Source organism: Canis lupus, chromosome 2 (genome assembly GCF_048164855.1).
Source record: "Canis lupus baileyi chromosome 2, mCanLup2.hap1, whole genome shotgun sequence".
In the NCBI taxonomy this organism is placed as follows: domain Eukaryota; kingdom Metazoa; phylum Chordata; class Mammalia; order Carnivora; family Canidae; genus Canis; species Canis lupus.
The window spans coordinates 86,296,395-86,368,483 of NC_132839.1; the positions used below are offsets into that span (position 1 = coordinate 86,296,395).

Genomic DNA, 72,089 nt, shown 5'->3' on the forward strand with positions numbered 1-72,089 from the left:
GTGGAGGCGCGGAGTCGACGGCTGGGTATACCTGCCGGTGGGTTGGGTGATGCTCAGCCAGGGTCTAAGTGCAGACAGAGAAGAGTTCAAGGACCCCAGAGAAGGCAAAGAAGACTAGGGGTGGTGGGGGAGGCATAGGAAAGCCAGGGTCCCCACGGAGTCTATGCCAGGGCTTGGCGAGCTTTTTCCATAAAGGGCCACGTAAGAAGTATTTTCAGCTTTATCTGGTCTCTGTTGCTACCACTCGACTCTGCCACCGTGGTGGCCAGAGGTGATACGGAAACGAATGGCCACGGTTGAGCTCCAATAAATCTTTATTTACAAAAATAGGTGGCAAGGGGGCACCTGGGTGGCTCGGTCGGTTGATCGTCTGACTGTTCAGTTCAGTTCAGGTCGTGGTCTCGGGGTCTGGGCCTACCCTGGAGCCTTCCTGGCCCTCTCCCTCTGCTCCTCCCCTTCATCCCTAAAATAAATAATAAAATCTCTTTTAAAAATGTTTTATTTATTTGAAAGAGAGAGAAGGATGGGCAAGCTGGATCTGGTTTGCGGGTTCTGGTTTGCCAAACTTCGGTCAAGCCAGAAGGTGCCGTAAGGAGTCCTGCAGCGTGGAGACAGAGCTGAAGACACGGCGTTCTGGAAGCCAAGCCGTCCCTCCTGTTGCAAGAAAGAGCGACCTGATGGTATCAAATGCTGCTGACAAGGGGACTCCCACGAAGGAAGAGAATCAGCCCCTGGCTGTGAGGATGGCCGGGGTCACGGCGGCCTCAGCCAGAGCAGTTCTCCTGGGGCCGTGGGGGCAAAAGCCTGAGTGACACGGGCTCAAAAGAGGAGGGTAGGAGGGCCCGGGCCCAAGCAACTCTTTTGGAAAGGTCTAGCTCCCTGCAGAAAGGGGGTGCTCAATAAAGGGTCATCCCTTTTCCAAAGATGGACCCGTGATAGAGCACGGGTCTCAAGGCCCGTGTCGCGGCCTTGCAGTGATGGCACCAGGGTGCTTTCACGCTGCTTCAAGAAACTTGGTTGTTTGGATTCACAAGAAACACCGGGCTTTGGCGTCCAAAGTTGAGTTTGCAGCCACTAGGAGTTTGATGGTGTGATCCGCAGGCATCATTCAGACGAGCCGTCGTGTCCCAGATCCCGAGCACAGCGCCTGTTGTTTATGTCCGTCCTGCCCTGTGAGGAAAAATATTTGAGACAGGTGTCTGCACGGCGGTTAGAGCAAGTCCGCACCGGGCCAGAATATTCCATCCTGGACTCAGAGAGCAGCCTGCACAGACTGTATGGCCAAGTGAGCTTTGCATGCACTGGGGTGAGTTATTGGCACGGGGGGGGGGCGGTGGTGGGGGAGGCATGCAGTGAAAAAGTCTAAATTTATGCCACACCTTGTTTCCCTGGGAGCCCAAACTATTTCATATAAATTACCTCATTGATCTCCGAAGCCCTTGTGTGAGATTTAGAATTATTATTTCTTTTTTGTCTTGACACCCGGTCTGTAGGAAGGCAATAAATACTACATTCTGATATTTATGATGTAGGATTGAGGACTAGGTGTGGAAAATTTGTATTGTAGCGGCCTCAGAGAGGAGCTCTGGGTGGGGAGAAGGGTCATAGTTGGGTGTAACGGATCATACGGGGTATGTTCCCTGGGCCCATCCACCTCCAGCTCTGCCTGGCATGGGGACCACATTTTGTATCTTATGGTCCCGCTTCCTTCCGCGTTCCCCCTCAACAAACTACAACTCACTGGGCCGGGAATGGATCCTAACCCCGGGGACAGTCAGTCTTCCGGCCGACCCGAAGCCCACGTCTATGCCTGGCATGACATGATGCCCGCCCCTCCTGGGAGAGCATAGCCCCGGTCAGACGCAAGGAGACGGAGGGGACGGGCCCCATCGCATCGACAGCGCAGCTCTAAAGCGAGATCCACGGATCTCTGGATGTAAGAGGTCCCTGGCACCGTCTTGGATACAGACGCCTGATGCATCTATTCTTACGGAGCCTGGGCCCCACTGCAGCCCCAGGTCCCAACTTTCCAGGAAATTCTGTCTCCATCATGACTGCACGTGTAGACCTGAGACCAGTCCCTGCTTTGTTTGGGGTTTTTTGGGGGGTGGTGGTTGGGGGCGGGGGGAGGAGTAGGAGGTCTCTGCAACCAAATGTGCTCAACTCAACCCCTGATAAGGCTGATCCACAATGACCAAGGCGTGGGAACCCCAAATATGAGACTATTTAAATGGCCTATTGCTCTCGAACTTCTGTCTGTTTAAAAAACAAACATCAAAAAAAAAAAAATCAAGTAAAGGGGGTGGAAGCAGGGTACCCAGGGGGCCTCTCCTTTTGTCTGTCTCCCCCCGCCCCCCGTAAAGTTCTACATGATTCTAGGTCACCTCTGTCGCTTCTAGCCCAGAGAATCCACCTGCCCCAGCTTCTCATTTAGGTCAACAAACATTCACTGAGCAAGCACCTGCTGCGAGCCCACCACTCCAGGCCCTAGGGCTATGGACTGAATACGACAGACTCAGCCTCTGTCCTCCAGGGCTACCACCCAGATGGAGAAACAGACAATGGAATAAACCAAAGCACGCTCTGGGGTTGTGTGGCGTAACAGAGGATGATTGCGGGTAGAGGGAACCACAGAGCAGGGGAAGCAACATCCCTTCTGGAGGAAATCACGGAGGGCTTCCTGGAGAAAGTGGCGACTAAGCCAAGGCTTGACGGAAGGGTTGAGGTCACCCAAGCCAGAGGCAGAAGGGTGTTCAAGGCAGAGGAAGCCACACTCGCAAAGGCCAGGCCAAACCCCAGTCCCCGGAGCAAGCAGATTAAGGTAAAACATAATCGAGGGTCGCCCCCAGGGATGCCCCGTGGGAGACTGGACCAGACACACCCTTCTCACCCATAGAGTCCTGGTTCTCGCGGAAGCCTGGGGTTCAGTCTGGGTCCACCTCAGAGCTGCCTTAATTTCCTTCCTGGGCCCGGAGAATCTTTCGGCCAGAAAAGCAGAGCGAACATCGACGCGCCCCACTTGCAGGGTCCCCGTCCACCAGCCCCACGGCAGAGAACAGGGGCTGTGGCCACGTATCTGCTACCGGCGCAGGAGAGAACACACCGGGGCCTGGCTCCCTCGAGGGGCCGGGGACACGGAGAGTCACCCAGAAGAGGGTAATGGCACATTTCCCTAAGGGTCTCCCTCCCACCACCACCCTGAGCTGTGTCTGGGGACTGATTCCAACATCTCGCCAGCCCAGGATGGGGAGACACAAGACCTGGATCTGGGGGGTGCAGGCACATCGTGGGGAAGAGGCTGCAGCTTCCTACTCTGCTCTGCTGTAGAGACAGCCGGCACCATGCACTCGTGTCTACATGCACGCGCGCACACACACACACACACGTGCACGCATGCATCCCCTTCTTTCCGGTGAGGTACTAGGGCTGAAGGGGGCCTTATCTGTATTGTAAGAGTCTGGAGTTCCTACCGTAGGTTCGCGCGGGGAAAACAGCCCAGGAGCCACCCTCGGCTCTAAGCTGCAGCATTCAGCTCCCGGCCCCCAAAGGAACGTTCCCATGTGCCAGGTGGGTGCTATTTTTATGATCCCCTTATACAGGTGAGGAAACTGAGGCCCAGAGAGGTAAAGTAACCGGCCCTCCATCACCCAGCTAGGAATGATGCTGGTAATCTGCTACTAGGGGGCAAGGGTCAGAGGTCGGGAACTACAACTATTTCATTTCCTCTGCGCAGCCCTCGGGGCAGCACCGCCAGGGGCCCGTGAGCACCCCTTGCGCGTGGGTTTGATGCTCACCCACGTGTTAGCGCCTCACTCCCGCTGCCCCATCCCCCCTCACCCCCCCACCCCTCCACCCCCGACCCTCCGCCTTGTGCAGCGGAGGTTCTGGACAGGTGGAGCAGCTGAGATTGCAGACACTCGTTGAACGAGATCATGCGGGAAGGAGGCCTCGCTTTGCCTTCACTGCCCTTCGTTCTCCACCCCTTCCGTTGGTTCCTCTCTCAAGCATCCTGTCCCCCAAGACACGCTTACCTCCCCGCAAGCTCCCCCTCTGCTTTCTGCCCAGCTCCACCACCTACGGGTCCCCTCTCCCCGCTCTCCGCGCTTCCCAGGCTCAGCTGGACTGTGGGGTGAAACCCCGGCTCTGCCTCTCACTAGTTCTGTGACTTTGTGCAACACCTATTAACCTCTCCGAGTCTCCGCCGAGCTAATAGCCCTACCTTCTAGCAGCGGTGGATCAAAAAGAACGAGGTAGAAAGTCACTCGCCAGTGCCCAGCCCATAGTAGGTGCTCAAAGGGTATTTATTCTCTTCCTCTTTCCCCTCCAAGCATAAACCTTTGGACTTTCCCCCTCTCACTCCCTTTATTCAAACATCATTCCTTTTCTCAAAATACCTGGAAGGCACATGATTTTTTGATTCTGGCTTCGAACCAATTCTAAGGCACCACACATTGTTGCGAAACCGTAAAACAATTAGCAATACTCTGCTATCAAATAATTAATTATCAGGGAGTATAAATGTGTGCCCGAGGCTCCAATTTACGGACTAATAGGAGGGTTGAGCAGCTTGCAGTTCTCTGAACACTTGAACCCAATGGTTTCCTGGAAACTTGAGTGGCAGGGACACACAGCCGGAGGCCACGTCTACCTGGAGGCCGTGCCACCGGGAAGTGGCCGGAGGGACTTGGACCCGAACAGGCTGCCACCGAAGTCTAGTGATTGACATCTGGGGCCACCAGGTTCTCACCAGCGGTAGGAGCTGTGGGGCAAGGACGGTAAAGGGGCGAGTGGAACTCTGGAGGGAGGAGGAGCCCAGCACAAATTTGGGGGGGATATGGGGTTCTTGAGGAAGGAAACTCATGAGTTCTGTTTTTCCACCGTGGGCCCACGCTGCGTGACCACACTCGAAGTCGGTGAGTCTGAGTTCTCGGAACTGCCTTACCCGTTAAAGGTAGGCAGGCTCTCCAGTTCTTCCTTCCCCCCTCTGCCAGCCCAGATTTTTGAGATCAGCAGTAGAACTATCCCAAGGGCCCTCTCCCCTCCGTCTCTAACCCCTCCAGAGTACTTCAGCGAATGCCTGGCCTCAGATGACCCGCCGGGAACGACTCTTCACCTCGGATTTCCAGAACACTAAACGTTGTATCAGACCTAGAGAGAAATTGACATGTTCCGGAAGTTAAAAATTGAGGTGTTTCAGTTCCGTTCAACTTCTCTTGAGGGTTACTCCATGAATTTTAAAACAAATACCTACATCTACAGTTTTGTAATATGTCATTCTTATGTAATCTCTCCAGACTTCTGACCTTTAAGGAAAAAAAAGGCCGGAGATAAGTTAAATGGTTTCTGTTTGCTCTAATGAATAACACAAAGTTTGACTCAGTATTGGGGGTGGCTTTCGGGGTAAACACTACAACACTTTCCGAAGAGGATGAGCGTTGGCTTCAGAGTAGTTACCCTCAGAGGTATGTTTCGATACGGAACCGGTTGCAAGAGCTCAATCACCTTCTCCAACCCCTCCGTGAAGACGGCCTTCAACACCAATTTACAAGACTCTCCTAGAAACCTACTTTTGACCCCGACATAGCATCCGGTGACTTGCCTGCTCTGGACTGGTCTCCAGATTCGACCACAGATGATTTGTGTCTATGGCCAAACGTCAAATTCACCTTCAGAAGACTAAGCTTTGCCATCTTCACAGGTGTCCCGGCATCTAAAATGCACTGAAGGCTCTGAAGATGATTCTGGAGGAAGAGTCCCTGCCCGTGAAGAATGGACGCGCTGTTTGAAAAGGAAGCTTTCCCAGCAAGACCACATACCTCATTTTTATGCACCGAACCACAGACTGCCAGACCCAGGAGAGGCGGGATGGCAGGGCTGGGACGAGGGTGACGGGGGATCCCTGAGAACGAGCGCCTCCCTGCTCTGTGTCCATGTGCTTCCCTCTCAACACCCTCGTCCCAGCCCTGCGTCAAGACCTTCCAGCTCAAGTGTAGGCTGCTTGCTGCTGTCCCACAGCTTTGGTAAAAGTATCGATCACATTTTGGATTCCCATCTTATGAATGAGGTTCAAAACAGGGATACTAGCCCCACAAAGAGAAAGCCACCGTGCAGGCCTATGTTGGATTTACCGCCTCCCACAGCCTGGTGGCTGCTCAGTGACGTTGATGGAATGAACTGGTCTCCGGATGCGATCCTAGGAAATCTGTTGTAACTGAGAAATATGCTTTTAACCTGTTATCACGGCCAGGGTTAGTCACTGGTGCCACGGTCCTGCTTCACAGACCTCACGGAGGATGACCGAGGTGCTGCTATTCAACCACCATGAACGGGCGCTTTGTGAATTTTTTAATTTTTATCTAAACTGTTGCTAGTATTGATTTGTCTTAATCCTGGCCATTTAAAAAACTGTACAGTAATCTGCTCAGCAGATTACCTTTAAGATTCAATCCCTTCCAAGTCACAGAGGAAAGAAATGAGAAAAATGCTCTCTGCCAGGGACTGGCGGAAGTTGAAAAGGAGGAAGAGTTTGGAGCAAATCTGAAAGCTGACCTCACCAAAAGTCCAAACCTCCTGTGACAGTGTATGGGCCACCCTGGAAGTCTTTACCTAGAGGTGGGATGACCTTTTTGTGGATGGCTTAGGGGTTTCTCCAATGAGCTGGTCCCTCCCGTGGTGGGGTTTCTAGAATTCTATGACATCGGCTTATTGGATGCAGATCTTCCTAACCCAGAAGTTAACACATTCCCTAAACCAACCATTATCCTCCATCTTTTTGTCTGTTTTGATAGAGCACATTTTTTTTTTATTCTTCTTCTTCTTTTTTTTTTTTTTTTTAAGAATCCTAAACCCTCTTTCTGCATGGAGTCTTCCTGGGTCTCTCAGGGAGGTATACCCAATTCCCACTCAATCAGGACAGGCTTTGCCTTCGCACTGGGATTTCTGAACGGCAGGAGGCACAGATGGGGCAAAAAATGGTCATTTCAGTAAGTCTTCATGAGGAGTCTATTAAGTAAAAGTATGGATCCATGTTTGTTTGTTTGTTTTTAAGATTTTATTTATTCCTTGAGAGAGAGAGAGAGCACACAAGGGGTGGGAGTGGGTAGAGAGAGAGAGGGAGGAGAAGACTCCCAGCTGAGCACAGAGCCCCATGCAGGGCTCGATCCCAGGACCCTGAGATCATGACCTCGGCCTCACTGGCTGAGCCACCCAGGGGTCCCCAGATCCATGTTTTATAAAAGAGGAACCTAGAGTTCCAGGACGGCTGGTTGCTTGCTCAGGGCCTCACAGCTTGCTGGTGACAAGCAGGCTTTCCTCCTCAGGTCGGATGGCCCCATAGCAGGGTTCTTTCCCTCCTACCCCGGCGTACAGGGCGGACACGCCTTTATAAATACTGCACTGGTTGGTCCTCGGCTGCATCTTGTTACTCCACCTTCCACAGTAGAATCCAACAAAACAGTGAAAGCTAAGGTGAGCCACGTGCCAACCTCACCCTTCATGAGCTCATGTTACCCTAAGAAAGGACAGACTGTTATTACTCCCGCTTTTCAGGTGAAGAACCTGAGGTACAGGGAGTTTAAGTGACTTGTACAAGTCCCGCAGCTGGTAAGTAGTAAACCAGGGTTTAAGCCCAGACTTTCTATCATCAGGAGACAGTCTCTTGGCCTTAACCACTCAGCCGTTCTGCCTCCAGCATACTTCAGGGGGAAGAGTCACGTTATATTTCTCTAAATCACCCATAGCGGTTAGCACCCTTCGAGGCCCCTAGTAAGGAATTGATAAATGTCACAATCATTGGGAAACGTGGGAAGGGTCAAGGGGGGACGAAGTGACTGATGACCGAGTAGGACGTGAACTGCAACAGCCTGCTGCACGCTCAGAGATCAGAGATGTCTGAGGGCCATTGGGAACCGAGGCCGAGCCAACGCCCTTCGAGAAGCAGCCGCGGTGGTCCAGAGGCAGTGCTGCTCCTCACCCCGGAAACCTAGACGCAGGGGCCCGAGGAGGAAAGAGCTTCTAGATCTGGAGATCTGGCCCTGCCTGTCTTCTCTGATGCCTCTGAGGGATTCAATCGTCTTCTTTGGCTTTTTGATTCAATCAATAAGTATTTCCTGGGAAAGAACTGCATGTCAGGCATGGGGGACAAGCGCAGGCCCTCATGGAGCTTGCAGCCTGGCAGGAGGATCAGAGCAATGAGTAATATATAATGAGCTACATGCTCTGAAGGGAAATAAATGCAGAGTGAAAGTGATGGGTGGGCATGGGGTGGGGGAGAGGGGGGTATATTAAATAAGGGAGTCAGGGAAGATTTCTCTGCTAAGGGAAGCTTTGAGAAGAACCTGAACGAAGTGCGAAGACAAGCAATGCTAATGGGGAGTATTCAGGCAGCCATGCAAAGGCCCTGGGGCTTGTTTAAGTCCAGAGCAAAGAGCCCTGTGAATCTGCAGCATGAGTACAATTACTCTGTGGAGATCAAGTCAGAGTCAAAAGGGATTTGAAAGTTCCTATATAGCTCTGCAAACTTCGTCAAGGCAGACCTGGTTGAGTTTTTCTGCATTCCACCAAAAGGAGCGTGTCCATGATTGAGAACAGCTTGTATCTCTACCATGTATTCCAGTCTCAAAGTGCTGCTGCGTACACAGGCTCACAGGCCCCCCGGCCTGCGGGGGAGAAGCGCCGTGCTCCTTCCACCAGTTAAAGAAACCAAGGTGAAGACAGGTTACGAGGCGGGCCCAAGGTCACACGGGTTCAGGTCCAGGTCCCCCGCCCATATTAGCCTCTCTTCAAAGCCGGGGCTCATCTTCTTTCCTCCCCTGTCACCACCCCCGGCCCAGAGCCTGCCAAGGCCCTCTAGATCCACAATAAATGCCACTTGACACTGTCGCCAAAGACCATCACGAAGGGTGCCAAGGGGGGCTTCCCGGGAGAGATGAGGTGGCCAGGGCGACCAGAATCTGACCCGGGCCAAGCAGGGTGGTGAGAGTATTCTTGGCATCACGCAGATGGAAATCCTGAGACCCAAGGAGGCAAGTGGCCACCCCAAGTTCCCAGAAGGAACAGAGATCTCTAGCTCACGCCCAGTCCCTCTGCACAACTTCCAAGGAAAAGACTGTATGTCTGTGCTTCACTTCCTTGAAAAGGCACGAGGCCTCGCAAGTCGGAATCTGGGAACTTGGCGCCAGAACCAGGCAGCCGGCCCCTGATCCCAAGCTTTCCTACCTTCTCCCCATGCGGCCTAAGTAGAAACACGTTCTTTTAAGGCTCAGGTGGGGTTTTTTTGTTTTTGTTTTCAAGACTTTATTTATTTATTTATTTATTTATTTATTTATTTATTTATGGGAGTGAGTGGAGAGAGAGAGAGAGACCGAGAGCACAAGCAGGGAGAGGGAGAAGCAGGCTCCCCACTGAGCAGGGAATCTGACGCGGGACTCGACCCTGGGACCCCAGGATCATGACCTGAGCCAAAGGCAAAACACCCAACCGACTAAACCACCCAGGTGACCATAAGACTGTTTTTTTGTTGTTGTCGCTGTTGTTGTTTCAGAGCAGTTTTAGCTTTACAACAAAACTGAGAGGAAGACACGGAGATTTCCCATTCACTCCCCACCCCGCCCCCGCACACCCCTAACCTCCCCGTTGTCAACATCACCAAGTCCATGGTTTCTACCCTAGGATTCATTGTTGGTGTTAGTACATTCTCTGGGCTTTGACAAGTGGATAATGACATGGACTCATCAGAATAGTTCGAGCGCTGTAATTCTCGGTGCTTGACCTGTTCGTCTCTGCCTCGACCCCTCTATCCCGTCTCTGGCAAGCACGGATCCTTTTACTGTCTCCATAGTGTCGCCTTTTCCAGAATGTCACATGGTTGGAGAAATACAGTATGGAGCCTTTTCAGATTGACCTCTTTCGGTTAGCACTCTGCCCTTCAGCTTCTTCCATGTCTTTTCATGGCTTGATAGCTCATTTCTTTTTCTTTTATTTTTTAAAGATATTATTTATTTATTCATCACAGACACACAGAGAGAGGCAGAGACACAGGCAGAGGGAGAAGCAGGCTCGCTGCAGGGAGCCCGATGCGGGACTCGATCCCAGGACCCGGAGATCATGCCCTGAGCCTAAGGCAGATGCCCAACCATTGGGGACCCAGGGGCCCCCTCATTTCTTTTTAATGCTGCATAATATTCCCCTGTCTGGAGAGACCACAGCTTATTTATCCATTTACTTGCTGAAGGACATCTTGGTTGCTTCTGGGTTTTGGCAACTATGAATCAAGCTGCTATCAACATCCATATGCAAGTTTTTGTGTGGACAGAGGTTTTCAACTCATTTGAGTACAAACTAAGGATCACAACTGCTGGATGGAATGGTGAGAGTGTCTTTAGCTTTACAAGAAACTGCTAAGCTGTCATCCAAAGTGGCTGTGCCGTTTTGCATTCCCACCAGCAGCGAACGAGAGTTCCTGTTGCTCCACATCCTCATCAGCATTTGGTGGTGTGCGTGTTCCTGATTTGGGCCATCTTAATGGGTCAAGACTCAGTTTTCACACCTGTAAAATGGAACTATTTTACAGTGCTTATGGAATGAGACTGCCGTGGTAAAGGAGGCCACGCATGCAGTGCTTAGCGTGGCACCTGGCACAGAATAGCTCCGTAGCAAGTGGCAGCTGCTGTGCTATTATTAGCCTGATTAGTAATATTGAATACCTACTATCCACCTAACGCTTTCGTATAGTACCTCTGTCCATTACAAGAGCCACGGGAGGTAAATATTATTATCCCCAACTACGGATCCCAACAATTCTCTCAATTTCAGAGGTTAGGGAACTTGCCCCAGGAGTGTGGGCAGCTCTCAGAAAAGTCCCCCAAGGGCTGTGGGTTCCCACGACCGCACCCACAGTGACTTTGCCTCCTCCAGGGGAACAGCCTACGACTCTAGCTGTCTTTTGTTCTCGGGCAAGGTGTGTTGAGGTCTCAATGTGCCTCTGGAAGGGAGAGGCCACATTCTATAGCAAAGGGAAAGAACATGGGCTGCCAACACATTCCATGTTGGGACTTCCTCTTTGTTTAGAAATCATTCTGCCTTGATTTGTTTTTTTCTGTGAAAAAAATAGGGAGACCCTGCTCCTTGAAGTTTGAATAAGATACAAGAAAGTTGTACCGGATGGGCCCCACGGCGCCATAACTTCTGCCCCATGATCAACAGTGAAGGGGTCAGACCCCCTGTCCCTGTGGCAGCAGTAATCCACTGAGTCTTCACAGGAAGGCAAGGTCCCCTCTGTCATCACCCCCGAGGGTAAGGAGTGACACCAGATGGAAGGTGCTGCAGGTGGAAGTTTGAAGCACTGGCAGTGCTATATGCCTATTTGCAGAAGGAATAAAAGGCAAAGGGGAACCCCTCTCTATCTCCTGGGGCATCTCCTTGAAATGAAGGAAATGGGAGAACAGTCTGACCCAACGGATGAGAGCCCCGCTTTGACAGAGCTTGACGCACCAAGGCTCCAGGTTACAAGATGCTAGAACAAGGACACCCCTTTGCCCCACGTTGCACTGCCATTTAATCTCAAGATTCTGGAATAGTCTTTTCCAAAAGATGAGCCAAGTTCAAATGACAAGCCCAATCCTACCTCTTAGACATTATTTAATTTACGAGGGTAAAATACACATAACATGAAATTTACCATTACCATATCCTTTTTAGGGCTAAATAATATTTCATAATATATATCAATTTTTTTTGTTCATTTATTTCTCAATGGACCTAGGTGTTGCTTCTACCTTTGGTCATGGTGAATAATGCTGGGATGAACACGGGTGTACAAAGCTCTCTGAATCTTTGTTTTCAATTCCTTTGGATATATGCACAGAAGTGGAATTGCCAGATCATATCTAGTTCTTTTTTTTTTTTTAAGATTTTACTTATTTATTCATGAGAGACACAGAGAGAGGCAGAGGAAGAAGCAGGCCCCATGCCAGGAGCCTGATGTGAGAGACTCAATCCCAGGACCCCAGGATCACAACCTGAGCCAAAGGCAGATGCTCAACCCCTGAGCCACCCAGGTGCCCCTATATGGTAGTTCTTATTTTAATTTGTTGAGGACTTTCCTTACCATTCTTCAGAGCATCTGTAACCTCTTCCATACCTACCGGTAGTACACAAGGATTCCAAGTTTCCACATTCTTGCCAATTCTTATTTTGTTCTTTGACAGCAGCCATCCACATGGGTGTGAAGTTTTAGGATATTCTTCTATTTCTTTACTTTAAGACTTTATTTTTTAGAGCAGTTTTGGGTTCATGGCAACACTGAGAGGAAGGCCCAGAGGGGCTGAAGGCCTGTGGAAGCATCCAGGAGACCAAAGAGAGAAGATCCACAAAATGCAACCTGGGATCCTTTACTGGATGCTGGATTTTACATGCTGTTTAAAAACTGAAACGGCTATATGGGGGCATCTGGGTAGCTCAGTCGGTTAAGCATCCGTCTCTTGGTTTTGGCTCACATCATAATCTCAGCATCATGAGATCGAACCCCGAGTCCAGCTCTGTGCTGAGCTCAGCGTGGAGCCTGCTTGGGATTTTCTCTCTCTCTCTCCCTCTCTGCCCCTCTCCCCTGCTCATGCTCTCTCTCTCTCTTAAAATATATATATATATATATATATATATATATATATATATATATATATATAATTAAAAGAAAAAACTGAAACAGCTATAAAAGACATAATTGAGACAACTGGAGGAAGGAGATCATGGCCCGATCACACATTGATAATGACGCTCCGTCAGTGCTACGTTCGCTGTGGGTGACAGTCATATGATGGTTATGATACTTGCTAAAGCAGCTAGACTGATGTCGTGATGTCTGCAGGTCACTGAAATGGTTCAGCAAAAAGAAACAGACAAACATAAACAGATAGATAAGGGTGGATACATATATATATATATAGAGAGAGAGAGAGAGCGCACAAATATGGCAAAAAAGTTAACAGTCTGTAAATCTAGGTGGAGGACATAGAGGTGCTCATTGTCCTCTCCTTGCAACTTATTTGAAGATTTGCACATTTTTCTTAAATGAAGGGAAGGAGGCTCCTAGACCCAGTCTGCTCTCTGCCTGTCCTTGCGGTGATTTTTCTCACCGTGTGACTTGTGACTATTACTGCCTCACATCCACTCTGGATCAAGAGTGCAGAATGCACATAATTTTTAAACAGCAGCTTCTTTCCAGGCACATTTAGCGGAACCAGTGGAAGGTGTGATTAAAAACAAAAAGGAAACAAAACCCACAGCTGCCTTGTCATTCAAAAATAATACCTACTCTGAAAAAGACAAAGCTACAGAGGCAAAAGCCTGACCAGTGGTTGCCAGGGCCGGGGGACAGGGGTGCAGACTGATCCATAAAGGAACTTTGGGGGATGATGAAAATATTCCCTATATCAATCGTGCTGGTAGTACCACACCTGTCTACATGTGTCACAATCCTAGAACTGCACACCTAACGAACGTGCCTATTACTATGTGCAAACTATACCTCAATGAGGCCTGACTTTAAAAAAATTAAGAAGACTAATTTTCATCATTATGCCCATATTTCTTCCTACAGCTTGAAGGGGGTTCTTCCCCCCGTCGCCCCAGGCTTGTATATGTGCCCCAAGCAGGAAAGAAAGATGAGATGGGAGTAATGGAGAAAGGTAGGGGGCTGGGGAGAAGCAGAAAAAAAAAAAAAAATAGATCATTGAGGAAGGAAGATCAGGGGCACCAAACCAAGAGGGAAAGCTAATTTTTGGCAGGGAGGCCATTGTAGGAATGCTTTCCAGAGCTGGGGTGCATCGCTTCTGTTCTCAGGTCCCCGTGGGGACCTGGGTTTCTGTGTGTAGGTGGACCAGCACCTCCAGGGCAGAGAGATGGGAAGGCTTCCTCCAGGTGTCACTTGCTGCAAGCTTGTGTCCCACCAACTGCTCTGGGGGCCACCCCCAGCCCGTGCCACTGATCATATGTCTGAATTGGACACAAAAAATGAGGATCGAGGATCCATGGTCAGGAAACCTTCAGGGAGAGTGTATGTGCTTTTATGGAAGAAAGTATCTCACCGTTTTTTCTTATCCATGCTCAGTAAACATTTACCACATCCCTACAAGGCACCGGGCAGTGCACTCGGCACTGGAGGTGAAGCAGAATTTCTATCTTAACAGATACAGATTCAGTAGAATCATGGCATTTTAGGTCGAGAGGACTTTGGGGATCCCCATTTGATACCTTCATTTCATAAGTAGGGAAACTGACTGTTCTGGAATGTGTGTGTCCCCTACAAATTCATGTGCTAAACCCTGACCCCCAGTGCGATAGTGTTAGGAAGTGGGGGGCCTTTGGGAAGTGATTGCGTCACACGGGTGGAGCCTCATGAATAGGATCAGTCCCATGAATGGGTCTTACAGTCCCTTATAAGAAAAGACACAAGAGGGATGCCTGGTTGGCTCAGTCGGTTAAGCACCTGACTCTTGGTTTCAGCTCAGGTCATGATCTCGTGATCTCAGGTTGTGCGATCGAGCCGTGTGTCAAGCCCCACATTGGGCTCCCGGCTGAGTGCAGACTCTGCATGAGATTGTCTCTCTCCCTCTGTCCCTCCCTATGCACACATGTGCATGGTCTCTTTTGAAAGGAGGAAAGAAAGAAAGAAGAAGGAAAGGAAAGAAAGAAAGAAAGAAAGAAAGAAAGAAAGAAAGAAAGAAAGAAAGGAAGGAAGGAAGGAAGGAAGGAAGGAAGGAAGGAAGGAAGGAAGGAAGGAAGGAAGGAAGGAAAGACATGAGAGATGATCTTTCACTCTAGCACAAGGATGTCCTGAGACAGGTGTCTAGAAACCAGCAAGAGGGTCTTCACCAAGCACTTGGCCGGGCTAGCACCCTGATCTCAGACTCCCAGCCTCCAGAACTGTGAGAAATAAGTGCTCATTGTTCAACCACCCAGTCCGTGGTATTCTATTATAAGAATCCAAACACACTACGACACTGAGGTTCCGAGCAAGGTGGAAACTCACCCAAGACTGTACGGCAGGCTAGCTGGTGGGCAGGAGCAGGAGTCAGGGGACTCCTCACAAATTCACAAGTTAAGCTTGGCAACCTTATCCTGAAAGGTGGAACCACCTGAAGGCAAGAGCGGGCCCTTCTGGGCCAGATGCATATTCAGAACTGGGCTCAGCCTGTTGGCCGGGTGACGGTGGGCCTCAGCTCCTAATCTATAAAATGGGGTTGACAGTCCCCTCATTGTAGGGTCTCTGGCAAGAACTAGAATGGTTTCTGTAAGGTCCCTGGTGTAGAGTCGGCTACTTTTAGTAGCCCCTGGGGGAGGCACAGGCGGTAGGTACCAGCCACGGGGCAACAGTCTTCGGTAAGATTCTGGAAGGGAAGTGGGGTGAGGAGGAGAGAGATTCTCATGAACTTCGCCCACGTCACAGCTCTGCCTGGAGCCAGTCAATGATAAAACTCATTCAGTGTGTTGGGCTGAATCTGTATGAGAAACATGTTCTAAATGAAGTTTTATAATTAATGCTCTTCTCTGAAAGGCAGAGGAGAGGTGGCAGGGTTTCTGACAGCCAAAGCGTTTCCTGAATATTTGACAAATGCACGTAGCGTAGGCAGCACATTATTTAGGCGCTACCTGGAAACCTGAATGGATGGAAAGCTCCGATTCTGACCACACGATGCCCACAGGGAGGCACCTTCGGGCTCCCAGAGTCGCTGACACTGGGCTCCAATGTCGGGGTGAGGTCCCGGAGGGGTCTGCTATAAAGAAGCCGTGGGACTGTGTTATTGACCAAATCAACCTGTTCCTATGTAAATGAAGGCCTCTGGGGTGGCCCGAAACAGATTATTCTCCAAAAGATCGAAAATGCCAAAAGCATTTGCAACCTCCTGCAGACAGTCTGGCCGGACACACTCCTGGAGCAGGTCGGATGCACAGAGTCCATCCCGCCTCCCTCAGGTCAGGCACGCAGAATATTTGTAAGCAATTTACTCCTGGGCGATGCCTTTGCTCACAGCTGGAGCAGTTGGTTCTGAACTACAGGCACGGTGAAGGGAAATGGGTTCTCCAGAGACCGGGTCCCAAATGGCCAAGGCTTGCTCTCAGTGCTGCACGACATCCTCCCGGGCTGTCCCTGCCCAGGTGCCACCGGCCAGCTTAGCAGCCGTGGTCCTGGCGTCTCTGTGCAGTACCTGGCTCCTCCAACAAACCTACCTCGCCTTTCTTTCGCTGGCCAGGGAAGTGGGCACCATGCCCCACTCCTTTGCATCCGGGGGACCGCCAGCCAGCACCCATTCTGGGGGGGTTGGGCCCCAGTCCCTCAGGGGTGCTTCATGGAAGGTGGCCTGGGCTCTGGACCCAGTGTCTGGGTTTGAGTCCCGGCTTAGCCTTCCAGCAGCTCAGGTCCTGACGTGCAAGCTAACATCCCTACACCTGCCTTCTTTTTCCCACCTGCAAAATGGACAGAATGCTAATACCATGGGCCAACAATCAACACCTGCCCTCTCCCCCACAGACACAGTTCCGAGCACTGCCTGAGCCAGCCAGCTCATCCTCACACAGTGACAGGAGTCACTCGTGCTGTTCTCCTCCTGCCCCCCGCACCTCCCCATGATGGTCAAACAAATTCAAACCCCCGAAGGGACTGGCACAGTTCCTGGCCCCTAACGCTCAAAAAAAAATCTTAGCATGGGATGATTTTAAAGGTCATACCGATACAGTTTTTAAAGTTCATAGTGTGCATGTATAAAAAAAGTGGATCCTAGAAAGAAACCATGCATGCACCTTGCCCATAATTTCGATGATGTCACTACTGAAGTTGAAGATAGAAATGATATGAAAGTAAAACGAGAGAGTCAATTGTTAGAAAGATGCAGTAAACAACAGCCGAGGCACGAAAGAGATTCGGCAAAAAAATCACTAAGGTAGAACACAAAAGCCCACACATTGGGGAACACTGCCTGAGACCCCCAACGCTGCCTGCTTCCAGGCATTGTCCTCTCTGCTCCTTACAAATGCCTGCCTCTACTTGGGTCAGCCGTCCAGAAAGAAGTTGGCTGGGATGCGTCCCATTCCCTGAAACCAGTCTATCCTAACAGTTTCCTGCGTCAAGGTCATACCCTCAAGGAAAAAGCAGAGGGTGTGTTGCCCACACCCTAATCTAGAGGCAGCCGGAGACAGCTCCTACTAGACCGTGCCTGTCAGGGTGCACGATGACTGCGTGGGTCACGACCCAGAGGAGGAGGCGCCACCTGTCCCTCCCGACAGCGACAGGCCCCCGAGCAGCTGGAAGCCCTGATTGCCGCCCTGGCCCCTTCAGTTCATTCCCCACTTAACCATCAACAAGCCCCTTCTTGAGCAATTTGGAAGGCACTTGAGCAGTTGGCCCGAGCCCCGGGAGGCAGAGGGAAGGGGTTGGCTGGGCCACCTACACCTGCCCTTGAAAATATTTACAAATAGGTAACTCTTTAGCTTTTCAATAAGATCTTGAATCATGAGGAAGTTGTTGAGGCTCTGGGAGACCTATAAAAGCCTTGGTCAAGGGTGTTGTTTGCCTCTGCACCAAAGCACGTGGATGTCCCAGTCAACTCAAGCCTCTGGTGGTGTTATTGGGAAACCAGGGGAGGCGGCTGGCTTTGCACCAGGCTGGGCCTCTGCTTTGTACCACTGAGGCTTCTGGCTTTCCAGCTGCTTCCACATCACCTCTGTGGAATTCCTGTCATTCCCAGAGGAAAACACGTATAGAAAAAAAACAGAGATAACTTCCCTTTGAAGGCTTCCAAACCTTGTGCCACCAAACACTAGGATTCCCGGGCTCTCGGGCCTGCGCTTTCGCCTCGCTTTGTTGTTGTTGTCGCTCCTTCCAGGGCCTCTCAGGTGAACCCCGAGAGTAGCCACCCTACCTCCATGAATCCCTGATGCCTCAAGGTTCAGACTCATGTCTTGGCTGCTTGCAAGATACTCAAGACTCTCCTAAGTGCCCTTTGAGCATCATCTCATGCAAACCTTATGATGACCTTTGAGTCTGGGTCTATTTTTGTCCTGTTACAGGAAATCACTCAACAGGAGTCCGGAGTTAACATTCAGGCCTGGTGTAATGGTTCCCCCAGTCATCAATATTTCTGCTTGCCCCTCCTCCCTCCTCGCCCTCCTTCTCCCTGCAAACAGAGGTTCAAAGAACTTAAGCAACTTGCCGCAAATCCCAAAGTCAGTTAAAGAAGGGATGGGATCTGAAGTCAAGATTGTCTGCCTCCATCTTCATGCCAAGGCAGATGGAATCTCTCTGTGGGTGGAACATGCCAGCTCAGGGGCCCCGGACTGAATCCCAGACATAGAGGAGGGCTTGGACCCGTAACTGGCAGCCTGGTGGATGCGAGAGGGAAAGCGGCTGGGAGCTTCATCTCCTGGACATCGGCTCCCAACCTCTACTTTGTGTCAGCCCCTACAGACCTCCCCACCAGGATCTCAAATTCTGGACCCTCCTCACGCAGGGCTGCCAGATTCAGAGAAAAAAAAAAAAAAAAAAACAAATCAGAGCTCCCAGTTAAATTCTAACTTCAGATACACAAGGGATAATTTTGTGATGTAAGTATGAACACCCATTCAATGGAATAACAGGTGGGGTAGCAAAGATGATTCATTAAAATATTATCACAGTTCTTTGATCTCCCAAGAAACAAACTGGGTAAGCAGAAAACATTATGACTTTAGTAGGCTATTATTATTTTATGTTTATCGTTGAGACTGACCTAATCTTAATCCACTAAAATGATATAGGTGTTAACCAAAGACATTAACAAACATAAAGCAAGATTTTAAAGACCTGCAACACAGATAAGTTATTTTGCAGTACAGCACTAAGAATCGGTGTCAGTGTGTAATATATAGTATATATTACTTCTTTTTCTCAGATGATTTACTGGAGCTAGAAGGATAAAAGTAAGCCTTTAAGCTATCTCACAGACCTTTAAAAAATATCAAAAACTGAACAAAAAGATGTAAAAAAAATGATTGACCTACTAATCCCCAAAGAAATTAGAATAATAAAATATGACTTTTCATTTATTAAATGAATAAATGAAATTTAATAAAGTTGACAGTGGCTAGTGTTATGATGGACGAGAAACCACTACATTTCCCATGAGCAATTTGGCAAAACACATCAAAAGTCTTAGAAATAGCCATATGCTCCGACTCAAAGACATTTCTCCTAGGAATTCATCCTAAGAAAATAACTTGGGATAAGTGCAAAGATTTCACTGCAAAGGTGTCCACTGCAGTATTGTTTTTTGTTTGTTTGTTGTTTTTAAAGATTTATTTATTTATTCAGAGAGAGAGAGAGAGAGAGGCACAGGCAGAGGGAGAAGCGGGGTCTATGCAGGAAGCCTGACTTGGGACTTGATCCTGGGTCTCCAGGATCACACCCCAGGCTGCAGGCGGCGCTAAACCTCTGTGCCACCAGGGCTGCCCCACTGCAGTATTGTTAATGTATATATACTGTAATAATATATGTCATCATGGGTAATTATATGTTATTGGTAGTAATAAATATATGCATATATGTGTACATATGTCACATATAAATATATAATATATAGTATGTCTTTATATGGTATGTCTTTATATTATAGAAATATAGATAATTTATGTTATAGAAATATATAAATAAGAAATATAATTAATAAAATCAATATAAATATATTATATTTATATATAAATATAATATTAATTATAATTAATAAACACATGCACCAATGGGGGAAGAGGTAAATAAATTTTGGCACACCTGTTCCAAGGCAGGCATTTTAAATGATGCTGTAGAGGAATAGTCCAAAGTATAAAAGTGCTCACGAGTGCGCTCCTTCTTCCTTACATGGCCCCACAGCTGGAGGGGAGACAGCAAGCACAAGGGGATGATAAGCATGAGGACAAAAGCCACCCGCTAAAGATGACACCCAGGAAAGACAGAGGACGGGAAACACAGGTAACACTGTGGGGCCACTCCACCAGTGGTGAACTTGAACTCTAGACTTCTCAGGAAGCCATTTGCCTTTTCTCACTGGGAGCTTTCAGAATTTTCCCTTTCAATGAAAAGTACAGCACACCTAGGATATTAACAACTTAAAAAATAGACGAGTTCTATGTAAAGAAAGCTTGTAAGTCACAAAGATGCGAACTTGTGTTTTCTAGAAATGGGTATTATTTTATCTTTTTTGCAGAAGATTAAGTGAGCTGCTTGAGTCCACAGAGTCACAGAGCCAAAATTCAAGCCTCTGTCCACTGGAGTCTTACATCTGTGCTCTGTGTGGTGACTCATGCTCACTGAAAGGAACCAATACAAATTGATGAAATAACTAAATAGGACTTCAAGTGTTCCTTTACCCCAAGATTATTCATTCCTTGGGGCGCCTGGGTAGCTCAGTGGTTGAGTGTCTGCCTTTGGCCCAGGTTGTGATCCTGGGGTCCTAGGATCAAGTCCCACAACCGGGTCCCCGCAGGGAGCCTGCTTCTCCCTCTGCCTATGTCTCTGCCTCTCCCTCTGCATCTCTCATGAATAAATAAAGTTTTTTTAAAGAAAAAAAGGGAATGGGCTCTCTACAGAGAAGAGGATTCTCTTTCTGGAAGGGATACGTGGAGAGATTTAAGTAAGAAATGATGCCTTTGACCCTTGAAACTGTCCATAGGACAGAAGACAAAAGATGAAGCTCAAAACAGATCCCAGCAAAAGTACTCAGAGTAATTTTTGAAAAAATACAAACAGAAACCAGAGCTTACAGCAAGGGGGAGGGGGCGGTCACTGGTTATTCTGCATCCTTGCCAGTGCTTGGTGTGATCAGACTCTTGTCAGAATTTTCACCATTCTAGTGATAGTAAAATGGTATCATCTTGTGGTTTTATTCTGAATTTCCCTGGCTCTGAATGAAGAGCCCCTTTGTAGGCCATGGTTTTGGTTTTTATCTTCTTTCGCTGTTCAAAATGATCATACCTGACTTGTACCCAGCCATCTCAGATTTTCTCATTCATATGCACCAGCAATGGAACAGGCATGCAAGGAGCTCACAAATAACTTTAATTGAACATTGGAGCCATCGGTGTTTTGTCTCAACACTTCCCCTTTGAAATCAATTCTGCTTCGCCGGTCATTACATCTAATTGAGAATCACAGTCTTTAGAAGTGGAAATTGTGAAAGCTAACACTTGGTGAGTGTTTATTATGTGCTAGTCACTGTGCTGTGGGCTTTACAGATATAAAGGAACGGAAAACTTGCTATTTAACAACTTCCGTCCATGGAGAGGGAGTCTCTTATCTGGAGAGCCCTATTCTGCTGAGCACCTTAGTTCAATTATGCAAAATGAGTGGAAGTAAATTTGGTGCTCAAATGCTCTGCTTCATGGACTGAGAAGAATATGGGTTTCTAAAGTCATCGTGGAGATAGAGGGTAAGGAAGAGAGGCGGGAGGGGAAGAGAGGAACGCTGGTCCACAGGGCAGGTGGATGATCTCAAGATGGTGAAGTGACCAAGGGGTTCTTCAGTCTTTAGTTTAACAATGTTCTTCCTTATATCTGGTATGGGGCACACAGTGCCTTACAAGTGGCTTATGGCTTTATTTGGTATCTGTCAAATTTTCTCATATGAAATAACACTGTGTTGGAGAGGAATCGCATGTTCAGGATACAGAAGCAACTCCTAAATTGAGCAAATTTGCCACATGCTAAAATTCAGAAGCAGAAGTGAGTGGAAGAATGTAAAGTGCCACTACCACCCCATTCACCTCATATGAAAGAGAATTTGAGGACATTCTCTCAAAACTTAAGAGGGCACACTAAACTCTACCTCTGAAACTAATAATATGGTATATGTTAATTAGTTAATTTTTAAATTTTTTACAAATTAAAAAAAAGAGGGCAGCAAGACCCTAGCTGACATCTAAGTAACACTTCCATTATCTTCTTTCCTTGACCTTGACAACTATCCTGTTAAATAGCTGCTGATATTATTCTTATCCACAATTATAAGACCTCAAGACTCAAAAAGGACAAGGAATACTCTACGAACAAATTTGGAATAGTTGATTACTATATTTCCAATTCATCTTGCAGACTGATAGACCCTTCTATTTCCATCACATACAAATGATGGACAAAATTTAAACCCTTCCCCCCAATGTTTAAATACTTGACCAAGCTTGAAAACAAGAGAATCTCCCCAGGCTCTGGGAACCAGGCATAGGAGCTAAAAGGAAAGAGTCCACGTGGGTATTGGAACAAGGTTGCAGAGACTGGTTGGAAACAACTAACCAGAATCTCAGCCCATGAGAGACTGGAAGCTGAAACTGAGCCCTCTCTTGCCAAAAGTTGAGAGTCACAAAGTTTTCTGTCTCTGACACAGGCAGCAGAAGTCCATTCATTGGCCAGTGATACAAAAAGGAAGTTGACCATCTTTCAGGACCAAGGAAGGTAAAAAAAAACACTCAAAAGAAAGCAGAACTTCAATCTGCATCATGCATAAGCCCCTGATCAGAATCTGCACTACCGATGAAGCACAAGAACTCATTCTGACAAGCTTACATAAAACAGGCCTGGAATCTACAGAATTCTGATCAAGTACATGTATTTCATTAGAAACCATTCCCACTGAAGATGAGCTCACAATAAAAACAATTAACGATCTCATGAAGTAAATAATTGCTGCAAGAGAAAAATCAGCAAACATGACAAATGCAACAAAATTCCAAACCAAGAGCTATGCATATAAAGCAGCCTTAAAGAGGCCTTAAAATCATGTAATTTGAATATGCAATAATGTAAAGAAATAAAATGCATTAGAGTAAGAAAGAAAATAAAATGAGAGAACACAATACTAAGGGAGGGACTATAAAATTTTTAAAACGAGTTCAACTGAACTTCTAGAAATAAAAGTAGAGTCATTAAAATTAAAAATTCAGTGGACCCACATGTGAAAAGGGAACTAATGAACTGAATGGTAGATTTGAGAAAATCATCCAGAATGTAGCTCACAACTGAGAGGTAGGAAATATGAAAACAAGAGATGCATAACATCAAAAGAAAATATCCAGCATACATTTAATAGGAGTCCCAGAGAAGGGAGAGAGACCCCAGGAGATACTACTGGAGGTCCAGGCCAAAGCAGGATGCAGGGGTGAATAGGCAAAGGTTTTTTGGACATAGAAGTCTGAGATAATTTACTATAACATTCCCTTACTAAAAGTAATACCAAAGGTGATATCTCAACAAGAAAGAAACTCAAAAAAAAAAGAAAGAAAGAAAGAAAGAAAGAAAGAAAGAAAGAAAGAAAGAAAGAAAGAAAGAAAGAAAGAAAGAAAGAAACTCAACCCGGAAGAAAGGGGTAGGATTCAAAAAGCAATGGTAAGCCAAGAAATTGATGAAAAAGTTGATAAATCTAAATAACACTGAATGTAAAATCTCAGTAACAATGATGATGACCAACTGAGAGGTTTTACTTTTTAAAGGAAGAGTCAAAATATTACCCAACAATAATATAGAAGTTTGGAGAGGGTATTAGGAGTTAAAGTACTCTTATTTCCTTGTATTGTTTAAGAAAATGATAGGGCTATTGATTAGATCCAAACTTTTAACCACATGTGCTATTAACCATGAAATGAATAGAAATCGAATGTGTAGCTTCCAAACACGTGAAGGGAAAGAGGTAGATGGAGAAGCAAAGAAAAATCATGGCAAATAGAAAAAATAACAATCTAGTATAAACAAATTCACACATATCAGTAATCATAAGAAATATAAATAACCATAGAGAAACCCTCCCACACAGACCCAGGAAAAAAATATACTAGGAGGCTCACTGCAGTATTATTTGCAACAAAAAAAGAATTAGAAGCAACCCAAATTTACCATCCTTAGGAGACTAGATCAATACATTGCAGTATATTTATAAGTTGGAACTCTCTAGAAGAGTTTAAAACAAATAAAATGGACTTATGTATAAAATTGATTTCTATGTATCAATGTGGATAGGGCCCAACATATATTAATAAGTAAAAAAAAAAGGCAAGTTTCAGAATGATATATATAGTATGATGCCATTTGTTTAATTTGTTTAAACACTCAAACAATGGTACATATTGTTTATAGAGTGAAACTACAAAAACATAGATGGGAAGGATACACATGCTTCTGGGAATGGAAGGAGGAAGAAAGGGAGGGAAAAATCCATAACTGTGTCTTTAGTATCTTGTTTCTTTACAATTATCTGAAGCAAATACAGCAGAAAGTTACCTGTGTATTTAATCTAGTTGGTGCTTTATTCTTTCAAAGATTTTATTTATTTGAAAGAGAGAAAGAGACAAACAAGCAGAGAGGAGGGGCAGAGAGAGGGAGAAGCAGACTCCCCAATGAGCAGGCAGCCCCATGCAGGACTCGATCCCAGGACCCTGAGATCATGACTCGAGCTAAAGGCACCACTCAACCAACTGAGCCACCCAGGTGCCCCCAATCTAGTTGGTGGTTTATAATACTCTCTGTCCTTTTCTGAATGTTTGAAATGTGTCCTAATAAAAAAAGTATTTTTGATTCAAAATATCATAGAATCAGGCTTTTTAAAAAGATTTATTTATTTTAGAGAGAGAGAAAGAGAGAGTTGGGGAGGGGCAGGGGCAGAGGGAGAGAGAAACAAGCAGGCTCCACACCCAGCACAGAGCCCTACTCGGGGCCTGATCCCACAACCCTGAGATCACGACCTGAGCCAAAATCAAGAGTCAGATGTTTAACCAGCTGCACCACTCGGGCGCCCCAGAATTGGGCTTTCTAATCATTAAATTACACCTACATTCAAATCTTAATATAATTTAATTAAAAATTCACTTCCTATCAGAAAAGGAGACAGAACATGAAAGACTCCTAACTCTGGGAAACGAACTAGGGGTGCTGGAAGGGGAGGTGGGTGGGGGCCTGGGGTGACTGGGTGATGGGCACTGAGGTGGGCACTTAATGGGATGAGCACTGGGTATTATTCTATATGTTGACAAATTGAACACCAATAAAAATAAATTTATTAAAAATAAATAAAATAAAATAGCAAGAAAAAAATTTAAAATAAATAAAAATTCATTTCCTCAGCCACACTAGCCACATCTCAAATGCTCAGTTGGTGCTATTGTATTGGAAAGCACAGTTTTAGAACATTTCCACCATCACAGAAGTTGCAGAGCCTCAAGACCATCCTGGTCCATCAAACATCTCTTTATTTAATGCTGTAAGTAAATATCAAGGATAGTAATATGCAAAATGTAGAGCAAACGTGCCCTGAGCCCACAGCATACCTACCTACCACCATGGGAATTTGGTTAAGTTTTATCATTGCGTTGCGTCGTGTTTTACCAAATTGCTCGAAGTCCCCAGAAGGCTGACATCCAGCTAATTGAGATTTTCCTATAGTATTTCAATGGAAAACAGCCACAGTAATTTAGAGCCGGCAATAATGATAAGGTTGTTCCGGCCCCTATATATTTGATTCCCTAACTATTCCAATTGCACCCAATGTCTTCCCAAGGTATAAATCTGGTAAAATTAACACAAATAGAGACATTTCTCAGATTTTCTCATTTACTAAAGTAAATGCTTTAAACATTTCCCTGAATGGTCCGTATTTCACTAGGAATCTCTGCATTAAGAACAACAAAAACTCATTACAAAAGCATTGAGAAGGTTGGAAAAGCAAGCGTTGGCTTGAGGACGGAAGAGGCGTGAGACTTTGCCCTCAGACCTCAGAATGATTGCCCGTCATTAAATTCTTTTCACCGGGGCTCTAATTGACTTTCTCACCGGCACAAATTTTCCCACATCTCCTCTAGCTGTCTCATCAAGGGTGACCTGTGAGATAGACCAAGGCAAACGTGAACTGGTTTCTGGATGGACATGGCCACCAAAAGACAGTTGTTTTTACTAACCGTCATTGGGTTAAGACATGAAAAATTGTTTTACTTTTTTTTTTTTAAGATTTTATTTATTTATTCCTGAGAGACACAGCGAGAGAGGCAGAGACAGAGGCAGAGGGAGAAGCAGGCTCCATGCAAGGATCCTGATGTGAGACTCGATCCCGGTTTCCCAGGATGACACCCTGAGCCAAAGACAGACGCTCAACAGCTGAGCCACCCGGGCGTCCCAAGATATGAAAATTTTTTGGGCTACGGAAGGCCTTGGCTGATATAAAACCACTGATGATGTGGCCCAATGAGCAAGTCCATTTCAATACTATAATTCCATGAATGGGTGAGATATATTGACTTATTCATGGGACAACCATATTTTGAACACCTATGAGGCACCAGGCACCTGTCTTTAGGGGACACTGAAGTATAGAGACAGACGCAATCCTGTCCTCAGGTTGCTTAGTATCCACAGGAAGGCCTGATGTCCTGGTCTGTGACACCAGGTAACTCATGAGCTGAGCTGGGCCTAGCCAACTGAAAAGCTAACAGAGTGTTTTGAGGCCTGGCAAATTGTGGAGTCAGGTTCTCTCCATAAAGAGAATTGGGATCTTTGTCAAAAGATGAGGCTTAGTTTCCTCCAACACTGCAAGTCTTGGTGACGAAAATCTCACCCCGGCCTGCCACCCTTTAAGCCATTTGCATGGTTCTTGTTAAACATCCAAATCTCTCCAATCCCACTGGGATAAATATGCAGTTACCACCCTAGAGACTTTCTGAGGAGGACTCAAAGTCTAACCAAGAGATCTAATTAGATGGAGAAATGAGATGTTCTGTGGTCTTGGGCCGGAGATGATTATGCTTCCAGAGCAGGAGAAAGAACTCACAGCGGCCTATGTCCCCACCGGAAGCGGCTAACTTTTGTTGCTATCGCCTTGCTTTCAGGGGACATTCACTCATCACTCATTCAGTCCTTACGAGTCTGCCAAGTGGGCACCTTCACTCCTATCTTACCGTGAAGAAAATGAGTTCAGAGAAGTGCCTTGGAGGGGCCCCTCAATGTCTTAAGGTCAGAACTCAGGTGTACCAGCTTCACCTTCGTGCCCTTGAACACACCTGCTCTGACTTTCTAGTAAGGATAACCTACCTCTCAGGTCCCTTCCAGTGTCCTTCCCTGTCATGCAGCAGGAAGTCAGGAGAAGCAGTTAAGCTGCTGGCAATTAAAGGATTAGAAATGTAAACCAAAAGGAACACTAACTCATGTGTCCCTTTTTATTGCTTTCCAGTTTGATTCACTTGATAAGGTGATGAGAGAATACAGCCCATTGAGGCCTTTGATTACCTTGGTATCCAGAAAGCGGTGATACCTTCCTCATCATTGTATTTCTGTGGACAGATTAAGCATTTTGTTAAGATTTTATTTACTTATTTGAGAGAGAGAGAGAGAGAGAGCATAAGCAGGGGGCAGAGGGAGAAGCAGGCTTCCCACTGAACAGAGGGCCTAACACCGGACTTGATCCCAGGACCCCGGGATTATGACCTGACCCGAAGGCAGATGTTTACCCAACTGAGCCGCTCAAGTGCCCCTTAAGTTTTAAATTATAAAAACTAATCTGCTCTGATATCAGGAATAATGTCAACTTTGATAAAGCTTTACATGCCATGAAGATTGCTCTCAAAAGGACCTGATTTGACTCGATGAATAATTTAACAATTGATTTTCTGGCAGAGACACTAAAGAAGAAAAGACACTGTCTCCCAAAATAATCTCGGGAGGAAACATTTCCTTCGCCCTGAGACCTTTGTCTCACCTGAGGTTTGATGGGCGATCCCACCTCTTGTCCCCATGATGCCTGATGGAGGGAGATTTATAGCTTTTCAAATAAACTGTGTATTTTAGTGTGAAGATGTGTACCCAAATCCTTGTCCAGGGCATCAAGGAGAGAGATGCTTCCCGAATGTTCATACCTGGGCTGGGCACAAGACTACAAAGACCAAGAGTATATGACCTTCACCCTGTCAGAACGGAAGGTCTGGAGGCAGAGGCTGCAAACAAGCAGAGACTCCAGTTCGGAATGAGCAACGCCCTGTTTGCTCGGAGGGGTGTCAGGGAAGGTTCTGGAGAAGTAAGGGAGGCATAGGGAGGGGGGCGGAGCCTGGCATGGTACCTTCTGGAAACTGTCTGCATCTGAGCAGCCTGGACCATAGCATGGTGAAGAAGTAGGCAGAAACCACATTATACAGGGACCTGTACTCACTGGAAGAAACTTGGCCTTTCCCCTGAGGGCTTCAATCCAGCAGGCCTGGGATGGGGCCCAGGAATCCGAATTTTTAAAAAAATCTCCCTGTAGGAACAGACTCCATTTTTCAACACTGTGTTTTCATGAGCATCCTCCACTAGGACAGTATCAGACGCATGCCTCACTTTTAGAAGGAGTATTTCTGCAGCACCACCTTTGCTATCATGAAATGGGATATACAGTCAAATACAACCTAAGGGAAAAAATGTTTTAAAGATTTTATTTTTATTTTATTTTTTTTATTATTAATTTTTTTTTAAGATTTTTATTTATTTATTTATGAGAGAGACAGAGAGAGAGAGAGAGAGGCAGAGACACAGGCAGAGGGAGAAGCAGGCTCCATGCAGGGAGCCCGACGTGGGACTCGATCCCAGGTCTCCAGGATCACACCCCAGGCTGTAGGCGGCGCTAAACTGCTGCGCCACCGGGGCTGCCCAAGATTTTATTTTTAAATGATCACTACACCCAACGTGGGGCTTGAACTCATAACCCCGAGATCAAGAGTCCCATGCTCTACCAACTGAGCCAGCCGGGCAATCCAGAAAAAAACAGATATTTTTTTAAAATGATGATTCTAGCCTCACTGTAATGTAAGAGAGAAAAAGAAGGTAATTTTGAATAAGATGCATTTCAGTCTTGTACATACTGAGACACCAGTGTAAAGGAGCCAGACGTCTGTACCCACATGTGGAAACACAGTGAATGCAACAGCTACAGAGACTAGCGATACCGTGGTGACCATGACAATGACAACGTTGGAGTGGACGGCGATGAAAATACCGCAGGCAGCGTTACCATCAGTGACATAGTTTTCTGAAACATTAACAATCCTCAGATGAGTCCTCAATCCACCAACTTGTCATCAGCCCTCAATTCTCATAGCATGTGCTTCCTTAGAAAATTTAGTGTAAAATGTTTGTCAGCACTGGGCCACCTCCAATAAAATAAATAAATGAATACATAAATAAATACATAAATACATAAATAAAGACAGATTGCAAAAAGTGCTTTGATGATGTAAAAACAGGGCTCTGTTCTAGACGCAGGTAGTGAGAAGCATCAGTCACCCATACTAACGCGTGGTGGACACTCGACGCTAGTGCAGGACTTGGGGTCTTCGATGCACAGGATCGTTCCACACGTTGTGATGCCTGGCACCCCTGGCCCCACCACGAAATGCCTTAGCACCCCAACCATTACAATGCACCTCAAGCAATGGAACCACCCTGGGATGGGGGGCAAGAGTCCTGGTCTCCGTCCTCACCCCTTCCTGCTTCTTCCCCATGGGAGGAACAGGAGTTGACTTTTTTTTTTTTTTTTTTTAAGATCTTATGTATTTCTCCATGAGAGACATGGAGAGAGAGAGGCAGAGACACAGGCAGAGGGAGAAGCAGGCTCCTTGCAGGGAGCCCGATGCGGGACTCGATCCCAGGACCTCAGGGTCATGCTCTGAGCCAGAGGCAGACGTGCAGCCACTGAGCTCCCGCACCCCGGAGGAGCACACTGGTGGGTGCTCTGGGGAAGTCATCACCCACCCAGCTTCTCTGGTGGGGGAGCCCCACTGGAGGAAACATGCTTTCCGGACTGCTCGCCAGCCCGACGGAAATGCTGGCGGAGGCTGCACAGCATCGGGCCGGCGCGGAGCTCTGGAAGCACAGCAGCCCACCTGGCTACATGTCCAGCGGCCCGGGCAGCAGTAAGGCTGACTCTACTCTCTGTCTCCTGGGCCTCATTTCCCAATCACTTGAAGGAAGCACTGAGGGAAGAATGAGGGTGTTGCTTACCGCCCTCCCACCCCGCATTTGGAGGAAAGAGAGGAACTGTTACTTCCAGGAAGAACGAGGGCATCCGGGGAGGGTGGTGGAGGCAGACACGAGGAGGCCGAGTCAGAGGCCGCGTAGAACCTCAACAGCGGAGGTGGCTTCTCAGAGCTCGGGGATCCGGAGAGGTGCCTCCCAGCTTCTGGGAGAGGAGCCAGGGAGGGGAAAGTGCTTCCCTGCACCACCAGCCCCTCCCAGCTCAAACTCAGCAGCTGGGGTTTTCTGGGTCTTTTACAGTGGGATAGGAGGTACATAAAGTTTCATCTGGTTAAAAAAAAAAAGATTTCACTGCAAAAAAAAATTTTTTTGGAAAACCACTGATTTGAAGAATGGGCAGAGGGGCACATGGGGGGCTCACTGGTTGAGTGTCTGCCTTTGGCTCAGGGTGTGACCCCAGGGTCCCAGGATCAAGTTCCGCATCAGGCTCCCTGCCTGGAGCCTGCTTCTCCCTCTGTCTGTGTCTCTACCTCTCTCTGTGTGTCTCTTCTGAATAAATAAAATCTGAAAGAAGAAAGAAAAGAAAGAAAGAAAGAAAGAAAGAAAGAAAGAAAGAAAGAAAGAAAGAAAGAAAGAAAGAAAGGAAGGAAGGAAGGAAGGAAGGAAGGAAGGAAGGAAGGAAGGAAGGAAGGAAGGAAGGAAGGAAGGAAGGAAGGAAGACAACACACACAAAAAAAAATCCAAAGAAATAAAGGGCAGAGAAAAGAGCAATTCACAAAGGTGAGAGAATTTGCTAAAAATGCAAGAGAAGGAGGAATGAATATTCACTGACAAGGAAGCCTAAGGAGTGGAGCTTTTCAGGAAGGAGGGAACCATCAGAGGCTCCAGGGGCTGGGGGGATGGCGGAGAGGATGAGGACGGAGATGTGACCAGAGGGTCTCCAGGCCTTGCAATCTTGGCAGGAACAGGCTCAGCAGAGAGCCAAGGGCGAGGAAAGAGGTGAGGAGGTTGGCTAATATTTCTCCATCGTGCAAAAGGCAATGGGGATGGCATGGCATCAGTTTCCCCAGTGCCCTTGGATTGTCAAAAGGATCCAGGTACAAAGGAAATTCAATCAAATGTTATTTGTTGTAGAAATGGAGAAATCCTTTTTCGAAGAGAGTGGCAGGAATAGAAGGAGCAGGAGGGCAAGGAGGAGTACAAGGCACACCTTTCTTTGGCGTCTTTCTTGGAAGGCCTGGGTGGTTTGCTTTTTGCCCTCTTTTTTCCCTCCGTGTTGAAAAGAACATTAATCTTTCGAAGAAGTCTGTCTCCGATGGGAGCTGCAGTTAACAATATATTAATGAACGTGGGACCAGCAGGAGAGAATGGCTCCTCCTTCCCCTATATTCCACATCGTGCTGGGAGCAAGGACATAAATGTCGCTGGCTGGCTGCCTAATGGCCCATGGAAGTCACTTAGTTGACATCATTAATGCTGACCACTTCAAAAGGGCTTCCTCCTTCATTCTTCTAGAGAAACTACTGGAAAGAATCAGAAAGATAACAGACGAAATGACATCTCACCTAACCCTGGGTAAGTGACAGGGAAAAAATTAAGAATCCTAGGTGTCACTTGGCTAAGTGCGGCTCTGAGATTCAAACTCTGTCCGACATCTCCCATACCAGGCGTGGTGAGGAGTCGGAAATATTTGTATGGCCTTCTGAACCCTCTGGACAAGCCACCTGCCAGCCTCACGACTCACGGTAGGCCATTGGAAGGAATGAAGACCGAGTTTTTCAGCCCCTAGCTCTGATTTTACGAGTGACCAGATGCTTTCTCTGTGTCTCCCACCACCCTTCAGCAAAACTGACAAGTCATCAGGGCCTGCCATAGTCCTGGACCCACAGAGCGGCGGCAGCTCAAGGGTCAGGCAGGAAAAGGTGCCTGGTGTACTCTACTGGGTTAAATCCTCAAAACAGCTTGGGAGGCATTGCAACCCATTTTGCAGATGGGAAAAAAGAAACCAAGAAAACAGGTCACTGGCTTAAGGTCTCCCAGCTGATAAGTGGCAGAGCTAAGTCAAGAACAGAGCTATGTCTGGCTCTAAAAAATGTGAAATGATGAATGTATGAGAAATAATCCGATGAATGATAAAGGAATCATGAATGAACATTATTATGTATTTTAGAAATGTAAGAGTCCTCACTTGGGAACTTTTGTTTTTCTCCCTGTCGACTTCCAGAGTCACTTCTTTTCCATAAACAACTGTTAGGCCGACAGTCACGTTCGTGGTAGGCTATTTCATGATCGAAAAGGGATAACTAGGCAAGTTCTGGCACCTTCTTCCTACAGCACAATAAGGCTGATTGGTGGAACTTAAAGTATCCAGAAAATATTAAGTAGAGGGCAGCTAGAGAATACCATTTGTGGTTAAATAAATGTTTATATATCCACAAGCGGCTGATTTTTTTATATATCAAATTTTTTATACGTCCACGAAATGGAATGCAATGCAACCACTAAGAACTTGATATTAAAGAGTCATGAATGGCATATCATAATGCAAAGTGGGAAAGAGATGCGCGTATACAATGCTAATAATAATCAACATGGAGGGTTAGAATTACAGACAATATTTTTTCTTTTTTATACTTTCTTGCGTGTCTCACATGTCCTTCAATTAGGATTCATGATTTTTAGAATTCGAAAATATGTCAAACTTTCCGCTGTCATTGAGCACTTGCCAAAATCAGCCCACTGTTCACCTTCCCGTGGGGTGCATGCGGTGTGTTCGGAAACCTCAGATCAGGGGCACTTGGGGGGCTCAGTGGGTGAAGCATCTGCCTTCGGCTCAGGTCATGATCCCGAGGTCCTGGGATCCAGCCCCGCATGGAGCTCCCTGCTCAACGGGGAGCCTGCTTCTCCTTCTACTTCTGCCTGCCACTCCCCCTACTTAAGCTCTATGTCAAATAAATAAATAAAAACTTTTTAAAAAAGAAAAGAAAAAAAACAACAAAAAAATAACAAAAAAAAAAAGAAAAAAGAAAAAAGAAAAGAAAGGAAATCTCAGATCACCCTCTACTCCCATCCTCTGTGGACACCTTGACTCCCTGGGTCCTGGTTTCTCATTATACGACTTCCCGCCATTTTGCCTGTCCCTTGAATGGACTTGGCTAGAGGCTGAGGCTTCCAGGCAGTACCACTAAAGTCAACTTTCTTCCTGCCTTGGTATTTTCCACATTAGAATTTAGAACTAGGGGTTGAGGGCTCATTATACACCCAGTCAAGCATCTCCCAGGGTGTGTTGGTTCCCTGAGGAGGCCTTGAGAGCCAGCTCCAGCATCCCCAAGGAGACCACTGCCTCTCACCTGTGGACCTCCACAGAGCTGATGTTGGACTTGACGTCCATTCATTGTTACATGGTGTTTTTCTCCATGTCTCTTTGGGGCTCCTCAATAGCTCTTATCCAATTTACCCCATGAGCAAATTGAGCATTTGGAGGTTATACGGCCTCCCAACATCCTGTGGCTGGAAGAAGGCAGAAATAGAACCTGAACCTGAGGGCTTCCAGGTCTAAATCCCTGATGCCTTCCAGCTCAGCACTGTGACCTGGGGGTGCTTTTCAGAGGCACTCCCTGAGGGGCTTCATGTGCCCTCAAAAGCCACCCTAGTTTGGCCTGAAGGATCTGTCACTCTGGACACAAATAGCCCCTTTGGTGACAGCCAAGGTGTTAACAAGTACCCAGTGCTCACTCCTAAATTCCAGCATGGCAGCCAGGGCCTCTGGCAAAGCTGAATAAGACCACCAATAATCTCAGGAACAGTTCGTAAAAATGAATTTCTGCCTCTGATATGGAGGGGAAGACAATAGGCGAAACCCAGTAAGAATGCAACATCATTACTTACCAGGGAAATATGAATTAAAATCACTATGAGATAATCCCTACACATCTACCAGAGTGGCTAAAATTGTGGGTTTTTTTTTTTTAAGATTTATTTATTTATTTATTTATTTATTTATTTATTTAAGAGAGAAAGAGAGAGAGCACGAGCAGGGTGTAGGGGCAGAGGGAGAGCAAGAAGCCGACTCTGCACTGAGCTGAAAGCCCAACTCAGAGCTCGATCCCAGGACCTTGGGATCATGACCTGAGCGGAAGGCGGCTGCCCAACTGACCGAGCCACCCAGGTGCCTCTAGAGTGGCTAAAATTTTAAAGACAGACAATGCCAGGTGTTGGCAAGGAAGCAGAGCAAAGAAACTCTCAAACATTGTAAATGGAAGGGCCAACTGGTTCAATCAGTGGTAAAACTACTTGGCCTAATCTTCTAAAGACAAACCAAATCCATTCCTAGGTATATATCCAAGGGAAACGAAAGCCTACGGCCATTAAAATATATGTACATGAACGATCCTACCAGCTTACTAATTAAATTGAGAACAAAGGTAGTAAATTTTCAAAGCCCTTCACTTCCTAATTCTTTTACTACACTTTTACTATTATCTATGTATGCGTTTGAGGCAACTTACATCGGTTGCGTCTGCATGACGGGAGTACTAATAACTGCGGCCTGCTGCGCATCCATTCTCAACTCCGTGTTCAAAGACGTCGCGTTGAGATCTTCCAACCGGTGGCGGTGGTGGTGGCCGAGGAAGCTGACAAAAACCACAAATCAGGCTTTACTATTATTATTTTACCATTGGTACCAAGGTGGGAGAGCCTGTTGCCGAACACCTGCCAGCACACCACGGGTACTGAAGTTTTTTTTATGTACTTCATTTTATGTACTTTTTTTAAGTACTTCATTTTTATGAAGTTCATGCACAGGAAGGACAAATACATATTATTCGACGTCAGTGAGGAGAGTCCCAGGAGGGGCGGCCTCCTGCCCGGGGTGAGGCATGCGGGACTCTCACGGATCATGGTGATGTTACATGGGTGTAAACACACGTATGCACTTTCTTTACCATATGTAGGTGATACCTCAGTTTAAAAAACAAACAATTTTTTTTCCCAAACTGCTACCTTTCAAGGACTCCCCACCCCCACCCTAGGAAGGTGGGAAGCTTGGCATCCCTCCAATATCTCCTTTTTGTCTCTGCAGCACCATTCGAGAAGGAGAAAACGTCTCCAGTAACGATTTCCTGCGACTTCAGAGAACAGGGCCTGCACTGGCTGACCTTTATCATTGGCCACAAGTCCTCATTCTGTACAGATAGTGAGCAATGACTAATGTGTTCTGAGTACTGGTCTAAGGGCATTGCCTGGGGCCTTGCCTCATTTAACCCCCTCAAAAACGGGGGGCCTTTCTGTCTCATTTTTCAGATAAGGCAAGGAGGCTAATGGTCAGCAGGTCATGCTGCTGGGAGGAGGCAGTCAGGATCTCGACCCAAAGAACCTGCCTCCGGTGACTTTGTCAACCACTCCACCCTCCTGACAATAAGTGATCAAAACAAGCTATTAAGTTATTAAACAGCTATCACTCTGATAGCATGGCACGCTGCCCCCTCCCGTGCCTGCATCGCCTGCCCCTGAGAAAAGAGGCACGAGAAGGTCCCAGCACTTGGCCTCGTGGCCTGCTTTCCTGCCCTTCCCGACACACTGGGCATGTTCTGGAACTCGTCTGATGTGACGTTCAACTTCGCAGTGGTGAACGTGGTCAGCTATGAACGATCCAAAAGGGGAACCAGACTGGCAGTTTCAGGGGTGCGACTTGGTTAGCTGTGCCCCACGAGGTCACCTGTTCCATCTTAGAAAAGGAAACTCGGAGCATCCAGCTTCCCCGGCAAGAGAACTGTCGAGATCCTAATGTGTAGCTGGAAATTAATTATCGTGGCCCTGCCCTGTCTGGGCATGCGACTCTCCTCACACACAAATGACTCTGCAACATGACGGGGGCACCATGAAATCCACTCACCTCTGGATGAACCTGGGTGACTTACCGAGTCATGGGGGGGCAGGCGCGGGAGGTGCAGAGAGCCACTGGCTAACGGGACCCCATGAATAGGTCAGACAACCCCATCTCCACACCTGCCACTTAGCCTGCTACAGTGTCCAACGTGTTAGGTACCACGAAGTGTTTCTCCAGTTTTGCAGATGCTGTGCATCATGCCCGAGCCTCACCAATGGGAGCCCCCCCCGCCCCCCAAGATCACGCAGTCTCAGGGATGACATTCACTGAATGCCTAGGTTGGCTTTTCAGTTTCTGGATCTTGCCTATGAAAGAGTCCTGTCTAGTGGGGGGATGGAGATGGGCCCAGAAAAATCTGGGAAGCAAACGGGAGCTCATCTCAGGCTGCTGGTGGTAGTGGGGCCCTGCTGGGTGTCCACAAGGAGGATCTCGTGGATCCAGCTCCTGGAGCTGAGCCCAGGGGAGGATTCCTGGTGCGGTGAAACGCCCCTCTCCTTAGCTCTCCTCCAAACCCTCATGTAACCTTTCCTCTTCTCCGATCCTGTCTCTCCCCTTCTCCATCTCCATCTCTCTCTCTCCTCCTGGGAGAGCCGAAACACGTCAGTGACATGGCACAAAGGGAAGCTCTGGGGCTACACGTGGCCGCAGACATTACCCCAGACCCTGACCAGCTTACCCATTGGTCTCTAAGTGATCCTGATCTAGGAAGTTGGGGGGTTTCATGAGGCTCCTAAAGTGTTTGGAAGAGGTTAGTTACACTCTTGTGATTGTATACACACACACACACACACACACACACGCACGCACACTGTTTTGATGTGATAGGTTCACCAGAAAGAAAAAAAAAAGTGAAAATTTCCCCCTTCATTATTCTACCCTCAACCTCTCCCAACCCCCAGAAAGAGAGATTAGGCTTGTAATTCTGGAAATTTGCCCCCAGGCCCAATTGAAAGGCATTTTGGACGTTTAGGGTCCTCGGATCTCCCACCTTTATGTAAGATGGGCTTTCCACCTGGCTCTACTCTCTCATTCTCCTTCTTTATCCGGTTAATTCCTATTCCTAGATTAAGACTCGGATCAAGAATCCCTTCTTCCTAGAAGCCAGAGATACCCACCGGCTCCCAGGCTCTCTGAGCCTCTTCCCAATCACGCCCTTAACCCCCCGGACACAGCCTCCTCAGTGGGAGTTTCGGCTTTGTCATCCCCTTCTGGACCACACTCGTCACGGTATCCACAGGTCTGGCGGGACACCTGGCACAGAGCGGATAGATCCCGGTGACAGGATACGTCGTCGGTAGTAGCAGGACAGTAGAATGCGCTGATGGACACCACAGTGTTGGTGACCTAGAGTCTCCTTTCCCGGGTAACTTTGCTCCCTGCCAACGCCTCACCACCCCCACCCCTGCCCACATCACCCTCCCTGAAAGGAGAGAGGAAGGCTGAATTTGGTGAAATCACCGGAGCTTGTGATTCGCTTTTTTAGATGATAGAACCAGGGCTCAGAGTCCGCAGCTCATCCTTGGTGACTCCAGGCCAGTGCGAAGCGAGGAAGAACGTGCCACCCAGGGTGAGCCTCCGATGCACCAGAGCCCCTTCCCACGACTCTGAAATCACGTGCTGCGATCATCGGTTCCTCCTGCTAAGAGCATTTGCAGTAATTTCCTCCTTTCCCCCCCCCCCCGCCCCCCGCCCTTACCCTGCCCCAAAGTGGTTAGGCCCTTCTGGGTCCTTACATCACATTACAAACTGCCTGCTTGCTCGGACCTGCCCACCACCAGGCAGAGAGGCCACACAAAGAAAAGGCACAAAGGGCCCCGTCATCCCCGGGGGGGATGTTTCCCTCAAGTGTGTCTTCTGGAAACCAGCTCCCAGAAGACAATCGTCCTTTAAGGATTTACCACCAACTGGAACCGCAAATTACCGTAGGTGCCTCTGGAAAGCCCAAGACAAACCGCTCCCCGGGGAGAAGCTGAAGAAGCGCTGTTTCACTTCCTGTGGCTTCTGACTTTTAAAGCGTCCTTCCCTTCTAATAAGAGTTTTTTTTTTTTTTTTTTTTGCATTTTTTGGTCCCTGCCTCCGATTTGTCTGCTTTACTGTTACTGTGGGAAATGCGGTCCCCGAACGGAGCTCAAATCAAGACCCAAGGGAGGCCCGTGAGGCCTTCACAAAGAAAGATAAGAAGAACAGAGGGCGCTGAGTGCTTGGCACCCGCCAGGTGCTCCTGGAGGCCTTTACCTCACCAGGTGCTCCCCGAGGCCTTACCTTGCCAGGTGCTCCCCGAGGCCTTTACCTCACCAGGTGCTCCCCGAGGCCTTACCTTGCCAGGTGCTCCTCGAGGCCTTTACCTCATCAGGTGCTCCCCGAGGCCTTTACCTCACCAGGTGCTCCCCAAGGCCTTTACCTCGCTAGGTGCTCCCCGGAGGCCTTCATCTCACCAGGTGCTCCCCCGAGGCCTTCACCTCACCAGGTGCTCCCCAAGGCCTTTACCTCGCTAGGTGCTCCCCGGAGGCCTTCATCTCACCAGGTGCTCCCCCGAGGCCTTCACCTCCCCAGGTGCTCCCCGAGGCCTTCACCTCCCCAGGTGCTCCCTGAGGCCTTCACCTCCCCAGGTGCTCACCCCAAGGCCTTTACCTCACCAGGTGCTCCCCAAGGCCTTACCTCGCCAGGTGCTCCCCGAGGCCTTACCTTGCCAGGTGCTCCCCCCAAGGCCTTTACCTCACCAGGTGCTCCCCGAGGCCTTCACCTCCCCAGGTGCTCCCCTCAAGGCCTTCACCTCCCCAGATGCTCCCCGAGGCCTTTACCTCCCCAGGTGCTCCCCGGAGGCCTTCACCTCGCCAGGTGCTCCCCCCAAGGCCTTTACCTCACCAGGTGCTCCCCCGAGGCCTTCACCTCGCCTGGTGCTCCCCGAGGCCTTCACCTTCCCAGGTGCTCCCCCCAAGGCCTTTACCTCACCAGGTGCTCCCCGGGGCCTTACCTTGCCAGGTGCTCCCCTCCCCAGGCCTTCACCTCCCCAGGTGCTCCCCGAGGCCTTTACCTGGGAGGGCAGCTGGTCGCACAGGAGCCCCGGCAGGTGGGCGCCCCCAAGGCCGGGTGCGTTTTGCAGCGGAGGGGGCCGAGGCCCGGCGTCCCCAGCTCGCCCCAGGGCGCCCAGCGCTCGCGAGGGCCCGAAGGGGGCCCCAGGCCCAGGCGCCTTCACCGCGGGGCCAGCAGTCGGGCCTTCGCGAAGCTGCAGCTCCGGGGCTGGGCGGGTGGCGCGAGGGAGCTGGTGCGGCCCGGGGGTGAGCAAGGGGCGCAGGCCTTCCTCGGCGGGGCCTGCCTTAGTCTGGGCCACAGGACAGAGCGCCCCGAGACCCCGGGTCATCCCTCTCCCCAGCGGCTCCTCCGCCACTTCTGGCAGATCGCGCCGTGCTCTGCGCCTCCACCTTCTCGTCTGTGAAATGGGGAGACGCCGCCTAGGCCCAAGCGACGCTGGGAGAGCTCGGGGAGGGCACGGAGGGCGGCGGGGCACGCGGGACGCGGGGTGGCCTTCCCCGTGCGGCCCCGGGGCACCTGCCATCCGCCACCCGAGGCCTGTCCCCGCCCCCTCCCCCGCCCCCCGCCTCATCCCCCCCATCGGGACCCCTCGCTCCCCGTCCCCGTCGCCGGACGCGGACTCCGAAGCCTGGCTCGGACACGCTGGCTGCAGCGAGGCTTCCTACCCCGGGGCCTCCCACTCCCGCCGCGCCCTGGAGACCCTGTGCACCTGCCGCGCCCTGGAGACCCTGTGCACCTGCCGCGCCCTGGAGACCCTGTGCACCTGTCGCTGGGCCCTCGGTGCGCATGCGCGAGTGAGGCGCTGCAGGCGCTCCGCGGCTCGAACTTCCCTCTCACTCCCCGCTTGTGTTAAACCAAACGCTGCTTCCCTAAAATCCCCGCCCTGTGACCCCGCTTAGGGCCTGCGGGACTGGCCAGTGGCTGCTGTCGCCGAGCACCGCAGACCCGCGGCGTCAACGTCAGAGCTGCGCTGGCCCCGGCTCTGCAGGCCGCACGTCCAGGACAGGGGGAGGGCAGGGCTGCCCTTGCAAGGGCTGCCAGGGCGAGGCTGTGCCGTGCCCCTCTCCCAGCTCCTGGCGCTCCCCTCTATGCTTGTTTGTCTTGGCGTCCCAATTTCCCTTTTTATAAGGACACCAGTCACATTGGATTAGGGTCTGTCCTAATGACCTCATCCGAACCTGATCATCTGCAAGGACCCTATTTCCAAAGGCCACAGTTACAGGTAGTGGGGTTAGGACTTCACTATGTTTGCAGAGGGGTGAGGCGGGGTGGGGGGCCACCGTCAGCCCATGCCACGCACTAGGGAATTAGGCCAAAGAAGCCAATTCCCTGCTCCAGACATCAATACTTAGAGCACTTAAACATAGCCGCCTTGTCTCCGCCTTGCAACCCTTTTTCCTGTCGGGGGAGATTGCTCTTACTGGCCACAATTTCCAAATGGCTCCGAGTCTCGGGAACCCTCCTCTGGACACCCTCAGCTTTGGTAGGATCCCTTTTAGTTCCATTTCCGGAACAGAACAGGTTTCTCCATATGCAGCACGACTACAGGGAACACAGTGAATCCACCACTTGACAGGAAAAAGAAATTCTGATTCCGTGAGTGCAACCCATCAACTTGGTTTTCCTCTAGGCTGTCTGTGCAAATGAATTTTTGAATTTGGGTGCAGGAGTTTAATATCGAAGGCTTGTTGGTGAGAATCTAATGATTCCAAACTTTGGAAAATCTGGAATCTGTCACCTGTTATATCCCCTATCCCTTCCTTATTGTTCCACCCGAGTCTTGTCAGCATGCCTTCCCCATCTTTCACTCCAGGTCGTTAGTAAGGCTATTGAGAGCATGAGGGTAACATCACCTCCAAAGGGGCAAAACCCATCTTGCTCTTTTTATGCATAAATCATAGATATCCATGTAGGACATAAATGAGCATATAGTATATCATCTGTAGTGTTAAAATTTCCTAAGAGGGATAGGTATTTGGGGGAAAGTGTCTAATAAAGCTCTTTATGGGGACGATAATGAACAAATGGTTGAAAAACACTAACCTAGAGGATATGACTCAGAGCAAACATCATGAGCCCACTGGACGTCTCCCCAGAGCTGCCAACACCCCTCAGTAGGATTAGCTAATTGCAGCAGGGTCCCTCCACCTTGATCAGAGCTGGCTGCCCATTTTCAGATAGACAGGAACCCATAAAGGTTTTAATGTATTCCAATACATTTTGCTACAAAACTCTCAACAACTAACAAAGAGGACACATAGATCAACAAATCACTCAGCTCCAAAGGGTCATTAAGTCACTCATCCACTCGTTCACTTATTCATCATTCAGCAAATATCTACTGAGTGCCTACAGTTTGGTGGCCAACAGTCTAGGAGCTGGGGAATGCAACAACCAACAAAACAGATAAAAATCTGCACCTTCATGGAGCTTGCACTCTAGAAAGGGTTAAGGTGAGGGAAAGACAGTAAAAATACAAAAATAATAATACTAATAATTCAACTCGAGAGTGTTGTCAAGTAGAGATGAAATGCCATGGAGAAAAAAAAAAGGAATCCTGAAAGCTATGGCGTGGGGGGGTTATTATTTTGGCATAACTGTTCTATAAGAAACTGTACTGATGGATACATGTCATACCATTTGTCAAAACCCATCGAAGTGCCCAACACCAAGAGTGAACTTTTACATAAACTACAGACTATAGCTAATAGTAGTGCATTGGTATTGGTTCATTAATTGTAAAGAAGTGTGACACACGAATGCAAGATGTTGATAACAGGAGAGCCTGTGGGTAAAAGCAGGTGAGTATGTTGAACTCTATGTACTAAGACTTCTTTTTGACAGAGAGAGCACAAGCAGGGGGTGCAGCAGGCAGAGGAAGAAGCAGGCTCCCCGCTGAGCAGGAGCCCAATGCAGGGCTCGATCCAGGACCCTGGGACCATGACCTGAGCCAAAGGCAGACGCTCAACTGACTGAGCCACTCAGGTGCCCCAGGCCTTTTTGGTTTTTTTTAAGCTGTGGTCTGAAGCCATACAAAAATACAGAAAAAATGGAGCCATCACCTCCAGTATGCTTGGAGTGGAAAAGTTTGGCAGGAAGAGAGCATCAAAGGGAATGTGATTGTGAGTGAGGCTGACTTTGGTTAGGGGAGATGAATCCATGAGCCGACAGGAGTCAGGTGAAATCATCCGACCAGGAAGCCAGAGGAGGAATGGATTCCAAGAGATGACGTGCAACCGTGAGAGCGGAGGAGCTCAAGGAGGCCACTCACAGCAGTTTTGAAAAGAGCTTTAACCATAAAATAGAGAAGCCACATGGATTCAAGGAGGAGAAGGAGAGGAGGCCAAGTTGTGATCAATCCTAAAGGGAGTTTAGGGCCAGAAACAAGGCAGGTGTAATCAACACACGGAGAAGAATTTAGAAATTAGGACCTGGAAGGAAATCGTGTGCTATTTTTGATACCCTCCTCCCAGACACAGTTCCCAGCTGACCATGAATTACAATCAGTTTCATGAGTTTTCCCAACTACACTGAACTCGGAGACATAATAAGAAAGAAAAGGCACATTTTATCATACCTACATTCATTCATCATTCATCACAGGAGTCCGAACAGCTGATAAGTTTCTCGTGTGGGGACTTGAAAAGCCACAAGCGGGCAACAGGAACTCCCATTCATTGTGAGCTGGGTGTAAATTGATCCGAGCTCTTTGGAAAACTATTTGCAAGTGTCCCCTGAAGTTAGATTGAAACTTGCTCTCTGAACCAGCAATTCCACTCTTAGATTATATGACCAATAGCAACGAGTGTTTATGTTCACCAGGAGCTATGCATAGTGTTCACAGCAATGGTAATCATAATAGCCCCAGACTGAAGATAAACCAAATGCCCACCAGCCAGAGAATAGATTTTTTTAAATGATCTATCTACTTGTACAATGGCATGCGGTACAGCGATGAAAACAAACTACCGCTACACACCGCAATAGGGGTGAACCCTGTAGGTACCACACTGAGAATCCAGGTGGAAACAAACAAACAAAAACGCCATGCTAAATGATTCCATTTTATACAAAGTCAAGAACCAGCAAGTCTGATGGTAATGGGTGTCTGCAGAGGTTACTTTTGGGGTATTAACAGGGAAGGGCATTGGGGAAACTTTTGGAGAGCTGAAAATGTTTTACGTATGATCTGGGTGGTGGGGACCCATATATATGAAAACAATATGTAAAATGTAAGAAAAAAAGAAAGAAAACTATAGAAATTAACCAAGCTATGCCCTTTAGATTTCTGCATTTTACATCAAGCCCTACTTCAACTTAAAAATAAGTCATTAGGATAAAAGAGTGATGGGCCTTGCTCAGAGTATCAACAATGGCCAAGGTATGTAATGGCAGGAGGGATCTTGGCTGCTGTGTGGCTGGTTCCTTCAAGACTCAGCCCCATGGAATCTGAGGCCACCCTCCCATCTCTACCCCTAGCCCGCTGTCAGATTCCTCTGTTTTGATTTTCTTTGTAGCACTTATTAACAGAATTGGAAGCTACCATATTTTCTGATTGTGGATTTACTGGCTTAATGTCCATCCCCAACTCCGTGCAGTGGTGGCATCTGTCTAAGTGACCAAAACCCAGCACGGACCTGGCTCACAATAAGCCCTAATTCATGTTCGTTGGATGGATGCATACGTGGAGGAAGAATGCATGTCCGATGTTGTGCTAGAAAACCAGGAACACAAACATTAACAAGTCATATTTCTCTCCCCGAAGGAGATCATGGTGATCCGTTCTGGTTGCTTCTACCTTAAAGAGGTCCTTAGAAACCCAGTGCTCCTCTCTGTCTGATGGCCATCGTCACTTCCCTGGACTTGATTAGCAGCCCCCTACCTGGTCTCCCTGTCTTTTGGGCTCTCCCACCCCCACCCCAACACACACACACACACACACACACACACACTCCACAATCTCTGTATTGCCACCAATTGACTTACTGTACAGTAATTTCTGACCCTATGACCCACTGCTTAGACAATCCTCTGGCTCTTCTCTGCTCAGAATTGCACAGGCCGACTCCTAGCTCTGCCCCCACTCACCTCCCAGCCCCGAGCAGTCCCTCCTACGCTTGTCCCCACCCTCTCCACATGCTGTTCTTCACCTCTCATGACATTCAGCCCCTGCACCACCCTCATGTCCTCCTGGGCCTTCGGGGTCTTTTTCAGCCTCCAAAACACCCTGCATGATGCCTCTCTGACCAAGGAGCCTATGGCTTGAGGGCTGGGATCATTGGAGCGAGGCTGAAAGGCAGGGGAAGCTCCTCTGAGTTTGTTTCATGAACTTTTATTGTTTTTTTCCAGATTTTTCTCAAAATACACCTTTATTTTAGATTATCGAGAGAGAAAGAAAGAAAGAAAGAGAAATCAAGCCAGATTCCTGAACATTTATTTTGTAAACTGCCTTTTCCCCAACATGTATACATAATAGGTATTTGATTTGAGGGTAGAAGCGTGCATAGCAAATGTACAGTCGAGCCAGATCGCTGAACTGCAAATCATTAAAAACTCCATCTAGGTGGAAAATACTGTTTGCGTGAAAATTCTGTTTTCTTCAAGGGGCACTTGAAGAACAATTAGTACTTTCTGCAGACCAGTGGGCAGAGAGAGGGAGACAAGGTCAAATTTATTTAGGGTTTTACTCTTCGGTCTCTATTCCCTTAGTATTTTCCCCAAGAACTGAGTTCACAGAGTCAGGGCAACAGCCATTCTCATTCCCCCTTGGGGGCAGGGGGTGGGGTGGGGGGAGCCCCTGGTAGACCCCCACAGGCTGACACAGGGCTGGTACCAAGCAGATGCAAAAATCGATATCAAGGGGAGCCTGGGTGGCTCAGTTGGTGAAGCATCTACCTTCTGCTCAGGTCGCGATCCCGGGGTCCTGGGATCAAACCCTGCTCCTTGCTCAGCAGGGAGCCTGCTTCTCCCTCTCCCCCTGCCGCTCCCCCTACTTGTGCTCTCTCTCCCTCTGTCAAATCAATAAAATGTTTTAAAACCCAATCAATAAATATCAAGTTGAATAGGAACCAGTTAAACTCCGCTTCAAGCTGAAGGTAGCCTATCCCTCTCTTCTCCATGTAAACATGGTGGGGAAAAGGCAGTTTACAAAATAAATGTTCAGGAATCTGCCTTTCTTTCTTTCTTTCTTTCTTTCTTTCTTTCTTTCTTTCTTTCTTTCTAGATAATCTAAAATAAACATGTGTATTTTGAGAAAAATCAGGAGAAAAACAATAAAAGTTCATGAAACAAACTCAGAGGAGCTTCCCCTGGTTTTCAGCCTCACTCCAATGTCACAGGCGCAGAAACCTATGACACATCCCTTTGTCCACTACCTCCCTGTCGCTCAAGGCCTGGTGATCCTCCTATTCCAACGGCATCAACTCACCTTCTCCCGTGTTCCCATCACCTTTGTACACCCTGACTTCTGCCCCTGCCTGGCCTTTGGGCTTTCCAGCTCCCCATCCACCACTTCACTTCCCTGAGTTCCTCCCAGCATCCTTTGCTGAAGTCCATACTCATGACCCCCTCTGCCCAAGGTTCAGGTCAAATCCCTTAGCCCAATTTTCAGAGCATGACGTAATCGAGATTCACAATCCACCAGTGTGGAAACCACTGAGCATTTGAAATGAGCCTGGTGAGACTCAGGACAGTCTTACTGGTGTGAGAAACGCTCTTGTTCTGCCATTAACACAACGTGATTGTTGTGCCGGAACTACATTTCATTTTAACCACTGCCTTACACAATATATTATTGTAGTGCACATGTAGAGCACAGATGTCATTTTTACATGCGAACTTGTCAGTGAATTGTTTCAGTTCCAATGGCTTTTCTCTATGCACCTACATAACATTATAATGTGTTTATTCAAATATTTTCAGCAGACAATAAGGATACAGAGATACCTATGGAAGTCATAATTGGTAATTAAATCGTAAAACTTATTATTTTAATTATAATGTCATTAATTTTTTCTAGTTAAAAAAAGGTTTAGCCAAAATTTTTTTTATTTTAATGATTATTTATTTGAGAGAGAAAGAGAGAGATTATGGGGGAGGCAGAAGGGCAGAAAAGATGGAGAGAGAGAAACCCAAGACTCCACACTGAGCCTGGGGTCCAACATGGGGCTCAGTCTCACGACCCTGAGAGAGTCTGGTGCCAGGCTCAATCTCATGACCCAGAGATCACGACCCAAGTCAGAACCAAGAGTTGGATGCTTAATTGACTGGGCCATCCATGCACCACACCAAATTAAAAAATTCTAAACAAAGGTATACTAAAGATTCAGAATCTTGTGGAGACACAGAAGCTAGCACTATAATAGAAAGAGTAAAGCAACAACAAATAAAAGATAATGGAAAGCAATTGCAATTTGCTGCAGCAGATAGTGGTGTAAAACAAATTTTTAAAGATGATAAAGTTAATAATGTAAAAAGACATATTCAGCCAATGCACAGTGAATTTGATAAGTTTCTTTTCAATGGTCAAAAAATAAATAAATGAAATTAGAATTAAAAACAGAATTAAATGTTTAACAAAAAAATTAATTTTTTAATTTAAATTTTTTTAAACTTCTTAGGCTTTTGAAAATAAACTTAAAAAGAGTCTGTGCTTATAAATTTAGCCAGCAATAAAAGAGCTTAGATTCTTACACAAAAGAAAAATATTTCTAGATGAAGAACTGGTAAAAGGAATTATTCTTCAGTCATAGAAATATTATTAAAAGATCCTAAGAAAAGACTAAAAAAAAGATATTTTATGAAAAGAGAAGCCCTTCCATTAAGTCGCCATAAAATATAAGGCTTTTCTAACAATAGCAAAGACCAATCAATACACTTGAAAAATCACAATGACCTTCCTCAGCTTTAGATGAGTCATGCCATATAATAGACAATTAATACTTTGGGTACATTTTGTCTCAAAGTACTTCCAATTTACGAAGACATGTTGTCAATTCACAACCTAAAAGATTTAACAGAGAAGAGGGAGAGAGAATCTTAAATGGACTTCACACCTGGGGCAGAGCCCAGCAAAGGGCTCAATCTCAAGACCCTGAGATCACTACCTGAGCTTAACTGACTGAGCCACCTAGGGGCCCCTGGATTTACGGGAATTTTCAAATAAGAAACCAATATTTTCCTTATTGCTTATTCCACTTATTCCACAAATGAACAGCATTTATGGATATAGTTGTTCAAATTGTTTTTTATATACATTTAATTAAATACTATAAATGATCTCCAGTTTATGAAACAGTTGAAAGCAATAGATGATTTTAATGAACTTCTGTTCCTTGCCAATGCTCTGTGTTTGAGTCATGGAAGGGTTTTACAAAGACTTATGGAACCTTTAACTCCCATCCAAGATTTTTGAAACAAAAGAATGCTTGTCAAATATTCAATAATCAAAGACAGAAAAGAGCTGTGTGATTTATGTCTTCTCATCAAAATCATACTGCATATGAAGGAGCTAAATTGTAAATTCCAAGGTAAGAAAAGCTTTTTTGCGACATAGAGATGAGAATTTATGTTGAAATTGAAACTTTTAAAATACAAATCAACGATAATGATTTTATACTTTTTCCTGATATGATTAGTATGCAAATTATTTTCATTGTAATTGACAGGTGTTAGGTAAATTGGACATAAAGACAAAAAAATATAAAGAACATTTCATTGTCACTGATAAGTTTTAAGTTGCTTTTCAACTTAAACAGTAGGCTTCTGAATTGGCCCAAAAGTTGAATTTACTTCACTTGGACAGATGTAGTTTTGAAACTGATATGCTTGTGTTTCAGAGTCGAATTAATTCTTTTAGAAAAGATAAATAGGTTTTGTCAATATGGATGTAAATATTAAAGAAAAATTGGTTTTTGTCCTTTTGTTGGCTAGTGAAAACTTTTATGTTTGGAATATATTAGGTATACAAAGTACCTTTTAAACTGTAAATTTTATGCAATGTAACCGAGATCAAATGTATCCAATGAAAATTTTGTGTTTGAGTCAAAATGTGTTTTAAGTAAAAACAAAACACTGAATTTCCAAGACTTAGTATGAAAAAATATTTATGAAATATATCCTTAAGAATTATTTTTATTAATCACATGTTGAAATAAAAATATTTTGGATATATTAGATTAAGTAAAATATATTATTAAAGTTAATTTCACCTGGGTTTTTACTTTTTTTTATGATGTGGATACTAGAAATTGTAAACTACACATGCAGCTCACGTGTGTTTCTATTGGATAACTCTGCCCTAGACCATAATTGCCATGACAATATGATGAAAATTACATGACTTTTGTCTTCTTCATTGTATTCCCAGAGCCTAAAACGAGGACATGTTAGGTGTTCAGAAACTATTGACCAAATAAATGAATCTGGGGGTACCTCGATAGTATCAGGAAGGGCTCAGCAGCAGGAATTAGAAGCCACTCCAACTATTTCAAGCAAAAAGGGATTTAACCTGAGGAATTAAAAATTTACAGACATTTTGGGGATCCCTGGGTGGCTCAGTGGTTTAACGCCTGCCTTCGGCCCAGGGCGTGATCCTGGAGACCCGGGATCAAGTCCCGCATCAGGCTCCTACATGGAGCCTGCTTCTCCCTCTGCCTGTGTCTCTGCCTCTCTCTCTCTCTGTGTCTCTCATGAATAAATAAATGAAATCGTTTAAAAAAAATTACAGACATTTCTTATCAGATAAAGGGCTAATATCCAAAATCTATAAAGAATTTATCAAACTCAACACCCAAAGAACAAATAATCCAATCAAGAAATGGGCAGTAGACATGAACAGACATTTCTCCAGAGAAGACATACAGATGGGCAACAGACACATTAAAAAAAGAAAAATCCTCCACAGCACTTGGCATCAGGGAAATACAAATCAAAACCACAGCAAGATACCACCTCACACCAGTCAGAACAGCTAAAATTAACAAGTCAGGAAACTGCAGATGTTGGTGAGGATGCAGAGAAAGACGCATCCTCTTACAGTGTTGGTGAGAATGCAAGCTGGTGCAGCCACTCTGGAAAACAGTATGGAGATGCCTGAAAAAAAATTAAAAATAGGACTACTATATAATCCAGCAATCCCACTTCCGGATATTTATCCAGAAAAAAATGAAAACACTAACTCAAATGATATATGCATCTCCATGCTCACTGCAGCATTACTTACAGCAGCCAAGACTTGGGAGCAATCTACATATCTATTATGGATGAATAGACAAAGAACATCTGGTGTATATCTATATCTACATATTTCAGAATATTATTCATCCATAAAAAAGAAGGAAATCTTGCCATTTACAATATGGATGCACCTTGAGGCATTATACTAGACAAAATAAGTCAGAGAAAGACAAATACTATATAATTTCACTTATATGTGGAATATGGAAAAAAATAAAAGTTTAAAAAAGGAAAATGAGCAGAAATAGAGAATAAATTGGTGGTTGCCAGAGGCGGGAGGTGGCAGGTAGGCAAAATGGGTGAAAGGAGTCAAAAGGTACAAACTCCCTGTTATAAAATAACTAAGTAACGTTCAGCATGGTGATTATGGTTAATAATATCATATTGTACATAGGGCACCTGGATGGCCCAGTTGGTTGAGCATCCAGCTCATGGTTTCGGCTCAGGTCGTGATCTCAGGGCCCTGGGATCGAGTTCCACGTCGGGCTCTGCACTCAGCAAGGAGTCTGCTTGAGGATTCTCTCTCTCTCTGACTCTCCTCCCACTCATGTGCTCTCTCTCTAATAAATAAATCTTTAAAAAAATATCATATTCTTTACATTTGAAAGTTGCTAAGAGAATAGATCTCAAGAGTTCTCATCACAAGAAAAAAAAAAATGTGTGACTGCGTGTGCTAAATGGAAGTCAGCTTATGGCCATGACCATTTCACAACACATACAAATATTGAATCATTATGTTATACCCCCGAGACTAATACAAGACATGGTTGTACATTATGTTCAATTATGTTTCCATTAAAAAGAAAAATAATTTACAAAAATCGCTGGAAGGGCCAGAGCAGTGAGCTCTAGACCAGACAGATGCCAGGACCACGGTGCCCGGGACAGCAATGCAGAGCCAGCCAGCCAGAGGAGCTGCATTTCCGCCACCAGCAGGCCTACAGGACTGAGAGGCCCCTCTCGGAGCTGCTGGCTCCTCAAACACAACTCCTTAAGCTTCAAGTGTTTATTTTGGCACCAAATGTTAGATTTGGAATCACACCACACCTGAGAGTCTATTGAAAAAGATGGCCCGTGGAGCTGGTGTCAGGGCACTGGAACATTTGCAGAAAATGAGCAACACTGTTCTGCGCATGGCCCCAAGTGGATTCCTTCCAATTCTCATGCAGATGAATTTAAGTTATGAAGCCTAAATCACTCCCAAAAGCCATTACAAAGAAGCCTCTCCCAACTCATCTCCTTACTGGTGAACTCTTCCATATTAAACATCCCTTCCTCCTGGAAGCCTTCCTTGACTTTCACAAAACTAAGTGAAGTCAGCTCTCGAGGTACTTTATCCGCATTCTTGGCTCACTCCATTGAATTTATCTATTCTCCGTGTTTAATCGTCTTTCTTTCCTGATAGACCATCAGCTCCAGCTCTGTTAGCTTACTCAGCCATCATTATGTTCTCACCCCCTAGTGGTAGATGCTAAATTCACATGTGTTGAATGAATGAATGAATGAATGGGCACACAAAGTGTCAGGGGTGGGATTTGAATTCATCTTTCTCCACGCCAGGAATCCTCTCGTAACACGCTCCATGTTCCCTCACAGATGCCCAACACCTGCCTAAAGAAAGACCAGAGTTGGCACAGCTCTCACCAGCAGGCTAACTTGCCCTCCCAAGGAGGATGGCCTGGGGCTGCTTCTAAGAAATGGGGAGGGACTGTTGCTTGTGCAGTGACTTTCAAGAAAATGCCTTGGGCTGTCCAGGCTGCAGAACAATCAAGGGAAGATAAGACCAAGGGGTTAGGCTGGACCCCACACAGAACACACCCAGCCACCCGCCTGCCATCAAGGAAGATGTGTGTCACTTAAGGGAGGGACCAGGAAGAGGATGGGGGCCATGCAAATAGTGGCACTTGACACAGGAGCATTTTCGAAGCTTAGGAAGCTTATTCACCTGCACTGGCTCATCCGTTGCCACCCCCTCCCCCATTTTATAGACGAGGAAACTGAAGCATAGCAAGATCAGCAGCTTTTCCAAGGGCAAGTGTCAAATCCAAGTCTTGAACCCAAGCGGCAGAGCTCTGTGCTTACGACACATTCTGTAGAATCAGAGCCAAGTTCAAAGTCATCTCTTGCCAAACACCAGCGGGATGTCCTTGAGCAAGTCACTCTCTGAGTCTCCATTTTCTCACACATGAAACAGATGATACCATCTCGCTCCCAGGGTTATAGAAATTAAATGACACTCAGGCAAGGAACTTACCTCGGCACCATGTGCAGAATAGGGATTTGGTCCTTAGTCTCTATTATTATTATTACTCTTCTAAATTTAAGACTTTTTCTATTATCTCAGGTTGTTTTTTAATTGTATAAATCTTACTATGATACTAATGATTTACTTTAAAATACTTCAGCAAGGGACGCCTGGGTGACTCAGTCGGTTCAGCATCTGCCTTCGGCTCAGGTCATGATCTCAGGGTCCTTGGATCAAGCCCCACATTGGGCTCCTTGCTCAGTGGGGAATCTGCTTCTCCCTCTCCCTGTGCCCCTCGCCCTGCTCGTGCTCTCTCTTTCTCTCAAATAAATAAATAAAATCTTTAAAAAATAAAATAAAGGGGCACCTGGGTGGCTCAGTGATTGAGTGTCTGCCTTGGGCTCAGGTCATGATCCCGGGGTCCTGGGATCAAGTCCCTCATAGGGTTCCCCTCAGGGAGCCTGCTTCTCCCTCTGCCTGGTCTCAGCCTCTCTCTCTCTCTCTGTGTGTCTCTCATGAATAATAAATAAAAACTTTTTTAAAATAAATAGATAAAAATAAAATCCAGCATGATACAAATGAGGGAGGATGTTAACAGGCATGACAAGGGGCACTCAGTCACCTTAAGTACGGACACTTGAGGCCTGGTGAGCGATCACTAAACCCCAGAAAGTCCCCCCCAGAGGACAGTCCTATAAGCATTTCCTCTATTTTTATGTCCAACCGTGACACTTAGAGGCTCTGTTAATCCACATAATGAATGTCAGAACGCGTTTCTACCGGGGGTATTAGTGAGTTGTTGATCTGCATAGTGGATGTACCGAATGGGCTCCATTGGTAGAATTAGTGGTATTCAATATACAGAGTAAAATATAAGATAAGATAGTTTAGACACTTCCTAGCCTTACTAGATCCTTTGCCCTTAACCTTCAGGGATGGCACCAGAGGGTTGATCCCTAGAACACCCAATATCCCACATAGAACCACCATAGGACTATTCTGTAGGGCTCTTCTGAGCCCATGGGCTAGTATCTACCTGTGTAGTAACATTTAATCTAATACATATTTTGTTTCTTGCCTTTTATCCAGGTTGTAGGTGAGTAACTAACTCTAACTCCCGGGGCTCCAAGACTTACCTTAAAGAACCTGATATCCAGGCATCACCCAATCGGCTTAGGTCAGTTTGCACCAAAGGTTCTAATGAGTATCTCAACAGGATTGTCAGGAAGCCCAAATGACAAAGCACATGGCTAAGTCCCCTGTGAATGTTCAAGAGCTAAAGGAGATGAGGGTAAGAGACCTAGGCAAATCTGTCCACCCAGCTTCCTTTGCTGGTTCTTCTCTAGGACCCAATCCTTAATCCTTCTTTTCTCTCTAGGTGAGTTCATTTAGTCCCTCAGCCCTAAATATCCATCCTATGTTGAGGACTTCTATGATTTTATATTTAGCCTTGGCCTCTCAACTGAACTCCTGATGACACATACTCAACTGTCCCCTAGACATCTCAGATGGAAGATGACTAACAGGCATCCATTCTAAACTCACCATGGCCAAAAACAACTCCTGACCCCTTGTCTCCCAACCCCCCTCACCCATTACTACCACCTTGAGTCTTTCCCGTCTCAGAAGTGGCTGCTCAGCTCAAAGACCTAGGCGTCATCATCCTTGGTTCCCCTTGGTCATTGCGCTATCCCTTCCACTACCAGGGCCCCTTACTCATTGGTGATGGTGTCCCCCTAATCACTACCATCTCACGCACACCTACCAGAAGCCTCCTAACTGAAAGGCTTTTTAAAATGTAAATCATCAGACCCTATTTCAACCTCCCACTGGCCTTTCATCACTCCCGGAATAAAACCCAAGCTCCTTTCCCACACACACCTCCTGCTTCTCCCCCTCTTCTTCTATGGCCCCATATCCTGCCACTTGCGCCCATATTCACATCATTCCAGTCCCCTGGCTCATTTCTGTTCCTTCAGCATTGATGTGTGGCCCTTTCAGTCCTGCCTTAGGGCCTTTAGGCCAGTTGTTGTCTAGACCTGAGTGCTCTTTTTCTGGGTCTTTACCTTCACCTGGCCACCTTTCTGTCACCCCATGTCGGCCAAGTCCCCTCCTCAGAGAGGCCAGTCCCAACCACCCAAGCTAAAGAAGACTCAGGGTCCTTACAAGCCACTTTCATGCCATCGTGGAAATGGAGGACACTCAACACACTTCTCACCACCGGCCTGCTCATGGTTTTAATTGCTTGTATATTGTTTCTCTCCCCACTAGAATAAGAGCCCTATGAGGACAAGGGGTTTGTCTTGTTCACTATAGTTTCCCAGCACCTCCAACACTGCCTGGCATAGAGAAAGCTCTGGGGAAAAAAACATTTGCCTGATGAGTAGATGAGTGATTATATATGATCACCTCTACTCTACATGACCTGTAGACGTGGGAAAACCAGTTTACGAGAATGGGTAAACAAACTGTACATTCATACCACAGAATACCATACAGCCACGAGAAAGAACACACTGCTGATACACCCACAACATGATTGGATCTTGAAAGCATGCTGAGCAACAGAGAATGCTCTGTAGGATTCTGCTCATTGGAAATGCCAAGGACAGGGGCAGCAGGCCGGCTCAGTCAGGAGAGCATGCGACTCTTGATCTCAGGGTCATGAGTTCAAGCCTCATAAGCAAGGGGCTTACCTAAAAAAAAAAAGAAAAAAAAAAAAGGAAAGAAAAGGGAAAGGAAAGGCCAAGGACAAAGTCAATCTATGGTGTTAGAAATCAGAACAGTAGCTAGTTATTCTCTAAGGATGAGAACCAACCAGAGGGACGCAAGGAATCCTCTAACACTGAAGCCACTCTGTTTTGCTTGGACTATAGGATACAGGGGCTTCTACACTTGCTGAAAGTCACCAAGTCATACACTCCAGATACGTACACCTCTCTGTAGGGAAATTTTCCCTCAAAACAAAACCAAACCTACTCTTATAAATAGAACAGCCAACTTCTTAGTATCAATCGATTCAGAATGAAACATCAATTTGCTTTAGCTCCAGTTCAGAGACTCTTTTGGAATCCTGGGTCCCAATCGTTTTAGAATATCAACTTAAGTTTCTTTCAGCTTCTATGGGTTGTGTGGATAGGAGGACACAGTCTGGCCCTATTTTGTCATACCATAAAAAATGATAATATATCTAGTGCGGTTCTGCTCAGAGACCGACTCTTTTCCGTTTGGGTTTTTTGCTTTGTTTGTTTGCAAAGTAGATTTGACCTTGCTCCTGGGGAGTATTTTCAGGCAAGTAACGCATGATGCCAAATATATACTCCTCACCCCAGACTTCTGACCATCACGCCTAAGTACAAATACCAAATCATCTCGAAAGTATCCATCAGTTTGGGCCAAAGAAATGAATCTGCAGTAGCCAACGGTAGCCACACTTTATTCTTGTCAGGGCCACTGTTACCCCAGACTCTTCCATTGGTTATCCCCTCACCACACCCACAAGAGGTGAGGCCTTGACACCCAGTAGCTTGCTTTACAGATTAAGAGAAACTCAGGGAAGTTGGGGGCTGGGGGAGTCAGTGTCGAATAGGTTCTGGTCTAGCCCTGGAGGAGGCTGCTGAGTGGAGGTAAAATAAATTTTCCAACTAGAAATAGACCCTGAAGAAAGGGCCACACTCTAATATCCTCAACCTGCTCGACAAATACTGCAAGTTTCCAATCACCTCCTCATCGTACAGTAAGTTAAAAAGAATCTGCATCTGGACACCTGGGTGGCTCAGTGGGGGAGCATCTGCCTTCAGCTCAGTGCGTGACCCCCGGGGTTCTGGGATCGAGCCCCGCATCAACCTCCCTGCATGGAGCCTGCTTCTCCCTTTGCCTGTGTCTCTGCCCCTCTGTGTGTGTGTGTCTCATGAATAAACAAATAAAATCTTAAAAATAAAGATAAAAATAAATAATAATAAATAAAAAGAACCTGCTGCTTCTCTCTGAACAGCTTCACCTAAAAGACGAACTCTCTCAGGCACTCAGAGGCAGGTTGCTGGGTGGTATGTGTGGCTGGATTGGCATGATTTTTGTGGGTGACAGCTTTGTATCCTTTCGACTCCCTTCAGGGAAGTTTTTCTGTGGGCAGGCAGGCCAAGTGTGGAGAAATCTCTATCTGAGAAATCACACGGGGCATCCCGGGCAGGAAGCTTTCTTGCCCCGGTGTCAGAAACTCTGCTGTTCCAAAGCCAGGGCCGTTCTTTCTCAACGAGGCCCACGCAGCAGGAAACCGAGTGGGAGGTGACCCCAATTTGTCTGGGAGAACAGGGAGAGGATAGGAAGGGGCGCCACGGTGGTCTCACTGCACACCTACGAGCAGCTCAAGAGTAACTCAACCAACCAAAAAAAAAAAAAAAAGAGTAACTCAACCTCCCGGGGGAGGCGGGAGGCAGGGTGCGCGATGAGGAGGCCGTAAAGCCCTGGCTGACGCGAGTTCAAAGCTCTCCCTTGGATCTGATGAGGATCACATCAACCTAGGGTGTGGTCGACGTGTTCAGAACATTTAGCTCTTGCCTGAGCAGGGAGTGTTCCAGAGGCAAAGGGAGAGCATCCATAAATTAGAGGAACCAACCACGCACTAACTACCGCGCTTTGTCCCTCCAGCTGTGCAAGCCACCAGCTCAGGAGGTGATGCCACGGTCACGGGCACGCAGGCTTCGGAGTCCGCCGGGCCTAAGCCCAAATCCCACTGTGCCACTTGCTGGCTGCATGAACTTGGGTGCTTTCTTGACCTCTCTGTGCCTTAGTTTCATCATCTGTAAAGTGGGAATAATGCTAGCACTTAGCTTTGACATTTATTTGGAGAACTCAGTGCCCGCAAATGAGTTAGTAGTACAGCGCATGACACAGAAAAAGGGCTCCTTAAACATTATGCCTTTTCTAAGTAAATTCTTTAGTAAGTAGCTACCAGAGCATGAGTGATTAGTTTAACTGAGTGATTTAATTAACTAGAGGCAAAATGGCCCTTCCCGAATTCCTAACCCCGGAGCCACCTCTCTAGCATGGCTGGAACGCAGCCCTGCCTATGGTAATTTGGGGAGGGGGGATATTGCTTATCCACTAAGGGGCCTTCTCAGTAGGCAATGTGTTTGGAAGCCTAGAGCTAAGATATGGGGAGGGGAGAAAGAGTAGGATCGTCTGAAATTACTCAGAGGTAATTTAGAGATCTGCAGATTAGGGATTACATTTTATCCAGGGACCCCCAGAGACCGGATTAAATCCAGTTAGGAGGAAATTGCAGGGAACAGACTTCTTCCCAGGGTCTGGAAGGACTTTTTGTATCTCAGAGTGCCCCCCCCATGCCCCTTCCCAACACACTCACAAAATGGGCTGCCTCTGGAAGGAAGTCCCCATCAATCGGTGAGCAACCCTAGGGTGATGCCAGGGCACGAGCTCATGAGTCTTAGGTCTGTATAGCGTCTTACAGATTCATAGGCACATGTGAGCTATCAGGGGATTCGTTGTCCTTATTTCTTTTTTACAGATGAAGAAACTGAGGCTCAGACAGATTGCATCCCTTGCCCAATGTCACACAGGTGGGAGGTGGCAATCCAGGTAGGACCTCTGATCTTTTAGCGCCAAGTCTAGTGCTCAGGCCACTCAGCCAAGCCTCAGTGATGACGGGCATCCACCAATTCTGGCTCCTCATCGAAGGGACTTAGGGAACTTTTTAAAAACCAGATTCCTGGGCAGCCCGGGTGGCTCAGCGGTTTAGTGCCACCTTCAGCCCAGGGCGTGATCCTGGAGACCCGGGATTGAGTCCCACGTCGGGCTCGCTGCACAGAGCCTGCTTCTTCCTCTGCCTATGTCTCTGCCTCTCTCTCTCTCTCTGTGTGTGTGTGTGTGTGTGTGTCTCATGAATAAATAAATAAAATCTGGGGAAAAAAAAAACAGATTCCTGGGGTGTCTGGGTGGCTCAGTCGGTTAGGTGCCTGATCCTTGATTTCGGCTCAAGTCATGATCTCAGGGTCGTGAGGTCAAACCCCCACATCTGGCTCTGGGCTCAGCAGGGGATCTGCTTCTCTCCCTCTCCCTCTGCCCCTCCTGCCACTCATGTGCTCTCATTCTCTCTCTCTCTCTCTCTTTCACTCTCTCTCTCTCATAAATAAATAAATCTTAAAAAAGAAAATAAAACAAAACAGATTCCTAAGCATCATCCCAGCTGCACTGGATCCAAACCTTCAGAGATAACTTTTATTTTTAAGGTGTTTCCCTAATTGGAATGATAAACATCCAGCTCTGGTTGAAGTCACCTTTGGGTTGAGGGGAGAAGGAGATCCAGTTGGGAGTAGGTACCTACCCAGGGACTTCAGCTGTACTGGAAAAGTTGGTTTCTTAAATTGGGTGAAATGTACAATGATATAGTCACATTGTCTTATGTGCGTGAACTAACCCATCATAAGAAAGTTGGAAGCTCCCCCAGTGACCCCGGAAGCAGCCAGGCCTGGGATCTACTAGACGATCCCTGGGGCCCTCTTCAGCTCTAAAATGATCTGACCTAAATCAGCTGGAATTTGGGGCAATGTCTGCAGATCCACTGAAATCTCTCATCAGGAACCAGACCCAGTTCCCACGAGGTTTACCAGTCACCATTGTTCATGTGGCACCACCAGCAACGTCCCTGGACAGAGTCAAGGCTTAGCTGGTGCTCCCCACATACCAATCAATCATTCAACAAGTCCCAATGCAGCCAGCCACTTTCAGGATTTCCAGGGTCAGCAGCTCCCTGGCCGCTGGAGCTCTCTGGTTTGGCCAAGTGTCAAGAAGGGCAGCTGCTGGCAGCAGGGGACTGAGTGTGAGCATACTCCAAACCTGTCTTTAGGTAGCTCTGTTTTAATCAGCTGTTACCACATTTGATTACACTGATGGCTGGTTTCACAGCACAGACGACCATGCAGCTGTTCCCATGGGCTTAGAGCTCCCTGGGTTTAAGCTGGGTAGGAGTTGCTTAAGCCTAGGGAGGCCCAGACGAAGCACAGAGCAAAGCCCGGGCACCGCTCCATCCCGAGTAATGATTAGGCAGGCAGGACTGGCCGGGACGCCAAGGACTCACCAACCCCATGCTCAGCCCCACCTGATTACTGTTTACAAGCAGAGAAGCCAGGAGATTAGTGTAGAAATGAGAGTGCACATAATCCACATGTGGGGAAGTCCACCCACAGTCCTCCAAGCTTTACAAGATACCTAGAGAGCCGAATACTTAAGGACACGGTATGTTCTTCTCATTGCTGATTTCGGGAGTCTCCCGGGGGGGGGGGGGTAACCCCAGGGTTCCCAAGATAACCCACGAATGTCAAGGATTTGACATATTCGAACTTCTATTGCTATTTTGTCACATAAATCTAAATTTTCTCTTTTTTTCTACTTTCTTTGTATTTTACAATACACCAGTTTCATTACGTAACAGTCATATTAATAGACCATATTACTTAGCTCTTATTCCATGCCAGGCAATTCTTTTTTTTTTTTTTTTTTTAAGATTTATTTATTTTGGAGGGGCAGGGGCAGAGGGAGAGAGGCAGATTCCCCTCTGAGCACTGAGTCAATGCAGCGTAAGGCTCGATCTCACCACCCTGAGATCATGATCTGAGCTGAAATCAAGAGTTAGACGTTTAGCCCACTGAGTCACCCAGGTGCCCATGCCAGGCAATTTTCTAAAAACTTACATATGTCATTTTATTTAACCTATACGAGAACCTGATGATGTAGTATTATTATTTTTACTTTACAAGCACAGACAAGTCAAGCGATCCTTCCAATATCACACAGCTGAGATGAGGCATGGCTGGGATTTGAACCCCACCGCCTGGCTACAGATTTCACATTTTATAACTACTACATTATTCTATTCTCATACACAAATATAATTTACAAATTTTAAGCAAACATACAGTGGGGTTGTGTGCCTACATGTTTGTTTTGTTTTTAACTGAAGAAGTTTGGTTCAATCAGAAGACAAAAGCAGGGGCGCCTGGGTGGCTCAGTCGGTTAAGTGTCTGCCTTCGGCTTGGGTCATGATCCCAGGGTTCTGGGATAGAGCTCCGTATCAGGCTCCCCGCTCAGTGAGAAGTTTGCTTCTCCCGCTCCCTCTCTCTCTTTCTCAAATAAATAAATAAAACCTTAAAAAAAAAAAATAAAACCCCCCTTTGAAGAAAATTGGTAAGTTCACATAAAAAAGTAAACTACCGCTATGTGAGCGCCTGGGCAGGGAAGGCAACTGTCAGGCCCTTCCAAGCTTTGGGTACCATTGTGAGCTCACAGACCAGATCTGTGGCTTCCAGGACCGATCACCTCCACGCCTTCCCAATTTTTGTCATGTTTTCTAACACTTTTGTCTTAGCTCATATTTTTCTTTAAACCACTTTTTAAACTTAAAAAAAAATATGAATCTTTGAAAGAAGCACCCTATCACCACTAAAAGGGAAAACCAGCATTCTTTGTAGAGATTGCCACCATCTCATTGTAAAGTATCATAAAGATTCTGCCCCTAAAGGTCTTGTTTTTTATAAAAACAATAATAGCTAGGGATCCCTGGGTGGCGCAGCGGTTTGGCGCCTGCCTTTGGCCCAGGGCGTGATCCTGGAGACCCGGGATCGAATCCCACATCAGGCTCCCGGTGCATGGAGCCTGCTTCTCCCTCTGACTATGTCTCTGCCCCTCTCTCTCTCTCTCTCTGTGACTATCATAAATAAATAAAAAAAAAATTAAAAAAAAAACAATAATAGCTAATAGTTTATAGTATCAGGTACTTTATAATGCCATGTACTATTCCAGCTGTTGAAACCATATTGAGCTTACAAAAGCCCTACTAAGCAGGCATTCATATTATCCTCATTTTATAAATGAGGGACAGGGATTTTCAGCCACTCGTGCAAAGCTGGCACACGCACTGACACAGAGGTAGGATTGGAACATAGGCAGCCTGGCGGTAAGATCAGCGTGGCCGCCGCTGCATACACAGTGATGGTGTCTATAGCACTTGGTCTGGGCTGGGAGGCAGTACCCTCCTACCCTCTGCTTAGTGAGGGACTATCTGGAAACCAGAAACTTGGCCTCCATGAACTGGCCTGACTCCCTCCGGTCAGGTCAGGGAAGCCACTGCTCTCTTCTTCCAATAGTGGGGCCAAAAGAATGTTGGCCTGGGCCAGTTTGGAAGGGATCCGCCCAAGACGGCGGCCTTCAGCCAGCAAGACCCACCTGGTAAGAGGCAGCGGCTGGAACTACTGGAGGTAGAAACTGAGGCTGGACGGGGAGCAGCAAGGTGCAGAAGAAGCACTTCCTATCAGCCCAAGTTGTGGTGGGGCAGGCCTAGCGCAAGAATCCTGAAGAACCCACAGGAGGCCTGCAAAAAAAAAAAAACAAAAAAAAAAAAAAAAAAAACCAGCTTCAAAAATCTCCCATGTCTGGAGACCATAGGCTCAGATTATTCCAGCACCAGCCAAGGAAGACCTCTCCACCCCTTAGCTCTCTTCCCATCTCCTGCATCCAGCCCTCAGAGAGGCCAGGCCTACAGGGAAAGAAGCTGGCCATCACTACTGCCCCCTTGGCCAGAGGCATGAAGCCAGGGAGAAAGGCCATGCCTGCATCCTCATTCAGAGGACAGCGCAAGGAAATCCCCACAAGAGATTTTTAAAGGGACTTTTCTGATTACGTCCAAAGAGTCCTGCGTGTTCCATTTCCAAGAATCTTTTTTGAGCTACAGCCTTTGGGGCTGGGAGGAAGGAGCTTGGAAATCCATCCACATAAGCGGGCTCATGGGATCTGCAGTACTTCCCAGTAAACTGAAAGTATGTCTTAGGGAATTGGGGAATTTCAAATGTGTCTTCCTCTCCCAGGCCCTGTATATTAGGGAATTCCCAACATGAGCACGATTCAGGACACCACATGACAGACGAAGAAGGCTCCCCAGGGACAATCCACATATGAGATGTGCATTACCAAAGCTGAATTTCTTTCTTAATTTTTGGATTAACCATCAACAGAATATCTAATATTTCCTTCTTGGTTTCCAATAGAACATCTGTGACTTCATTTTGAAAATTCGTTGGGGAAATATTACAGGTTTCTAAGCAAGAGAGAAATGTGATAAAACTTGTGCTTTGGGAAGTTGAACTTGACCTTGTCGTGGCAGGAGACTAGGAGTAAAAAGGCACAGGAGGGTTTGAGGGGGGGAAAGGGATTGTGGTTGAGATTAGCAGGGTTTACTAAATCCCCGATTCAACTCTCAGGGGGACTTGGGGGGAGGGGAATACTTACTAAGAAGCAGTCAGCCTTTCTAGGACATTCTAAATAATGATGACTGCCCCTCTTGCAACAACATAGGACAGCCCACATCTCAGTCAGAAGAGGACCCACGATGTTCTTCGACAGATGAATGGATAAAGATGTGGGATATAGACACAGTGGGATATCCCTCAGCCATCAGGAATGACCAAGACCCACCATTTGCTTCCATGTGGCTGGAACTGGAGGGTATTATGCTGAGTGAAGTAAGTCAGTCGGAGAAGGACAAACATTATATGGTTTCACTCACATGGGGAATATAAGAAATAGTGGAAGGGACCATAAGGGAAAGGAGGGAAACTGAGTGGGGAAAATTAGAGAGGGAGACAAACCATGAGAGATGCCTGACTCTGGGGAACAAACAAAGGGCTGCAGAAGGGGAGGTGGGTGGGGGGATGGGGTGACTGATGGCCACTGAGGAGGGCATGTAATGGGATGAGCACTGGGTGTCATACTATGTGTTGGCAAATTGAATTTAAATAAAATTTTAAAAAAAGAAACAGAGTGAGCCAAAGCAGGGAGGGGACACAAGAAGGAAATGGCCCACATCGGGCTCCCGGTGCATGGAGCCTGCTTCTCCCTCTGCCTGTGTCTCTGCCTCTCTCTCTCTCTCTCTCTCTGTGACTATCATAAATAAATAAAAATTAAAAAAAAAAAAAAAAAAAAAAGAAGGAAATGGAAGAGCAGGTCAAGCCAGTCCAGTGGCGCCCTGGATTAGCCCACCCACAGCACAATCCGTGAGTTCCAGAGGGCTCACCCAAACTGCTCTTTGGGTCAGGAGTAAATGTAGAAGGGGAAGAGGGAAATGTAGAAGTGGTGAGACCAGAGGAAGACAACCGTGCCCAGGACTCCCTGCCCACCCCCCATCCCCGAGCCAAGGGCTGATAATAAGGGCACCCAGGAAACTCAGAAGCCAAAGAAGTAAGTGGCTACTTGTCCCCCGCGAGTTCATGAGAAGACATGGCACAGAATCATGACCCATTGCCCATCCTCACTTCAGGACTCTCTCCACCAGTAGAATCAAGCTTCCCGGACAAGCTACCCAAAAGCAAACAAAGCAAAACCACTAAGAATAAGCCAAGTGACTCTACAGGGTGAGAAATCACGCTAGCTTCTGAGGAGGGAAGTGGTGGAGGAGGCTGGAGTCAGACGAGGTCTGGGGTTGAATCCCAATTCACCTTGGAGCCATGAGGTTTGGGCACAATACTTAAGATGTCACGCCCTCAGTTTCTTCATCTGTAAAATGGGTAGGTCACTGCTACTTCAGAGACTCAGTTTGAAGGTTACATGAGATAACATAAATGAACGTGTCCCACGCAAGGTCTCACACACAGTAGATCCCCAAGGTTGTAAGTGCTGTTATCCAGTATCCATAATACAACAAATATTTTCTCCTCATCGGACACCTGTCTTCACATTTTGCTTTTTTATTTATTCATCATGCAAAATTTTTAAATGTTTGTATACTCGAATCTGTCCATTTTTTTCCTCTGCAGTTTTGGGGTTTTATATCTCACTTTAAAACGTGCTTCCCAAATCCATGTATCTGTATTATGAAATTATTTTTCTACATTTTCTTCAGGTACTTTTTATATCATATGTGTGTGTGTATTTGTTTTGGGATGTGTTATAAAATAGTGATCTCAGAATCCCTGGGTGGCTCAGCGGTTGGGCGTCTGCCTTCAGCTGAAGGGTCCTGGGATCAAGTCCCACATGGGGGTCCCTGCATGGAGCCTGCTTCTCCTTCTGTCTGTGTCTCTGTCTCCCTCCCTCTCTCTCTCTCTCTCTCTGTCTCTCATTAATAAATAAGTAAAATCTTTTTTAAAATATTAAAGTAAAATAGTGATCTGACTTAACTTTTTTCCATATAGAGTGCTAGTTGTCCCAATATCGTTAGTCAAATAGCTCACCCATGTCCCCCTGACTTCAAATACACTTTTATTTATATATAGATCTCCATACATCCCCATATGCATTGCTGGATTCTCCATTCAGGTCCAATTGATCTATTTTATCAGCCCTGTAAAAATACCACAATAATACAATTATAATAACCTTGAAGAAGCTTTTGCTATATCTGGGACAAATTCTCCATCCCTCATTATTTTTCTTTTCCTTTTATTTACTAGAAGTCTTCTGCACATTCTCTTCTTCATGAATTTTAGACTCTATTTATTGAGTTCCTTGAAAAATTGCATTGGCTTTTTTATTGAGATGACAGTGAGTTTATATACTATTTTGTATATATTATGTATATATTCATTTACAATATGGAGTATCCCCATCCTACAGCGTAAGACGTCTATTTATTCAAAAATCCTTTTGTGTACTTGTACATTTCTTCAGGTTCATTCCATGGTTTTTTGTTTTGGTTTGCTTTGGACACTTTTATGCATGAGATTTTTTCATGGCATTTTATGATTGATTATTGGTGGCATGTGGAAAAATCTATATATTTTTAAATTTTAACTTACTTTATTTAAATTCAATTAGTTAGCATATAGTATATTATTGGTTTTAAATGTGGAATTCAGTAATTCATCAGTTTAATAATTCATCAGTAATTCATCGATGTTGCATACAACACTCAGTGCTCATTATACTATATGCCCTCCTTAATGCCCATCACCCAGTTACCCATCCTCCCACCCCCCCTCCTCTCCAACAACCTTCAGTTTGTTTCCTATAGTTAAGAGCCTCTTATGGTTTGTCTCCCTCTCTGATGTCATCTTATTTTATTTTTCCTTCCCTTCCCCTACAATTCTCTGTTTTGTTTCTTAAATTCCACATATGATCATTGTCTTTCTCTGATTGACTTATTTTGCTTGGCATAATACCTTCCAGTTCCAACCATCTCAATGTAAATAGTAAGATCCCATCCTTTTTGATGACTAAGTAATATTCCATAATATATATATCCCACATACTCTTTATCCATTCATCTGTCAATGGACATCTGGTCTCCCTCTTCAACACATGGTGTTGGGAAAATTGGACAGCCATGTGCAGAAGAATGAAACTGGACCTTTCTCTTATACCAGACACAGAAATAGACTCAACATGGATAAAAGACCAAAATGTGAGACAGTAATCTATCAAAATTCTAGAGGAGAACACAGGCACCAACCTCTTTGACCTCGGCCACAGGAACTTCTAGCTAGACATGTCTCCAAAGGCAAGAGAAACAAAGGCAAAAATGAACTATTGGGACTTCATCAAGATAAAAAGCTTTTGCACAGCAGTTGACAAAACCAAAGGCAACCTACAGAGTAGGAGAAGATATTTGCAAATGTGTCATCAGATAAAGATCTAGTATCCAAAATCTGTAAAGAAGTAATCAAACTCGACACCCAAAAAACAAATAATCCAGTCAAGAAATGGGCAGAAGATGTGAATAGACATTTCTCCAAAGAAGACATAGAGATGGCCAACAGACACACGAAAAATGTTCCACATCACTGGGCATCAGAGAAATACAAGTCAAAACCACAATGAGATACCCCCTTCTACCAGTCAGAATGGCTAAAACTGACAAGTCAGGACACAACAAATGGTGAGGATGTGGAGAAAGGGGAACCCTCTTACACTGTTGGTGGGAATGCAAGTTGGTACAGTGACTTGGAAAACAGTGTGGAGGTTACTCAAGAAATTAAGAAGAGAGCTACCCTACAACCCAGCAATTGCACCACTAGATATTTACCCAAAGGATACAAACATTGTGATCCGAAGGGGCACCTGCACCCCAATGTTTATAGTGGCGATATTGTGGACTATACTACAAACTATGGAAAACCTACTAATAGTTTAACACTAATGTTATATCTAGCAATCATACTAAGCTCATCAGTTTTATAGACTTTTTAAAACTTATTATTTTGTATTCTCAGCAAATAATCATATCACTTGTAAGTAATGACAATTTTGTCTCTTCTCTTGATATATTTACTTTCTTTTTTTTTTCTGGTTTTGTCACAATGGAAGAAACTATCTTCCTTTGGCTGGATTTTGGAATATTGAACAGATGTGGTACTAGTGGGCATTCTTGTCTTATTCCTGACTTCAATAGGAATGCTTGCAGTTTTTTACTATTAATGTGATATTTGGTACAGACTTCTAGAAGATACCTGATATAAGTTAAGGTAAATTTTTTCATTTCCAAACTTGCTAAGATTTTTAACCAGATATTTGTTTACATTTAATACCCTTTGAATCAGCTTTATTGAAGTATAATTGACATGCAGGAATTGTATCTACTTAAGGTATATGACTTGATATGTATATACATATATTTTGAAATGATCACAAGCTAATTCACATATATTTCACCTCACATAGTTACCATTTTCTCTGTGTGTTGAGAACACTCAAGTTCTACCCTCTCAGAGAATTTTAGTGACACAGTATGACAATCATACAGTATTGTTAACTATAGGCACCATGCTGTACATTAGATCTCCAGCACTCACCCATCTTGTATAACTGAAACTCTACAACTTAGATGTTAAATACTTTTCAACACTTAATCAGTGGATCATGATTATTTTCCTCCATGAATGTATTGCTAGAAAGGATTTCTTAATACATTTCCTGATGTTGAACCATCCTTGAAGCTTTGGAATCAACTCTACTGGCTTTTTACTATTCAATTAGTTAATGTGATGTTTAGGATATTTGCATCTTGGCTCATAGATACATTAGTCTATAGTTTCTTTGTTCTTTTTTCTTTTATGCTGTCATGATCTCATTTCATTATATGGTCAAGTAATACTGGCCAAGTCAAGTGAGTTGGGAGGCTTCCCATCATTCTCTGTGCTCTGGAATAATTTACATAATGTTTGGAGTAGCTTACAGGTGTTCTATAACTTGATTCTAAAATACCCTGGATCTACTATCATTTGTGGGGGCTGAAGGGAGTGGTGTGGGGATGAGATAAATTTTCAAATATTTAAAAAATGTCTTCTAGGGTAATTCAACCATTCAGGTTTTCCACTTTTTTAAGATTTTATTTATTTGTTCATGAGAGACAGAGAGAGATAGAGAGAGAAGCAGAGATATAGGCATGCATTCAGGAGCCCGATGGGGACTCCATCCCAGGACTCCAGGACCACACCCTGGGCTGAAGGCAGGCGCTCAACCATCCAGGTGTCCCCAGGTTTTCCATTTTTTCACAAGTCAATTTTTTAAATTGACTGGAAAATCACCTATTTTATCTTTCTTAAAGAAACAGCTTTATGGAAATATTGTTCACATACCATACAATTCACACATTTCGCGTGTAGCATTTAGTGGGTTTTGAATATTCAGAGTTGTGAAACCATCACCACAATTTTAGAACATTTCCATTATCCCAAAAAGAAATCCAAACTCACTAGTACTCACTTTCCATTTCCCCTCCACTTCCCCCACCCTCAGCCCTAAGTAACCGCTAATCCACTATGAAAATATGTCATGTGCAAGTAGAAATCATTTAACTTCTTCCTTTTCAATCCAGATGTCTTTTATTTCACTTTCTTGCCTAACTTCCCTGGCTAGAACCTCCTGCACAATCTCAAATAGAAATGGCAAGAGAGGACATCTTTGTCTTGTTTCTGATCTTAGGGGGAAAGCATTCAGTCTTTCACCAATAAGTGTATTAGTTATGGGTCTTTCATAGATGCCCCTTATCAGGTTGAGGAGGTTCTCTTTTATTCCTAGTTTTGTGAGTGTTTTTATCATGAAAGGGTGTTGGATTTTGTCAAATATTTTTTTCCACATCTACTGAGATGATCATGAGATTTTTTTTTCTTTTATTCTATTGACAGTATATTACGTTGATTGCTTGTCACATGTTGAGCTAGCATTGCATTCCTGAGATAAATCTCACTTGGTCATAATGTATAATCCTTTTTGTATGTTGCTGGAATTCAGTTTTCTAGTATGCTGTTGAGAATTTTTATATCTGTGTTCACAAGAGATATTGGTCTAGACTTGTCTTCTTTTGAGATACCTTTGTTTGTTTTGGTATTGGGATAATATTGGCCTCACAGAATGAGTTGAGAAGTTTCCTTCCTCTTCTATTTTTTTGGAAGAGTTTGTGAAGCATTGGTGTTAATTATTCTCCATATATCTGGTAGAGTTCATTAGGGAAACTACACGAATCTGGGCTTTTGTTTCAAGAAGTTTTTGTATGAAATATCAGAAAGGGAGAAAGAACATGAGAGACTCCTAACTCTGGGAAACGAACAAGGGGAAAGGGAGGTGGGTGTGGGGTGGGGGTCCCTGGGTGACGGGCACTGAGGGGGGCACTTGATGGGATGAGCACTGGGTATTAAGCTATATGTTGGCAAATTGAACTCCAATAAAAATAAATAAATAAATAAATAAATAAATAAATAAATAAATAAATAAATAAAGGAAGTTTTTATATTACTAATTCAGTCTACTTACTTGTTACAGGTGTATTTAGATTTTCTATTCTTGAGTCAGTTTCAGTAGTTTGTGTCTAAGAATTTGTTTATCTAAATTAGCTGCTGGGCTGATGTATTGTTTTCACCAATTCATCTTGATTTTCATTCGTTAAGATTGAGTTTTTCAAAGGGTTCTCTCAGTTTTCAAACTACTTGTTAATATTTCAAAATCCTTTTCATCAAAAAGATTTGTATCCTTTAATTCATTTGTATATTTGGAACTATTCTTGCCACCTTATTTTAGGGTTGCAATTTTTATGTTTTCATATTGTTTCTTGTCTTTTTCTATTTATAATTTTCCTTTGGTTTGGACTGATCTGGTTTTATGTCCACCCCTCTTCTGGTTAGGAACTTATAAATCCTATATCTACTCTTTTAATGGATACCCTAACATTTTTAATGCCCATTTTCCATAAATATCTAAAAATAATCAGTATCTCTCTCCCACTTTGAACAAGATAGCAAACTTCACAGTTTCACACCCTCCCACCTCTGCCCACGTTGTAATCACTTCCCATTAGATCTAGATCGTTGCTTCTTTTGTGTTTTGCATTCAGCTTCTCATTTAGATTTCAACAGTAACTTTACAAGTTTTTTGGCTTTCTACTGGTCCTCGTGACCTTCATCTTCTTGTTTCTTGTATTTATTTTTTGTTACTGGAATATAGCCCCAAGTAGTCTTTTCCCAGAGACTCTGAGGATGCCAAGTGTTCTGTCCTTACATGTCTCAAAATATCTACTTTGCCTTCCTAAGTGAACTGAGTTCAACACTACCAGTTCTTCCAAAAGACATCTGCTACATTCTGAAGCTGTCTGGGCAGGAGGCTAAGAAGACAAATTGAAAGCCTCAGGAAGTAAAATCAGAGTTTGGCAATCTCACAGTGGTGACAATGCAAGTATAAGAGTTCAAAACTTACTAAAAGAGAAGATCTCTGTTCAATACTCCAGATTCACAGCTAGGATCCCTGGAGAGATCTACTGTAACAGTGGAGGGGAATGGATCTAGACAGAAGCTTGTCAAAACTGTGACCCAGCTAAATGTTGCCTTAGTCTCTATCTTAAGATGATCAGTGCCCACTTCCCCTGACCAGCTAAGAAAAAGATAACTCCTTCTGGAGGAAGATACCATCATTTATAGGGTCAACATTTTTTTTCATATGCTATAGTCATCCTTCATTCAAAAATTACCAGACACACTAAGAGACAAGTACAAAAACAAAGAGGAGGAAAAAAAAATAGAAATAGACCCACAACTGCATGTTTTCTTTTTAAATAGCAAAAAAAAAAAAAAATTAATCAAGAATATTTTGTCAGATAATCAGAATCTACAAAAAAAGAATCAAATCAAAACATTAGGACTAAAAAATACAGTAAGTGAACATTTAAAATTTGCTAGATCAGTTAAGTTTAAGAGTAGATTCAGATCCAGAAAGGAAAGATCAGTGAACTTAAAGAGAATAGAAAATACCTAAAGATAAAGAGAAAAAAAAAATTAAAAATACAGAAAACACATAAGAGATAAATGAGACCTCATGAAAAGAGTTAACTTTTATGTAATTGGAGACACTGAAAGAGAGAATAGGACAGAGGCCATATTTGAAAAGATAATAGACCAGAATTTTCTGATGAAACCGATAAAATACACTATAGCTCAGATTCAAAAAGGTCACTAAATTCAATCATGATGAAAACAGAGAAAACCACACTGAGCGTATCAGAGCCAAACTACTGAAAACCAAAGAGAAAGAGAAAAACTTGAGAGCAAGGAGGACCTTGAATGGAACAACATTATGACTCAGAGGTGATTTTCAACAAAAGCAATAAAACTCAGAAGACAAGGTGCAAAAAGAAAATGACTGTCCACCTACGATGGTCTGCTCCGTGAAATTATTTTTCAGAACTAGATTAAGGTATCCTTCAAAGACAAGTGAAACGAAGAGAAGTCTTAGCCAGCAGAACTGCACTGAAAGAAATCCTGAAGGGTGCATTCTTCAGCTAAAAGGAAAATTATTCCCGATAGAAATCCAGACTTACAGAAAGGGAACATTAAATGACTATCGAACTTACAAAACAATAATAAAAAGGCATATGCCTTGAGTCAGCAATTCTACTGCTAGAAATTTCCATAGATTGCACGTATGCTCCATTCCCATCCCAGCTCCACTGTCTATTCTCTGTGCCCCCCTCTGTGCCAGGAGGGTGATCACTCTGGTCACCAGGGTCCCTTGCCAGCTGGCCTCTATGGTTGGGTTTGGCTAATGAGAGGCATTGGCCAGAAACAGTAGAGCAGGAAGAGAGAAAGGTGGATGTATTTTTTTCCTCTGCTCCCTCTGTTCTTTGATGCTATGTTTCTGGAAGTGTACAGCTCTTGCCAGGTAGCCCTTACTTGGTGTTCCCACTCTCTGGAGGCTCCAGGGCACCATCTTCCCCTTTGGGCCTAGGGGTGACTGCTGTGTCAGTCCCTGGCTACCAAAATATCCACTGACCTTCCCTCCACCCTGCCCACACCTCTGCCAAGAAGTCCCTTGCATAAGTCTCTTAGTGTGAGCCTTCCTGGCTGCCATGCTGTCCCCTTCCAGAACCTTGACTGGGACAGACTCAAATTTTATTGATTTCATCGAATCGCTGTTTGTAATAGAAACATGGGAAACAACTAATATCCAGTTGGGAAACTGGATATACAAATGATGGTCCTCATATAATGGAATCCCACTCCACATTTTAAAAGCATAAAGTAGCTTAATAGGAACTCCCGGGGAGTGTTCTTCAAGACTTATTTAGTGGGAGAAAAAAAAAAAAAGACTTATTTAGTGGGAGGAGGGGAAACAAGAAAAGATTTTGTATCATAAATTCCCATTTATTGGGACACCTGGTGGCTCAGCAGTTGAGCACCCGCCTTCGGCTCAGGGCACAATCTGGGGATCCCGGGATTCAGTCACACATCGGGCTCCCCATGGGGAGCCTGCTTCTCCCCCTACCTATGTCTCTGTGTCTCTCTCATGAATAAATAAATAAAATTTTAAAAAATTAAAATAAATTCTCATTTATATAACAAAAAGTGTTTATGTATGTGTACAGATCGGAGTATCTCTGCAGGAATATACAAAGAGGCGGCATTATCAGCTGACTTCTTTGTACTGCTTGCATTTTTGTTTTACCGTGTGGATGTTCCCTTTTTCAAAAATCCTTTCGAACTTCTTTTAAAGAAGAACATCTCTACTAGAGTTAAATCACCTTCACATCATTTATCCACTCAGCATCCTCTCCCCTTCTCGCCTGGTTTCGCTCTCTTGAAAATACACTAGCAGCCAAACCAAGTCTCTTACTGAAGTGCTACTCCAGCCTCCCACCTAAGTGACACTCCAGAGGCACTTGACTACATCAAAGGAAGTAGAACAAGGGGAGGATGCAGATTTCAACGACCTTTGCCAGATTTCTTTGTTCACGTCGCTCTTTTTTTCTTTCTGAAGTATAATTGACACACAGTGTTATGTTTGTTTCAGGTGTATCACATGTAACTTTCCTCTTTATCAGTGGAGATAAGACTTGGAGATTGATAAAGGTTCTCAAGAGGACAGAAGGACGGGAACTGACTACTTACATTCCTCTCCCTACCCGGCCCTGCCCTTGAGTGAGTGTCACTTAACCTGTCACCAGCTACTTCTAGCTTGGACAAGTGTCTCGTCACCTCTTATAGTCAATGAACGTTGCTACACAGAAGACGAAGTTCCGTCCAGAACAGCTAAGGGGTCGCCAAACAGTCCCCACCTCCCAAGCAAACAGCCTGAAGACTAAAGCCCATGGTTTCAGGATCGTTGTTAACCATGAAGAAGGACCGAGGCTGCTTCTGAGAGTGTGACATGCCTTTGTCTAATGTGGACTGTGGATCTCGCCACTGACCACGTCTCCCTCTTTGCCTCGGC

At 45.8% G+C, this 72,089-nt stretch overlaps 3 long non-coding RNA genes across 5 annotated transcripts; 1 reads left to right on the forward strand and 2 right to left on the reverse strand.

The window, feature by feature from the left end:
• Window positions 1–483: 483 nt before the first annotated feature.
• On the reverse strand, window positions 484–4,349 carry LOC140610626 (uncharacterized). Its single transcript, XR_012012218.1, has 2 exons — window positions 4,220–4,349; window positions 484–1,170 (listed from the first exon to the last, which is right to left on the reverse strand). It is a non-coding gene; the product is annotated as an uncharacterized lncRNA (long non-coding RNA).
• Window positions 4,350–15,002: 10,653 nt separating this feature from the next.
• Window positions 15,003–36,093, forward strand: LOC140622956 (uncharacterized). Of its 2 annotated transcripts, XR_012022619.1 has the most exons (4): window positions 15,003–15,969; window positions 19,895–19,993; window positions 25,126–25,261; window positions 35,075–36,093. It is a non-coding gene; the product is annotated as an uncharacterized lncRNA (long non-coding RNA). The 2 variants fall into 2 exon arrangements; XR_012022625.1 differs by lacking the exon at window positions 25,126–25,261.
• On the reverse strand, window positions 28,530–37,874 carry LOC140622960 (uncharacterized). 2 transcript variants are annotated; one of them, XR_012022631.1, is made up of 4 exons: window positions 37,803–37,874; window positions 34,500–37,517; window positions 31,202–31,514; window positions 28,530–29,047 (listed from the first exon to the last, which is right to left on the reverse strand). It is a non-coding gene; the product is annotated as an uncharacterized lncRNA (long non-coding RNA). The 2 variants fall into 2 exon arrangements; XR_012022628.1 differs by lacking the exon at window positions 28,530–29,047 and having other exon boundaries at window positions 30,650–31,514.
• Window positions 37,875–72,089: the final 34,215 nt, after the last annotated feature.